This window comes from Conger conger, chromosome 5 (genome assembly GCF_963514075.1).
Source record: "Conger conger chromosome 5, fConCon1.1, whole genome shotgun sequence".
Taxonomy (NCBI): Eukaryota; Metazoa; Chordata; class Actinopteri; order Anguilliformes; family Congridae; genus Conger; species Conger conger.
Genome location: NC_083764.1, coordinates 42,756,845 through 42,828,255, shown reverse-complemented (window position 1 = coordinate 42,828,255; position 71,411 = coordinate 42,756,845). Strand labels below are relative to the sequence as shown.

At 40.8% G+C, this 71,411-nt stretch overlaps 4 protein-coding genes and 1 long non-coding RNA gene across 8 annotated transcripts; 3 read left to right on the top strand and 2 right to left on the bottom strand.

The window, feature by feature from the left end:
• Positions 1-3,052: 3,052 nt before the first annotated feature.
• Positions 3,053-10,424, bottom strand: LOC133129322 (uncharacterized). The gene is made up of 4 exons (XR_009708806.1): positions 10,275-10,424; positions 6,820-6,888; positions 6,636-6,724; positions 3,053-3,840 (listed from the first exon to the last, which is right to left on the bottom strand). It is a non-coding gene; the product is annotated as an uncharacterized LOC133129322 (long non-coding RNA).
• A 3,159-nt stretch (positions 10,425-13,583) lies between these two features.
• LOC133129728 (coiled-coil domain-containing protein 39-like) lies at positions 13,584-33,968 on the bottom strand. The gene is made up of 20 exons (XM_061243997.1): positions 33,879-33,968; positions 33,532-33,651; positions 32,165-32,311; positions 31,352-31,510; positions 30,827-30,919; positions 30,233-30,361; positions 29,939-30,130; positions 29,119-29,222; positions 26,070-26,202; positions 25,603-25,797; positions 23,849-24,013; positions 23,466-23,603; positions 20,547-20,755; positions 18,295-18,418; positions 17,667-17,826; positions 17,149-17,255; positions 16,541-16,681; positions 15,510-15,694; positions 14,455-14,547; positions 13,584-13,782 (listed from the first exon to the last, which is right to left on the bottom strand). Exons 1-20 carry the CDS (start codon positions 33,966-33,968, stop codon positions 13,584-13,586), a joined length of 2,883 nt encoding a protein of 960 aa, XP_061099981.1.
• A 4,606-nt stretch (positions 33,969-38,574) lies between these two features.
• Positions 38,575-45,546, top strand: LOC133129211 (uncharacterized). 2 transcript variants are annotated; one of them, XM_061243145.1, is made up of 3 exons: positions 38,575-39,379; positions 39,737-39,844; positions 41,980-45,546. In XM_061243145.1, the coding sequence occupies exons 1-3, from the start codon at positions 38,638-38,640 to the stop codon at positions 42,108-42,110; spliced, it is 981 nt and encodes a 326-aa protein (XP_061099129.1). In that variant the 5' UTR covers positions 38,575-38,637; the 3' UTR covers positions 42,111-45,546. The 2 variants fall into 2 exon arrangements, with proteins under 2 accessions (XP_061099129.1, XP_061099127.1); XM_061243143.1 differs by having other exon boundaries at positions 41,971-45,546.
• Positions 45,547-49,067: 3,521 nt separating this feature from the next.
• LOC133129222 (acidic leucine-rich nuclear phosphoprotein 32 family member B-like) lies at positions 49,068-55,902 on the top strand. The gene is made up of 7 exons (XM_061243158.1): positions 49,068-49,414; positions 50,152-50,301; positions 51,284-51,406; positions 51,814-51,997; positions 53,855-53,967; positions 54,162-54,198; positions 55,238-55,902. The coding sequence occupies exons 1-7, from the start codon at positions 49,361-49,363 to the stop codon at positions 55,345-55,347; spliced, it is 771 nt and encodes a 256-aa protein (XP_061099142.1). The 5' UTR covers positions 49,068-49,360; the 3' UTR covers positions 55,348-55,902.
• Positions 55,903-61,294: 5,392 nt separating this feature from the next.
• On the top strand, positions 61,295-67,391 carry LOC133129221 (alkaline ceramidase 1-like). Of its 3 annotated transcripts, none has more exons than XM_061243154.1 (7): positions 61,295-61,484; positions 62,600-62,708; positions 63,193-63,307; positions 65,086-65,224; positions 65,663-65,800; positions 66,513-66,650; positions 67,045-67,391. In XM_061243154.1, exons 2-7 carry the CDS (start codon positions 62,616-62,618, stop codon positions 67,220-67,222), a joined length of 801 nt encoding a protein of 266 aa, XP_061099138.1. In that variant the 5' UTR covers positions 61,295-61,484; positions 62,600-62,615; the 3' UTR covers positions 67,223-67,391. The 3 variants fall into 3 exon arrangements, with proteins under 3 accessions (XP_061099138.1, XP_061099139.1, XP_061099141.1); XM_061243155.1 differs by having other exon boundaries at positions 61,295-61,488; XM_061243157.1 differs by lacking the exon at positions 61,295-61,484 and adding an exon at positions 61,860-61,944.
• The last annotated feature ends 4,020 nt before the right edge of the window (positions 67,392-71,411 follow it).

Below are 71,411 nucleotides of genomic sequence, written 5' to 3'. Positions count from 1 at the left end.
GCAATTCCAGCATTATGGATGTGACATTTGGACACAAAAAAAAAAAAAGAAAAAAAGAAAATCCCTCAGAAAAATGACTCTTCCTACATGATAAAAAATGTTAATGCATATTATCATAGCACCCACTTGGCTGAGGAGAAAGGCCAAAGGCCATGTGACATTTTTTTTCAATTGTGAAAAATAACTTGCGTAATGGATGTGACGCAAAAAGACATTTTGGGGAGTCTATACACTTTCTAAGAAAATGAAATGCAGAAGGTTTCATTACCATGTAATGCAGGAGGCTTGGCTGAACATGAAAAAAGAAAAAAGAGATTTATTTGAAATATTTATTTCTTTGTCTTGATTTTTATGAGGAGATATCAGCGTTATGGATGTTGCACCATTGTGTTATAGCTGTGACATGTCTGAAATGCACATGGGTTGACTATCTACTTCCCAATCACATTTTATCATAACACATTTGTTGGCATCTGAAATGGTCATCAAATAGCATTGATTTCAATGGTAATGGGACTAATGAATACATTTTTAAGCATTTCCCTGTTGTTAGTCTACATTTTCAGATATCAAAATGGTCACAATTGACTGTTTGGGACATAAAGAATTTAATGAAGAAATAAGTAAGTTAATTTTTTCATGCTCAGGTTGACATTGTGGAATTGCCCCTAGACGTATCGAGCTGAATATTAAGGTATAATGGAATATGTGAATGGATTAAAATAATTGTATGTAAATGCCTAATAGTAAAGCAATAAATGTATCCATGCAGCTGTCATGTCTGTCCACAGAGTGTCACCTGTACAAAAAAAAAGATATAATAATAATAATAAAATAATAATAATAATATTTATATATATATATATATATATATATATATATATATATATATATATATATATATATATATATATATATATATGAACCTGGGGAAATGTGCTTTAGAGACATCATGTGGTCAGAAGAAGAGTTACATAACCACTGTTGAAGCTTAGAGGGAAATATTAATGACCATTTAAGGTGTAAATGCGAAAGTGTGTGATTAAAACATCTATCATTACTGGCAATTGAATGAAAGCAATGGAGTATCTAGAATTGTCTTTCCAGAAGTAATCTACCTTATTGAAGGCTAGAAGTACCATTGGGGGTATCACGCTGCACACTGAGCATGAACAAACCCTGCATATGTTTAACCCTGCAACAGGTCCTCTGTAGCAAGACGGGAAATACCAAGTGTTGTGAAAGCATTACATAAAAATGACGAGGCAAATATTTAGGCCTCCCCCAATTCAAAATATAGATACAGTAGCACTAAATACAACTGAGTGCCACTAGAGGGCAGAATAACCTTTTTTACACACAGCAGTTAAGAAGAGCTAACAGGGGTCTGCCACCCTGATCCAGGTAGTAGTGTGGCTCTGCTGGTTTTCAATGTTACCCTGCACCTACACTCAGTGAGCAATTATTAGGTATTTATTAGACTTATTTTTTTTTTTTACTTCTACTGTTGTAGCCTGTCCACTTAGATTTATCATGCTTTGTGTTCAGAGATTGTCTTCTGCATACCACTGTTGTAATGTGTGGTTAATTGCATTACTGTCACCTTCCTGACAGCTTTTATCAGTCTGGCCCTTCTCCTCTGACATCTCTCATTAATAATGTGTTTTTTGTCAGCAGAACTGCTACTCAAACCACCCTGTCTGCCACCAACAATCATTCCACAGTCAAAGTCACTTAGATCAAATTTTTTCCCCATTCCGATGGTTGACGTGAACATTAACTGAAGCTCCTGACCCGTGTCTGTGATGTCGGGGATAGGTGGAGAGCCAGTAGCGACTAAGGGTAAACCCTTATTTAGCCACAAAATCCCGGAAGATAAGGGAACAGGGAGAACACAAATACGGATGGGGACTTCTCCCGGAACAGGGGGAGGAACAGAAAACAACTAGAAGGCAATCTCCGACCAAATCAGAAGTAAAGCCCAAAAACGGCTATAAGAAAATAAAATGACCCTTAAAAAAACAGGGCGAACAACCCAAAGGCGAGCACTGAAAACCCCAGACCGGGGATCAAAATAAAAGTACAACCTAGAAAAACCACTAGGCATGAAAATAAAAAATCTTGAGACGCAGCTCAGGAAAAAACACAAACCAAAATACAAATACCGGGGACAACGTCCCTCACCCACAAGCTCACACAAGCTCGAAAATAAAAGAGAAAAACAAAGAACCTTTAGTAAGCGTCAGCAGTGCTCACAACACTAGCGAACGGAACACCTTCCTTACCTTTTTCTTTTAAATGTGTAAGAAACCCAAACCAGCACAATACCTTACTCATTAAGTCATTAAGTCACTGAGTCTACCGTGTGCTTACCAGCTTTGTGCAAGAGCAAATAGTCGACACCAAAGCGTTGATAGACTGCCAGCGATGGCTTTAAATACCCTCAGGAGGTAGGCTCCCCTGGCACTAATGAGGGCCAGGTGAAAACAATGAGCCCCTGCCCTCTGGTGGCCACAATCGGTCACTACCTCCCACCATGACAGTATCTACATAATTGTATGCATTGCACTGCTGCCACACAATTGGCTGATGAGATAATCGCATGAATAAGTAGGTGTAATAAAGTAAACATTTTCCTGATAAAGTGAGTGTACTGTGTGTGTGCATTGGTGTATGCATGCTTGTACTTGGGCGTAGAGTGGTGTGAGAGCAAATTAGAGATATAGGTTGTGTGATACAAAGCATATTTAGCATTCCAAAAAAGGAATTCTAAGAACATATGCTAAATTGTTTGGCTAGCATAAGTTGTTTTGAAGAGGCAGATCAAATGCGCAGGTTGAGAAGTTTTTGTCCATTTCTTCACAGCTGGTGTGATCGCATGTTAATGCAGGTACACTTTAATGTATGTTTTTGAAAGACCATTGTATGCTAAATTAAAATTAAAATTATTTCTAGTGTGCGGTGATAGATTTGGGATAGATCTTTTTATATTTGAATTTCCCTTTCAGTGATGTCAAGTGCCAAAAGAAACACAAATGACAGGAGCTGATAGTGTAGTCATCATGATTCTTCACATTCTATTTTTGCGGCCACAGAAATAGAAAGAAAGAAAAGAGCTATGTTCATAACAAGTGCAATGTAGACATTATACAGTCTAAAGTTTCATATAATCATTGAATCTGTCCATTTTACACATATTTTTATATTACATTACATTACATTGCATGGCATTTAGCAGACGCTCTTATCTAGAGCGACGTACAACGAAGTGCAGATCAAACACAAGTACAAGTGTGAAGAGGACCTGAGAGGACAGTACAGTTCCGAGTCCTAGTGTAACCATACAGATATAATCGGAACCCTTGAAGAATACATCAACTTCCAAACTAGCATACCACAGTTGGCAGCTAGAATACTCTGAGTACAACAATACAATAGCTAATACAAAAAACAACAATATCTATACAACTATATAAGTGTCATTACAGTCTATGGCATATATAAGGCTATATCATGTCCTATTACACAAAAAATTGTGGGTCATAAACTAACTGAATTTATACATTAGTCATTTTGGGGCAGCCTTTACTATGAATTAATTAATTTAAACATATAGCCAGTAGCATATTTTTTGCAGTAGTACATGTTAATATAAATAAAAAATAATCAGAGCATACAAAATGGCTAAAACAAAATTACAATATCATTCACATGACTGCACAAATTACAAATGTTGTGTTGTGATCCTGTTGTTATTATGGTTTAGTCTGGTGTGATACGTGTTATATTTTTCACAGCGATTTCAAAGGTTCCATTAAATAGCTGAAATGAATTCATGATCTGAAAGAAAAGTGGAGAAGGGTGTTAAACAAGCCATTCATTTTCCTTAAATAAATATTACAGAAATATATATACAAATAGTCCCAATATACAGTGGGAGCAATAATTATTTGACCCCTGCTGATTTAGTAAGTTTGACCACTTACAAAGAATGGAACTGTGTAGAATTTTAATTATAGGCAAATTGTAACATTGAGAGACAGAATATCACAAAATAATCCACAATAACAACATCATATACATTTAATAAAGTATTTGATCCATAGAACAATATTTACATTTACATTTACATTTTAGTCATTTGGCAGACGCTTTTAATCCAAAGCGACTTACAAGTGCATAGGTTCTACCATAAGTCAAAGCATCACATCCTGAACTAGCAAAATACACATGAAATGCTGTTCTAAACATAGTTGGGGGGGGGGGGGGGGGCTTAGACAAGGATAGGGATATCAGAAAGGAGGGGCAGGGGAAATCAGAAGGGAGGACTATGGTAGAGTTTGAAAAGGTGGGTTTTGGGTCTGCGTCAAAATAGGGGGAGGGATTCTGCTGTTCTGACAGTGGTAGGCAAGTCATTCCACCACTGAGGAACCAGAACGGAAAACAGGCGTGAACGTGCAGCTCGACCACCAGGTGCACGTAGAGAGGGAACCATAAGGCGACCAGAGTTGCAGTAATCCAGGCGGGAAATGACGAGCACCTGGACTAGGAGCTGGGTGGCTTTCTCAGTCAGGAGATGACGGATACGGCGTATATTATACAGAACGAATCTGCAGGTTCTGGCAGTGGAGGATACTTGTGGTGCCAGGGTGAGGCAGTTATCAAGAGTCACCCCAAGATTCTTTGCCGTACGGGAGGAGGAAACTACAAAGTCCTCAACAGTCAATGAGAGGTCGATTGACGGACAGGACTTATCAGAGATGTAGAGAAGCTCAGTTTTGGCAAGGTTGAGCTTCAGGTGGTGGGAAGTCATCCACGCAGAGATATCAGCCAAGCAGGCAGAGATCCGTGTGGTGACTTGGGTGTAGGGGGGGAAGGAAATCATCAGAGAGGGGAGAAAAAGGAGGTTAGGGAGTTGGGGAGGGTAGGAGGGTCAGCAGGGGTGGAGGGTTGGGAGAAGGAATTTGCGAATAGCATCGACCTTCTTTTCAAAGAAGGAGACAAAGTCATCAGGTATGAGTGATGAGGGGGTGCGGGGGGAGGGGGGGCCAGAAGAGAGGAGAAAGTTGAAAACAGTTTGCGGGGATTAGAGGCGGCCGCGTTAATTTTCGAGTGAAAGAAGGAAGATTTAGCTAGAGAGACAGAGGAATGGAAAGATGATAAGAGGGCATGGAAGGAAGCCATATCACTGGGGAGACAGGACCTTTTCCATTTTCTCTCCGCTGCCCGCAGTTAGGTTCGGACAGCTCGTAGAGCATCAGAAAGCCAAGGACTGGGGGGGGGGGGGCCCGAGCTAGTTTGGTGGTGAGGGGACACAGAGACCCATTTTCAGTGCTCTCACTGAGGGAAGGAGGTTGTCGCCCCAAATTTCCTGGTACATGGCCCCATTCATCCTCCCCTCGATACGGTGAAGTCCTCCTGTCCCCTTAGCTGAGAAACGAGAAACACCCCCAAAACATAAGGTTTCCACCTCCATGCTTCACAGTGGGGATGGTGTTCTTGGGGTTGTACTCAGTATTTCTCTTCCTCCAAACACGGCGAGTCGAGTTGATGCCAAATAGCTCTATTTTGGTCTCATCTGATCACATCACCTTCTCCCAAGCCTCCTCTGGATCATCCAGGTGTTCTTTGGCAAACTTCGGACAGGCCTGTACATGTGCCTTCTTCAGCAGAGGAACCTTGCACGCTCAGCAGGATTTTAATCCTTCACGGTGTAGTGTGTTATTGATGGTTCTCTTCGTGCCTGTGGTCCCAACTGTCTTCAGGTCATTAACAAGCTCCTCCTGTGTAGTACTGGGCTGATCCCTGACCTTTCTCATGATCATTGATATCCCACGAGGCAAGATCTTGCGTGGAGCCCCAGACCAAGGGAGATTGGCGGTGACTTTGTGTTTCTTCCATTTTCTAATAATTGCTCCAACAGTTGTTAACTTCTCACCAAGCTGCTTGCTTATTTTCTTGTAGCCCATCCCAGCCTTGTGCAGGTCTACAATTTTGTCCCTGAGACAGCTCCTTTGTCTTGGCCGTGGTGGAAACGTTGGAATCTGATTGATTGTGTGGACAGGTGTCTTTTATACAGCTACATAAGGATGTAACGAGTTGACACAGGTGTTTTAGGTAATGAGTTGAGATTAGGAGTGCTTCTTAATGGAAAACTAACTGGTCTGTGGGAGCCAGAATTATTGCTGATTGGTAGGGGATCAAATACCTATTTCATGCAAAAATACGATAATTAATTTATTAAATTCATATGTTGTTATTGTGGATTATTTTGTGATATTCTGTCTCTCAATGTTAAAATGTATCTATGATTACAATTCTACACAGTTCCATTCTTTGTAAGTGGGCAAACCTACAAAATCAGCAAGGGATCAAATAATTATTGCTCCCACTGTATGTCCTTCAATAGGTTGACACTTCATTTGATCAATTTCTGTATTCAGAATGTATTTCTGTTTTAAGATTTTAACTACTCTCCATTAACCAGCCGAAGTATCCAGTTTGTAATATAATTTATTAATAACATTGTCAACATTTATTTTTTGTTTCTGCATTCCATAGACAGATTTGACACTAATAATCACTGTATTATAGTAGAAAGACAAGCAAATGAAAGCCAGATATATTCAAATTACCTGTTGCAGAAATCGTTCAATTGTCACAGAATTAAGTTCAACTGAGGATTTGACAGACAACCGCAGTCCAATAACTACTGGAAGTGAGACTGTTAGAAAAAAGGTAAGATTTTAGACATGAAGACTGAATTATTTCATTTAAAAAAAACAAACAAAGCTGTAGCAGAAGTTGTAATTATGGCACCTGGAAAAGGTGAGAATCCAGAACCCAATTCCTCCCCAAACATTGGTTCAGTGGTTGATCCCATTAGATCTGGAGGAGGAAGACACAGAAACATGTTGAGTGGGGAGCTAAGCGGAGAGCCAGGGGCGACCAAGGGTAGAACCCTTCTAAACCAACATGCGAACGCGTTCGTCACTAAATCCCAGGGAGAACAGAAATAGGGATACAGAGCTAGGGACAGGACTTCCCCCGGAACAGTGGGAGGAATAGAAATTACCAAAACCAATCTTCTAAATCGAAAACAGAAAATTAGCCCGAAAACGGCTAGAGAACGTAAAACAACCCTTAATACACAGGGCGAACCAATAACCTTGGTACCGTGCCAAATAGCTGGGCACGAAGAGAAAACCAAAATAAAATACAACCTAGCGTGAAAAGCTAGGCATGAAAATAAAAACCTTGAGATGCAGCTCGGGACCAAAAATGCAAACCAAAATACAACACCGGGGACAACGTCCCTCTACCGTCGACTCACACGAGTCCAAAAGAAAAAAGAAAAAACAAAACCCTTGAGGAAGGCGCCAGCACACACAACACTCCCAGCTGTACGCCTTCCTTACCTTTTAGATTCTTCTCTTTCTTAGAACTTAGAGAATTACACACCAGCACCGAACCTGACTCGTATAGTTTTAGAGTCTACCGGGTGCTTTACCGGCTTTGTGCCAAGGGCGAACGGTTGAACACAAAAGCACCGAAAAATAGTCCACGCTGGTCTTAAATACTCTTAAGGTAATTCCCCTGGTGTAAACGAGGAACAGGTGGAAACAATGATCCTCGGCCCTCTCGTGGCACCAGCGGGAATTACCTCCCACCGTGACAGAATCATAGTTTCATCAGCTGTTGGAGCTGCTGTATTTGCAGCAATCTCCAATGTTATCCCAGTGGGAACTGCTGTTATTTCCCCTTTTTCTCCTAATTCTGAATGTGCAAGTGTGTTTGTAAGCCAGGCTCATCTGTGCAACGGACAGTAGACAGGTCTTCCTTGGTCTACCAGGTGTCCTTTGAGATTACTGAGCTCCCCGTTGCTCTCCTTATTCTGAATGATGTTCCAACCAGATGATTTTCATTCATTCATTCATTCATTATCCTAACCCGCTTATCCTGAACAGGATCGCAGGGGGCCGGAGCCTATCCCAGCATACATTGGGCGAAAGGCAGGAATACACCCTGGACAGGTCGCCAGTCCATCGCAGGGCACACACACCATTCACTCACACACTCATACCTATGGGCAATTTAGACTCTCCAATCAGCCTAACCTGCATGTCTTTGGACTGTGGGAGGAAACCAGAGTACCCGGAGGAAACCCACGCAAACACAGGGAGAACATGCAAACTCCGCACAGAGAGGCCCTGGCCGACGGGGATTCGAACCCAGGACCTCCTTGCTGTGAGGCGGCAGTGCTACCCACTGCACCATCCGTGCCGCCCCAGATGTTCTTGGCAAGCCGAATGTGTGGCATAAGTCTGTTTCTTTTTTCTAATTTCTTAGCCTCATAAGATGAGATAAGATATACTTTATTGAACACCGTGAGGTAATTTGTTGTCTGCATTTGACCCATCCTAGTTACTTGGGAGTGGTGGTTAACCACAGTGCAAAGCCTGGCCAGCATCAGTTCTGAAGGGCAATGGCAGGAGTACACATAACCTGACATGTATGTCTTTCAATGTGGCCGTAAACCCACATGAACAGAGATTACTTGCCAACTCCATGCAGAGAAGATCTGGGAACCTCCTTCTTGTGAAGCAACAGTGCTAACAACAATGCCACAGTCATTTTGACTGGCACAACCTGGTCCTCATGTTGACAAACCAATAACAGACTCCAAAGTCAACCAAAAGCAGAGAATGAAGATTAGGTGTTAAAAGTTATCTTACACTTTAGGGCAAAGGTATATGGGCAAAGGCATTGATCAGGGCAAAGGTATAAAGCCATTTCTAAAACTTTGAGCGTTACCAGGAGCACAGTGTTCTCAATAATTGTGAAATGGAAGAATCTGGACTCTTCCTAGAGTCCAGCCAAACTGAGTAACTGGGCAAGAAGGGCCTTGGTCAGGGAGGTGACAACCATGTTTCTAACAGCGCTTTGGAAGTCCTCTGCCGAGAAAAAGATTATCTGGTCCAATGAGACAAAAACTCTGAGCACTTTGCCAGGCGAACACCAGACACTGCTCATCACCTGGCTAATACAATCCCTATGGTGAAGCATGGTGGTGGCAGCATCATGCTATGGGGGTGCTTCTCAGCAGCAGGGACTGGCAGACAGGTCAGAATTGAGGGAAGGATGCATGCAACCAAATACAGAGGAGTCCTTGAAGAAAACCTGCTCCAGAGTGCACGCAACCTCAGACTGGGGCGACAGTTCAATCTGTCCTTGAGTGGGCCAGCCAGATCCCAGACTTAAACCCCATAGAACATCTGTGGAGGGACCTGAAGATAGCAGTTCACAGATGCTTCCCAACTAATCTGACTTGAGCAGAATGAAAAGTTAAGAGATCTGTCTATTAATAATAAGAAAAACTTGTCTAGTCAATTAGCTGCATTTAGTTGAGTGATTCAATCATATCAAAGTTCATTTTTCAAATGCACAGTTAACAATACACCTTAGGGCGAACATGCAAACAGAGAGGATCTGGTTGGTTGGGATTTAAACCCAGAACCTCCTTCTTGGTGGCCACTACCCCACCGTGCCGCTCATACCGAAGCGTGCGACTCTAAAGACCAGCAAAAGCCTAGAATCAAGATGAAAAAGCTCTCATACCTGCACGAAGGAAGGGATTGGACCCACCTGACTAATCAGAAACACAATTGAAGCCATCTGACCAAATTCTGCGGTGCCCTGAGGACTATGTTTATGTATCTTGAAACTAAAATGTATGAAATGACTCTTTAATAAAAGCTTAAAATCTGTCCTTTAACCAATTTGGATTGTTTGATTACAAATCTAATATTGTTGAGTACAGAGCAGAAACATATATTTGTCGCAAGAATTATGCTACCATTAAAAAGTTTGGAATCACTATAAAAATAATTTGTATTCTTTTGAAAGACATTGATAAGGCAAGGTACTAATCCTGTAATATTAACTTATTTAGCAATTGCTTAATTTTGGATTTATTACTTAATCCTGAGACCTGGGGGAAAAAAGTTAAATTATCAAAACGTTTTTTGATGGCAAAAGCATGTTCCCTTGTTGTGCATGTTTCATTATAGTGGAATAGGTTTCTTTGATGAAGACCCTGTTTATGAGCCACACACCAACACAAGATAATAAAAGAACATAAAAATATACACATAAACTGCCAAAGCATTTTAGCTCACCCATTCTAACTATTCTTTAGTATTGTTAAAGATTTCAGTACCAACCTACTGAATTTGAAAAAGACTGGAAATGATACCTGCTCTAAATGCACTTACCTGGTGTTGTTTGCCCATGGGATAAACAAAAATATCCCACAAAAAATGAAAGAAAAAAGATCATTTTGTTTTTGGTCAATTTGTAAGCAAAATGGTTGTCTTTTAGAGGGAGAGAGATTATCCCTTTCAGAAGGGAGAGAGAATAGCTTCTGTTTGTTTAAGACAAGGAAGTTGGTTTCATGTACTGGTCTCCAGAGGAGGGTGTGGCCATGTCATGCAGAATTCATTCCATCTATAGCACTGTCCAACTAGTGGTGGTGACAGTGCTAGTTTAGGCACGGTAAAATTCCCAATATACTTACTCATGCAGATTTAAATAGTACATTTTGGCACAGATAGTGTTGTTTTGTGAATTCAGCATTAAATATATCTTGGTAAAATATCACAATTGTGGTCTAATAATTACATTCTTATCAACATTTATTTATTTACATTCTTTATAGGATAACCCTATATAGAAGGATGAAACATGCAATATGTATGAGTTTCGTATTAATTTAATTCAACAAACCATACGTTTCATCAATACATAACCTTTTCCCGCAGATACAAATTAATGTTGGAACATCAGTACACCCTTTGCGAGAAAGCTTTTCCAAAATTCAATGAATAATTGTATTGCATAACTCACAATGAACATACACCCACAAAAAGGCCAAAACATCAAAAGATGTCTGATTCTTTCAGACTTCCAGTGTACCTGTCTCAGGCTTTCTCAGAGCTATCACATTACCATGAAAATCCAGTCGAACAAGAGTTTTTCTCTCGCGTTGTCTGCTTGAACTAACTCCACAAGCTTTGTATCATTAACCACCCTCCCATATCCCATCTACAGTGATCATTTACGTATTAAACAAATCCAAATGAAATCACATTATGTTAATCCCTACAATCCCCAGAATTTCACAAACATCTAAATATTTTGAAGATTTTGGTTAAATTATATAGTTTTAATCAGTGCAATCCAAGCTGTATGCACATAATACATGTTGTTCTATGTATTAAACATATATAAGTTAAATTACATGTTAATCAATGCAATGGAAACTATATCCATAAAAAAATATTCATAACATACATAAGGCCTGTGTAATATATACATATTAGGGATGTGCAGAGATGACACTGTCTCTGTATTTGTACAACCAAGAAACTTCAGTTTCTGTATTTCGACAAAACTGAATACATCTTAAACCGGATGTTGCACAAACAAGAGAATGGGGAAAACTAACAGAACAGAAAAGGGCAGGGATAAATACACAGACAAATGATGAGCAGGTATGCAGATGGAGATCAGATATCATGACTCAGGTGAAACAAACATAAAGTGACACACAAGGGGAAGCATCTAGCTCTATACCTGGTTGGTGTGTTTGGGAGCTTTGGGAGGATTTAAATGTAGGGAGTGATCATTTCCCAATATTCTGTCAAACCAGAACCATTTAGGGGGATTGGGTGTGCCCAAGAAGATGTTGCTGGGGAAAAAGCATGTTGAGAGGTGTTCAATCAGGTCTGCGAAAATGGTATAGCATTGGAAAGAATTAAAAATAAATATTATCATCATAATAGCGAACTAGGACATTAAGTATTCCATCCATGTTCAGGCTTGTAGCCTCATCAGCATTGAAGGAAAGCATTCATTTCTCAGTCAGATAAACATTGCTTGAACCATGGGTATTTACATAGCTGGCTTGTGTATTCTAAATGGTCCTCAGACAGTTTTTATATAAATTGACAAATGCAAAGCTTCTGTTTGTTTAAGACAAGGAAGTTGGTTTCATGTACTGGTCTCCAGAGGAGGGTGTGGCCATATCATTGTTAATGAATGAGAGGTTGTGCTGCGCAATGAACGTGCACACAGGGATTCTGTGGGCGCACACACGGTCTAGCGGTAGACGTTGCATCAATCACTGTCGCTCCCGTCAGTGTGGTGGTGTGTTCAAGTGCGCGCACTGCAGCACGGTGAGCAGCATTAGCTTCATACCGAAGCAGGACCTTCTTCCGTTACTATCGTATATAAGTTCTGTCACACACAGTGTAGAAACAACAATCAGCTTCACGCAGTTTCTGCACCAAGTGTTACGCGGTTGCCCGTCTCCACTATTTTCTTCAACCCAAGCCCATCTCCATTTATTTTTCACTCCCCTCTCAATTACGCTTGTGTCTTCCTGAGTTTGAACTTCGCTTCCATGGTTCAGCGAATACTTTGAATTTCGTGCAGAGCACGAAGACTCACTCACATTTACGTTTTAAGACCTTTTGTTGCATGTTACACAATAAGATATGTTATCATGTTGATATATTACAAGGAATTCAATTCCTTCTGTTTATAGCATAGTTTTAGCGGAAAGGTTGCAAAGTTATGCATTAGCTTGACTTGGCCTAGGAGTGGTTGCTGTGTTTTCTCTGTCTTTTTTAATAAGAATATTATTTTGTGGAAATACGGCGGAAATCCGGCACCGTTCCTGAGAACTTTAAGCCGTGCAACTGTCGTGGCATTAGGATAGTCCAATTGTGGACACTTTGTCATTATGAAAGGGAAAGCATTATGGGCGATTAAAGAACGAATTTTTACGAATTGAAATCCCATCATATTTAGCATATAGCTCTATGTATTTAAAACATGAAACACATACTTTGAACCCAGACTTCAACGATACATAGTTTTCTTATATTTAGCTTTTGCCGCTCTATTTAATAAGGAGAATATTATCTGGAGATCAGCAGTTTCTGAGATATTAAAACCAACCTGCCTGGCACCAATAATCAGTCCACGGTCAAAGTCAATTGGATCACATTTCTTCCCTATTCTGACATTTGGTCAGAAAAACTGCTGAACCTCTTGACCTTGTCTGCATTCTTTTATGCATTTAGTTGCTGCCACATGATTGGCTAATTAAATATTTGCACTAACAAGCTGGTATACAGGTATACCTAAAAGTGCTCAGTGAGTGTATATAACATTAAACTTTAACAAAAAAGAAAAAATTAATGAACTGGTCATGGTCTTCAATCCAGAATTTAAGTAGAATCAGTTGTCTTAGTGCTGGGCTAAAACAAAAACCTGCAAAATTTCCATCCATTTAAACTTCCATCCTTGTTCACGTTCCTTCCTGACCCTCCCCTTATTAGATCAACGAATTGATTTTAACACCAGGTTTTACATCGTTTGACAAATGAGTAGTATCTTAGCCACACTAGGTGGGAAGGGGAAGTTCTACCCTGCTGAAAGAAACAGCTCAAGCTAGGTTTTGAAGCAGCTGGTAGCAGGTTGGCCAGTTGAGGCCAGCTTCGTACTCAACACCAGGGCTATGGGCTTTTGCGTTGAGACCTCTGGCTGCGGCTGCTGCTGCTGGAAGTGGAGCTTCCGCGTCTTGAGTCCCGCAGGGAGGTGCCATCCAGGGGCGGGCTCGTCACGGCCAGCTGCAGCCCCAGGTCCACTGTGGGCACGTGGGGAGACTGCAGACCGGAGGCTCCTGGGCCACCGCTGTAGGAACAACCGGACAACCTGATCAGAGGACGGACATCGCTAACAGGTCACAGCTCTAACCCACTGGGGTTCAAGGGTTACACCTGCCTGCTTGCCTGAGGCAAATAAAAGTAGGCATGGAATTAGGAAAACTGCTTGGGTACTAAGGGACAATTCAGTGCCAATTCACAATTCGGTGAAGACCACAACTGACGACTGACAATGTGCAATGGATGTCGCTGGGCGACTGGTGTGTGTTTATACTTGTTGCTAAGGACAACAACCACAGTCTACGTCGGGTGACAATAGAACATTCAAAAGAAAGAATGCTGCTATCCTGAGACATCAAAGTCACACAGATACCCAAATCTATCTAGGGGAAAGGTGTGTCACAATAGTCTAGCTAGCTATCTTGCTAGCGAATACATATTCAGTAAATAAAAACATATTATACAAAGTGTCCATGACTGAGTATAGGCTACATGTATTCACAATAGTCCAGCTAACTCTGACACTGTTACCGAGAGATACTTTAACTTCATCATATTAGTCATTCGGAACTGTCCAAACAATACTGTCTTCACTGCAAATTAACATTGTCCAATGAGATTGCTTCACAGGTTCTTGGAACCTTTGACATCTCCCTATGGGGTGTGGTCATGGCAGAGGTTAATTGGGAAAAATAGTATGGAGTTTGTCTTTACTGCTTACCTGGCAGAAGAAATGGAGCTGCGAGCTGAAGCAGACTTTGAGCTCTGCCTGCAGTCTGGTATGGACACAACTGTTTGCATGGGTAGGCTGGCTCTCGGGCTACTGCTAGACGACGAGTTGGCTGACCTGATACAAACACAAGCCAGAGGTATAGAAGTGGGCACAGACGGGGGTCACAGGGGGCCAAATTTAGCCACCATATCACCATAGGAAAAGTTTGTACTAACACAAATCACAAGTTTGTTGGTAAGTATATGAACTGATTAAAACATATGTATAAGGACAAAAAGGATAGGAAATATGTCTCAATATGCTAGTGAGAGTTCAGGCTGGATTTCAGACTGTTGTCCTTACCGGACAGAGCTGCGAGCCGAAACAGTCTTTGAGCTGCGTCTGCTGGCTGATGTAGGCAGGGGCAGATTGGCCTACAAAAAATACTTTTTAAAACAAGCAAACAAACAAATTCCACCCACTCCACCCACTCCACCCACTCCACTCACTCTCACTCACACACTCACTCACATACTCACTCACTCACACACTCACTCACTCACACACTCACTCACTCACTCACACACACACACACACACACACTCACACACTCACACTCACTCACTCACTCACTCACACTCACTCACTCACACACTCACTCTCACTCACACACTCACTCACTCACTCACTCACACACTCACTCACACACACTCACTCACTCACTCACTCACACACTCACTCACACACTCACACACTCACTCACTCTCACTCACTCACTCACTCACTCACTCACTCACTCACTCACTCACTCACTCACTCACTCCACTCACTCACCCACAAGCAAAGAGGCATAAACACATAAATCAGACCAAGGTATAGTATACATTCAATGTCATTAGCATGTAGCATTTCCTCAATTTCCAATGACACTATTTGAAACTTTGGTTTTGAAATTGAAATTTTTATTACCTGATAAACATAATAGTAACCACATTTTTGTGCAGTTTATCTGATCAGCCTGTGGATCAAAATGTGGTATTTTGCTGGAATTTCATCACTGGAACTGTACCTCCTGAAAGTAGATCTGCAGCGCTGACCTCAGGTCAGAGCTCTCCTCCATAGCTTCCAGCAGCACCTTGTTGACAGTCTTGTTGAACTCCTTCAGCTCACGGAGGTCTATGTCATACTCTTCCCACGTCTTATCTTTGGTCTGTTTGGCAGACCGGATCTCCCTGGTCAGCTTTGAGCACTGTAATGGAAGAAGAGGTCACAACAGCACAAATTACAGAAATATTGCAGAGTAATGAATCAACCATAGTTCCAATAGTTTCCCAGCAGTTAATTTAATTTATCTTGTTATGTTGTGCTAAGGATTGGGTATTTTTCACTGTTAGAGTGCAGTTCATAAGTACTTGGACAGTGGTACAATTTCTGTTATTTTGCCTCTGCGCTCCAGCACATTGGACTTAAAAAAACAACAAGAAATAAAATGAATATGGAGCTTGCCAAATTCCACACCTAGAATCAACTGTAGACATTTTATTAGCTTCCTTATACATGCCCTAATGATGCAAAGACACACAGCTGGTTGGCCAGCTGAGTAGCCAATTGTCCTAAAATGGGGGACTATGTATAAAGTAATTCCGACATGGATCACCTGATAGAAATGCAAATACCCCCAGATTAAAGCTGACACTGTCTGCACTTTAACATGATATTCATGTTTTTCTTTTTTTTTTATTTCAATTCATTCGACTGGAGTACAAAGCCAAAATAGTAAGAATTGTGTCACTGTCCCAATAATTTTGCATTTAAATGCAGATTTGTAGCCACTAGCTACTAACTACCAGCTGGATACTAAAGCTGCTGGTGAGTTTGAGAGTCTCTATTCTACTTCAATAATGTTTTTTTTAATCAAAAAGGTAGTTACATCTAACACTCTTGAGTGTCTATCTACCAGATTTACGGTGCTTGAATTTGTGTCATTCCTAAACCTCACCCACAATCTCCATACAATGCAAGTCAGTAGGGAAAAGAAAGGTCAGTGTTTTTCTAAACCTGCTTGACAAGCCTTTTTGCTTCTGGTTTTTCAGACCTGTTTGGTAACCCTGTCCAGCTTCTCTTTCTGTGAGCCCAGTTCCTTGTTCAGAGATAAGATCTGTGACTCAGCTTCATCTGTTTTCCTGAGGTACACTGCTTCCTCCTGCTGCAGGTCTTCAAGGGTACTGTTCATTCCCTGGAAGTGTAAAGTAAACCAGGTTTCCTCATTTGATCACAGTAGTGATATACACAAAAAGTTGGTTACTGTCTACAAATGATTTGCAGACCACAAACTCTGCCAAATTGACTAACTGGTCAGTTGCTGCATATAATAAAGTCTAGAAGAAATACAACAGGATGCCTATACACCTAATTAGTCTGTCCGTATGTCTATTTCTCTCATTAAGTGGAGTTAATCTGATGCTGTTTAGAATATTGTTGCGCACTGAAGTTGAAATACGCATCAAAATCTATTTGTAAAGTTGACTAAAATGGTACCACTCCACAATGGTAGCACACTACACCACTGCTCTTAATTTGACCAGGTTTGTTGGCATGTGAGCATGTGAGTTCCTGTGTAAATGCATTTATGTATTTAGAATAATGCATTTTTATTATATTTTTAAAAGTCATTGATGAAATGGACGGTTGAATCAGGTATACCTGAATATCTTCCTGAAGTTCTCTGATGTGCCTCCTCTTATAGAGGTACAGTTCATCTACAGCCCTCTTTTGGTCCTCGAGTTTCATCTTTTCTTGATATTCCTCACCTGCAGAAGAGACAAGGTTGAAGCATTCCCACACACAAAAAAGTATGAAAAAGGAAAACACATACAATCCAAATAATCCAATACAAAGTAAAATCCAGCAATCCATAATTAATTTATACCTTTTTTGCATGTACCTGTAAAAAGTACTTATTAGTGCCCAAAGAAAACATCATTGTACTTTCAGGATATATTTTTAAATCTAGAGAGTACAATTGTGATCCTGAACTCTGATGAACATTGAATGCGGAAGCAACACAATGGGGAATTTTGCTGCCTTCAAGCACAACCACACAAAAAACTCTTATGATGTGGGAGGCATTGTTCAATGAAAGCTGTGGATATCCTATTTCAGATGCAAAATGGCAACAGCTTTAGTTCACAAACACAAGAAGCGTCTGAATTGCAACGTACTCGACTCTGTGACCTTGCTGAAGGCCTTGCGGTACACAGTGTTTTGACTCCTAACCACGTGAAGGGTGTTTTCCAGAGCCTGGATTTCTTTCTCTGTCCGTCGGATTTTATCATCCAAGTCATCCCCTTTACGCTGTAGCTCTTCCTTCTCCTGCGCAGCCTGGTAATACATAGCCAAATGTTTAGGTTTAAATATGCCAAAATGTACATTTGGGTACATTTTCCTCCTGTACAGTGCATTTGGTCATTTTTGGACTGGCATGAAATAGAGAATTAGATTCACTTGTCATGGTATTACATCTGAATGTGTGATAAAACCACACATTTATGTGAATGTGCTTTGCTAACAACCCAGTGGTCAGCCTTGATGGGCCTCCAACTGGAGGCAGTGATTTAAACTAAATTATGTGGTGGTGCATCAGGAAATAAATCAATGCTGTTTAAATTTAGTAGGAACCAGTGAGATTGCAGGATGTTTTGGGGTTATCTCACTGTGGAAACCAAAACTATCGAAACCGCATACAAGCATACTACTCATACTAAATTTCTGGCTGATTTTCATTTAGATATAGTACGGTAGTATGCCAAGTAAGCAGTTTCGAACACGTAACATTTCAACAAGGCTCACTTTGATGACGTAATAAGCTGGGGATTTCTCCTCCTCTCCTTCTGGGGCTGCCATGGATATTGTGAGGATCTCATACTTCTTCCTCATCTTGTCAATTTTGGAGAGTCGTTCATGCACCTCAATGCTAATTATGAAAGCATAAAAAGAGCAAAAGTTTCACTCAGATATAAATACCCACATATAACCATAAGATACACAGTAAAACTGTTTACCAGACTTGTGCAGTACATGACTAATGTGTCCAGAAGAGATGAACCGTACTCAATTAGACTACAAATATGTATTATTGAAGCAATATCACACAATAGGTAGTGCTGTTATCAAGGCTGTATTTTGACCATAGGCACGAGGCCGAAGATAATCACAACAGTGATAGACACACACGAGAGCAGTGCTTTCAGCATTGTCTGCTCCCAGTGATTTCTATTTCATGTGAAACTGAATTGGGTCTATTCATGATTGTTCTGACTACTGTTAAAGACTTTGTGTGTGTATGGTACAAATCACATACTATATTGATTGAATAAGGAACGCAACATTTACGCAAGGGATGATTCCAAAGGCTATTACTGTATATGGGACTGGTGGCAAACCTCCTGTCACCATGTTAACGCGACTGAGATAGTATCACTGTTGGTTGTTATAGCTATACATTTAACTGTTTGTTTCCATTGACTGTACAGTTGTTAAAGTAGGAGTGCAGGGCAGGGGTTATTGAAACTCAATCTGTCACGGCGGGGAGGACAGAGGAACCAGAAGCAGACACAGGGGTGTGGAAAATGGCAGGTTTACTAGCAGGTGAAGGGGCAGATAGAGCGTAGTCACAAACAGGCAAAAGATCAAAAACCAGGGGGTCAGACCACAGGCAAAAGTACAGAGGTTGATCCAACAGAAGAGTCCAAAAAGCAGGCAGGGGTCAAACACAGGAAATCCAACAAGAAACAGGGCAAGGGCAAACAAACACAGCTCGGGAAAACAAACAAGGCTCAGGAAAACAAACAAGGACTCAAAAACAGGACAAGACGAACTAGCAAGGTGCAACTGAAATGGACAGGTATAAATACATAGGGGAATGAGGCAAACTAGGCGGGGCATGGGAGTGAGGACGGTCTAACAACAGAACATCAGGTGAGACACATGAAAGGGTAATAGCACAATAACGAGGGGGAAACGAAAACGCGGACTGGATTCACAAAGACACACATGTAATACAAACGGCTCCGGACTATGGAGTAGACAATTGCAGAGAATCAGGTTAAGTGATTTAAATTACAAATACCCCAAACTAGTTAATGTTAGTTTGTTAGTTTGACAAACATATTAGTGTGTTAGTATAATTAGTACTGCACAAATTCTATGTTAGTTGGGATTAGTATAGGGATTAGTATGGGTTAGTATGGGATTAGTGCTGTGTACAAACATGAAATGGAGAGAAAGCAGGAAGTAAGGAATGCAAGATTGGAAGGAAGGTTGAACCCCGGAACTACCATAAACACCCAAATAGTGGGGCACGCAGACAGGGGAGTGACTGGGCTCGTAAACATTCAGACTCAGACATCACAGGGGAAGGCGGGTGCAAAGACAGAACACCAGACATGAATTTGAAAAATAATAAATTACAAGAATAACGATAATAAACAATGATAAACTAACAGACAGAACACAGAAACATAACATGAACTTGTTGGGTGTGACTAAGGTTGGAGTGCTAGACTGGTTGCAGTTTGTTATGTTGCTGTATCTCTCCGAAAAAACACAGTGACTAGATAGGAACAGCAGGCTCAATATCATAATTGTGGTCCAAATATTATCCTTAAATAATTTGGTGGAATAGATGACACGTAATTTTATCAAATGGAGCCACTTTGTTGAAGTTAAGATGTAGCTAGCAAATGACCGATCCGGGTGACCTTTCAATTGAGTTCCTGATGATGAGTTCCAAGTGCTGTTGTACTGTATATCAGCAATGTATGGAATGTGTCTCAGCCAATCAAAATGTGCAGTTTTTACTGTTACTATCTGTAATATAACAGAGCACAATGCTCCATCAGACTATATATTACAAGCAACATGTCGTTTAAAATGAATGGTCATCAAATTGTTTTACCTTACCATTTTTAAAACATTTGATCACTTGATATGGGTATAAGTATTCATCCCACCACAAAAAAAACTCTCAACCAAGCACTGAATTCAGCAAATATTTATCATCGATGCAGGTGACTGGAGTCCTGAATGGCTCCCCAGCTTACCTGAGTTTTTGACGTTCCTGGTCAGCAGTTTTCATCTGCTTCTGAAGCATCTCCCGGTGGATGTTAATCTCCACCTCTCGCTCCCTCATGGCTGCCTGGAGCCGCTGCTGCTGCTTCTCCAGGGAGAGGACGCCGTCCGCCTTGTTGTACAGCAGGTCCCGCATGTGCTTCACCTCCAGTTTCACAATGTTGTTTTCCACCATGGTGTCCTTCCAAAGTACAACAGGTGCAGTTAAAGTCCGAACACACCTATCAGACCTGGGTCAAATGCATAATCGTTTTGGATTCAAATACTTATTTACATTTTACAGAGCTTGACTGGTATATTGGAAACTATGAAATGCTCTCGAAAAGTGCAAACCCCGCCTTCTGGTCCTCTTGCACCAAATTGCTCCAGGCAAGGTCAATCGAGCACAAAAAATGAACCTTCCATCATCCTCCCATACAGCCAAGAATCTTGGGGTGACTCTTGATAACCACCTCTCCACATGTATCCTCCACTGCCAGAACGTGCAGGTCCTTCCTCTACAATACACGCCGTATCCGTCATCTCCTGAACGAGAAAGCCACCCAGCCACTAGTCAGCCCTGGTTGGCTCATGTCATCCCGCTCCTCATTGGCCTCCACTGGCTTCCTATTGCCGCACGCATCCGCTTCAAGGCCCTAGTGCCGGCATTTCAGGCTGCTAAGAGGACTGCCCCACTTTACATACAATGTTTAATCGCTTCCTACTCCCCAGCAAGACCACTCTGGTCTACCAGCTTTGGTCACCTTGTGGTTCACTCACTACGAGCACCTGGCAGTCAAGCTGCACATTCACACCTGTTTTCCGTTCTGGTTCCTCAGTGGTGGAATGACCTGCCTACCACTGTCAGGACAGCAGAATCCCTCCCCATATTTCGACGCAGACTAAAAACACACCTTTTCAAACTATACCTTAGTCCTCCCTCCAGATTTCCTCCCCCCCTTCTGATATCCCTCTTGTCTAACCCAATAAATAAATAAATCAATCTTAAAAAAATTATATATATATATATATATATATATATATATATATATATATATATCGCATATCTCGCATGTCTTTCCCTCTCTCACTCCCATTCTTCCTGTCTCTCTATACTATACAGTCTAATAAAGCTGAAAAAGGCCTAAAAAATATCTTTAAAAAAAAAGAAGAATACTTTCAAAAATAGAAATGTTAATAGTTTATTTCTATCAATTGACAAAATGCAAAGTGAGTGAACAGAAGAAAAATCTAAATCAAATCAATATTTGGTGTGACCACACTTTGCCTTCAAACCAGCATCAATTCTTCTAGGTACACTTGCACAAAGTCAGAGATTCTGTAGGCATATAGTCAGGTGTGTGATTAATCAGTTATACCAAACAGGAGCTAATGATCATCAATTTAAAATGTAGATTGAAACAAAATCATTAACTGAAACAGAAACAGCTGTGTAGGAGGGTTAAAACTGGGTGAGGAACAGCCAAACTCTGCTTCCAAGGTGAGGTTACTGAAGACAGTTTAATGTCAGAAGTCTTACACCATGGCAAGACTGAGCACAGCAACAAGACACAAGGTAGTTATACTGCATCAGCAAGGTCTCTCCCAGGCAGAAATTTCAAGGCAGACAGGGGTTTCTAGATGTGCTGTCCAAGCTCTGTTGAAGAAACATATTGAAACGGGCAACGTTGAGGACCGTAGATGCAGTGGTCAGCCAAGGAAACTTATGCAGCAGATGAAAGACACATCATGCTTACTTCCCTTCTCAATCGGAAGATGTCCAGCAGTGCCATCAGCTCAGAATTGGCAGAAACCAGTGGGACCCAGGTACACTCATCTATTGTGTGAAGAACTCTGGTCAGAAGTGGTCTTCATGGAAGAATTGCGGCCAAAAAGCCATACCTCCGATGTGGAAATAAGGCCAAGCGACTCGTAAACGTAAAGAAGAACTCGTCCTGGAAGTGATGGTATAGCCCCCACAGAGCCCTGATATCAACATCATCGAGTCTGTCTGGGATTACATGAAGAGACAGAAGCATTTGAGGCTGCCTAAATCCACAGAAGAACTGTGGCTTGTTCTCCAAGATGTTTGGAACAACCTACCTGCCGAGTTCCTTCAAAAATTGTGTGCAAGTAAACCTAGAAAAATTTATGCTGTTTTGAAGACAAAGGGTGGTCACACCAAATATTGATTTGATTTAGATTTTTCTTCTGTTTATTCACTTCTGTTCATGCATTTTGTTAATTGATAAAAATATACGATTAACATTTCTATTTTTGAAAGCATTCTTATTTTACAGCATTTTTTCACACCTGCCTAAAACTTTTGCACAGTACTGTGTGTATATAGATATATCATACAATTGCACTTATGACTGTTGTCTTTTTGCCCTTGTGTATTTTACTAGTTATGGCTAGTTTGATGCTTTAACCTGTGGAAGAGGATGTACTTGTAAATCGCTTTGGATTAAAAGCGTCTGCCAAATGACTAAAATGTATAATGTAAAATGAAAAAAGTATTTGAATCCAAAACAATTACATATATGTAACCCAGGTCTGACACCAATGGATCGGTTTTCCAAGCAACAGGTTTGATGTTGGCATACCAGCAGGTGAGCATACCAATCACTTGACTAAATGCACTGGTATTGTCACAGAGAACAGAACAAACTGTTGGCATTGCAATGTGTCAGGAATTTTGGCTTGGCACGAATTTAAGCATATTTGAAGATTAACCTGAGCCTCTAACAAGCACACATGCAGTCAACAGGCTTTACAGGGCCGGTTTGTATACACTTGGTGTCCAGAACCAAATGTTTTCCCTGGGTTTTAATTTGTAGTGCCCTAGGGATCTTTGAGAGCAGAATGGGGAGGACATTTCTATCCACTTCCTTCTTCTTTCTCCTCCTCACCTCCTTTTTGAAACGCAGTTTCTTTAGTTCCTTGTCAGAGATGTCATTGAAGAGGTTCAGCTCCTCAATCTTCACCGTCAGGTCTCTCTTCTGAGCCCCAGTCTTCTCCGTCTCTTTCTTTGCGCAGTAAATCTCATCCTGAAACCAAGAGGAAGGCTGCTTTAACATGGGAAAAGCAAACGGACAAATGAGTGCAAAGTGTCTCTCATAGGACAGCCAGGACAACAATGTAGACAACAAAAAAACAAGACCACAGCCAGTCTTCAGTATTATACTCACCAATTTCTGTCTATACAACTTAAGGTTGTACCTTTTTGGCTATTTTTAATGTAAAAAAAAATTCAGGCTAGCTCTGACAACTAACAAAGCGCACTGTGGAGCACCTGAAGCTTTTTCAGTTGCAGCGCCAGCATTTTGGCGGTTTTCTTCTCCTCTTCCAGGGCAGCGGCCAGTTCGGCCTCCTTCTTCTTCAGGGCCTGTTCCTCCTCTGTGTTCGCCTCCCCCCTCATCCTGGACAGCTTTCTCTCCAGAAGCTGAATCTGGAACTCCTGTCAAACACGCAACGATTCATATATGATGGGTTCAGGTTTGTTCTGTACGCATAGTTAAGCATGTATATAATGTTGATAAACAAAACCTACTGTATGTGATCCTGTCAGAAAGAGATGGGACCTCACAGATAAGATGGACATGTGCATCAAGGCCAAGGGTATTTAAGCCAGGCCAATTATACAACCAGTCTGTTGAAGGTCGCTGTACTGAAAACCAGCATCATAGATTCGTGTTACATGTAGAGCATCATGCAGGCAGGCAGGCCATGAGAGACAAGCCAGTCTCCTGCTGAATCAGCTGATGGTTCAGCTGATTAGTGATGTTCGCTCATCACAGTGCATTCACATGTCAGGGCAGCCGGTTTAAACGGCTTCCCCTTACTAATTGGCTCTTCTTCCTGCATGAAAGCTGCAGCATGCTGTCATGCTAAACCTTCCTCCTGTATTTATGCTCACTGTAGACTACTAGTCTAAAACCCCTCTACCTCATGTATTTATTACAGTACATTTTTGGGCTGCAGAGCGGTGCAATGGATAGCTCTCTCGCAAGAAGGTTCGAATCCGATCTGGGCCTTGTGGAGTTTGCATATCCTCCCCATGTCTGCGTGGGTTTCTGCCGGGTACTCGGGTTTCCTCCCACATCCAAAGTTACAGTATGCTGTCAACCTATCCTGTACAAATAAATCTATCCTGTTGCGGCCAGATCTGTTCTGTGTTTACCGTTCTGGGTGGTTTGCTGCTGCCCGCCTGACCTATCACGCTTGTATGGCCAGTTGGGAGGACTTCCAGAACAGAGCCATACTGCCAAACATAACTTTATTGCCTTGAGATTTTTAATGAAGATCATTAAAATTTTGACATCAGTGACATCTTTTACATCAGTGGTCCTTCATAATTACTGTAGGTATTTAGGGGGTGAGTTTGTTTTACATTTACTTTAAGTCACTGTATGTCTTTGTTAAATATCAAAGCTGACCTGTACGTTTGCTGGGCTGTCAGTAAACGGTGTCCATTAGGTGTTGCCACTGACATTTACAAATTGGCCCCACAGCAGTCTGAGTGGAGGCAGTTCAGCTGGTATCAGCTGTCAGGTGCTGGCTAACTGACAGCTGGGACTGACTGCAAAGTTCTTAAGTGCTTACTGGGAATGCATTGCAAAAGTAAAATAACATCCTTTATTTATTTATTCATTTATTTGTGATTGTCATTGCCTGCTAAGGCAACAAAATGTGCCCTCTGTATTTGACCCATTCAAATTGCTTAGGAGCAGTGGGCAGCCATAGTCAGGCATTGACTCATGGCAGGTATAATATTGTCATAAACATGCTCATCCTAAATATATAAGGTTACAATGTATGTATGTGCCTGATACTGTTTAGTCAACATGCCTAGTTCCGTTATGGCCACTGGAATGATCCAATAAAGCAGGTTCCTGAGAAGGGGCTGGCCTGTCTAAGGATGTCACTGGTCAGGGTGTAATACCTGTAAAGAGGTCACTGAGGAGATGATAATGTTTTTAAAGAGGCTACTAAATACAGGGTCATCTTTTTCAGATGAAGGTTACTGGATATGGGCAGATCCCTTGCCTTATTGTAAATCATCTCCTGCTGTCTTAGAGAGCTGCGCTCCATTTTGTCCAACCGGCTGTTGAGGTTGGAGAGGGTGGCGCGACTCCCGGAAATCTCAGCCAATAGGGTCTTCTCCTTGGACTGGAGCACCTGTAGCTCCTGCCGTCGCCGAGCGAGCACTTTCTGATTCTCACTCAGCTGGGAATCAATCTCCTGGGAAGCAAACACGACACAACATGAAAAGCAGGATAACAGTTAAAGGTTTACATCTTCTCATCGAGTCAAAACCGATTATATTCTTACTACAGAAGATACTCTTACTGTACATATACTTTCATACTGTACATATGAATCTTATTGTGATTGTAATATTATTGTGCTTAATACACACTGGAAATGGTGAAAAATATTTTCACACATTTTAACAGAAGAGCATATCATTCCACCCCCATCTCAGAGGGATAACCCAGGATGACCGTACTTACTCTTTCAGTCTGCTCCTCCTCCCTCAACATCTGCTCCAACTCCGCGGACTTCTCCTCCATGCTGACCGCTGACTCCGTCACACGCTCCAGTTTCTCCTCCAGAGCGGTGTTGTGAAGCCTGGCATGCTTAACTCTGCACAGAACACACAATATTACTCTCCACCTTAATGTCATTACCCACTGCCCTCCACACTGGACAATTAGTGTTTAGCCTCATTGCATACTACACTCCAATTTAACCAGACAGACAACGTAGGAGAACATTGAAGTGCATTTGCCTGATTTATACAAGTAATAATGTTGAGTTGTCAGGTTTCGTGTTTCCGCTGTTTAGTTTTTTGTCTATGTGCATCGCATTTCTGTGTTTTACCCTCCGTGCTAACCGAAGTCAACCTGTCAGTTAGTTCATTTGTTGTTATTCGTTTCACCTGCCTTTTCACTTCCTGATTGTTTCCCCACACCTGATTACCATTCCTTCTTGTTATGTGTCTTACATAAACCCCTTTGTTTGTTCAGTACGTTGCCAGATTATGTGTTTCAAACGTACCTTCCAGCGGTATTATCTGATGACTTCCACATTTTGCTTTTCCCCTCAGTCTTATTTGGAACTGTAGTTTATCAACCCGTTTGGCTTTTCGACTTTTGTTTTAGGATTCTATTTTTGTCTGCTTTGCCTGTCTGTTATCGACCCTTCGCCTGTGATCACGACCCCGTTTTGGATTATCCTCATTGTTCCTGTTTGCTGGTGTATTGACCCATTGCTTGGACACTACTACAAACTGCCTTATCCTTGCTGATTCCGTTTGCTGGTTTTCTAAAAGCTATGCCTTGGTCTCGCATCTGGGTCTAGTGTTCTACAAGCCTGATACAAGTATGTGGTACTGCACCAGGAAGATAAATCTAATGTTTTCCATAATCATGAAAAATAAAGTAATTCTAACTCTAACATTCATAGACCAGCAAGTATACAGTATATTTGGCAGTACTAAAGCACCAGTGCATATTATGTATTCTAAACTAAACTCTGAACCAAAATGCTAATCCTGAATGTATATTAAATCGAGAGCCAGCACCTAAAATGAGGAAATGTGTTGAAGGGAGACTTCAGGACACTCTTACCGCTACAACATCCTTCGGGAAACTCAGTACACAAAGACCCTGCTCTATTCCTCATAATAGGTAACTTCTCAGTGGGTGACAACACCCGAACCTCACTACGAACTCACAGGAATCATACCCAGGATCTAGAAGCTACAAACCGAGGCCATACCCACAATTAGCATGCTCACTTCCTTCAATCCATTGCCATTGCACTGATCAGAAGGGACTACTGACTAGGTTACATTTCCGCTATATTGTTTTGATCATTCCATCCTCTATACATAGCTCAGATGAGGAAAGGTTAAGCTTTGAAACTATTTTCAGGCTCACCAAGGGGTGTCATTAAGGTTTGAATACATTTGAGGCAGAGTCAAAGTTATTTCGGGCTGAGCTGGGAATGCATTTGATCTTTAGGCCTACAGGTTAAGCTGTAATGTTTATTGGTCTCTATGTATAAATGTAATAAACAATGAGCCTGATGACGACAGTAGATTGGATTGAAAGACTTATTTATATTCACTTTCGTTCATCTCACTTTTCTCCAAGTTATGTTCCCAACTCCAAAAGTATCATATATATATGTATGAAATCTATCCATACACCAAATAACAGAAATATTCCTTTAATTCTTACAAACAACATCATTCGTAAGATAGATTCGTGAATATGAAAAACGTGTAAAAGGAAGTTCCAGATGAAGGTTTTAAGGAGGGGAAATACGTTGGGATGTCTGCATTACATAATGCAATGGGTGCATACACAGCCACCTAGTGGGTGGACAACCAAATGTTTTAACAACCATAGAATGTAGGCTATATAATCTCACAAAATATCATAGATTGCCCATCAAACTAATCTAGGCATATCTAGTTAATGTAGTAGGTAAATTGATATTGCTATTTAGTGCTTACACAATCCAGAGCAGTGGTTCAGAAGCGCCACTATTTTTCATGGTCAGTCATGTTTTTTGTTTAAGTTGGTGTCGTACACCCGGAACGCTTACAGGTCGGAAGTTGGACATTTCAACTGAGAAATTCTGACCTCCGATGGTAAATGGAACGCAGCATAACATCCGGAGTTGAGTCTGCTTGAAGCATTGAACAGTTCAATGGCTTGAATCGCGGAGAAACCGGGAGAAACGTTACAAGGCTGGAGTAGTCTCAGACAGCCCACCCACAGTTACACTCTCATTGGCTTTCTGCAATGTCAATCACAGGAGTGTGGACGAAATCGGTGCTTATGTTTGTATCAGTCAGTCTGGAAGTTAGCAAACAACTCTGCACACAGTGAGAACATTCTAGTCAAAAACAGTTCCCAGCTGAACCCCAGAAGCCCGATGCTGGTGATGCCACTGGGCACACCCCATGAGAGAGTCGCAAGACACATGAGACCAATGGTCCTAAGTCTCCATTTTAACATGCATTATGAACAAAGGAAAATGTATGGGCTTTAATATGAGTGTTTCCTCACTGAATATGTAATATGAGCTTCAATTGTGTGACATATCTATTTTCTAAGAATGAAACATTGGAAGAAGTCCAGGCTGTAATTTAATAGACACACTGACCTAAGATAACTGTCATGGTCTTACGGATGGATGACGCGATAAATCCAAATCTGAAGAACTGTGTGTGTGGCCTCAGAATCTCACTTGAAGAAAAGTAGTGTTTCTGTTTAATAAAATATCTTGGTTTATTTACAAATGGGATCATTGTAACATCATGCTCAGAAAGAAATGTCATTTGCAAATAGGCATTGCTAATTCAGTTTAAGTCTGGTAGCCCATGATGACGCGAATTCAATAAATTGTTCTGCATCCGAATACACATAGTCTTGCTGAACTCATTTGTCTGTCTTGTTTGGCCATACAAGTGGCATTGTTAAGGGGCAGCTATGAGCTCTGCGATCCATGTCAATACTGACTTCAAACACAAGAGCTCCTACTTACTTGTTATTTTTGTCCTGAATTTCTTTTTTCAGGCCGGCAAGCTGGGCTCTCCTAGCCTCTACAGCCATGTTTGTCTGGTCCACGTTGCGTCTCAAGGTTTCCAACTGTACAAATTAGAAGGAATGTGAATTTCAAGTGGGGATAGAGAATATTTATGAGAACTATAATTATTTTGAATATTTATTTTGATAACTACATTATGCTGGTCCTGAAGGGCTTCTGTGTCATTACAGAGATGGGAACAGCACTCCTAATGGATAGCAATCTGAGCCATGCCAGTGACTATAAACGGGCTAGTATACCACCAAGTTTTCATTCAGTCCACCAAGCTGCATCGAGTAAAATGTGAATTGGCTCAAAACGTTTTTGCATTTGGATTGTTATAGCAACCCTCAAAACCAAATTCAGAGCCTTGGTTCTCAGAGCATAATTTGTTTACAAAGAAACAGAGAATCTTCTGTACAGCAGTCCTCCTTCAAAAATTCTATATTTTTATTTCAATAGTCTATATCCTCCTGAAATCCAGCAAAATAAAATAGATTAATTAAGTGTTTTCACATAAGACTTTCCACATTGTCTTGGATGGCAAAAACATGTTGCATTGAAAACATTTTCAGAAATGTTTCTTTAATGTCCCATGTAGTGTAGGTTTCAGCATAGTTGAATATATGGTTATTGACATTAAGACCAGAGACACGGGTCCCCTGCAGGGGACAGAAATAGCCTTAGGAGGATATGTGATAAGCCAGGTAATTCTTTTTCAGAGATATCTCTGAGAGACACTGATAGCATGTGATCTGCTGCTGCCATGCTGGCCAACCTCATCCTGCAGTCGTGTGCGGCTGGCCTCCAGTTCCTGGAGCTCGCCCCTCAGTTTCGCGGCCAGACGGTCCGCGGCCGTGATCTTCCTCTCGTACTCCTTGTTGTTTTCCTCCTGGCTTTCCAGGAAGGTCTTCTTCTCCTTAATCCGGTCCTGCCTCTCCCGAACCTCCTGCTTCATCTGGGAAAGTAGCTGGAAGGGGGGACGTGGATTATTATATTGCCCCTTTTGTATGGGTGCATACGGTGTGTTTTGTCTGCGATAACAGGCTGCCTAGCGCCCTCTGCTGGTTACCAGTGCGCACTGCTGTAGCTCCTGGTCCCGCTTCCTCATTTGCTCGATGGTGTTCCCCCACTGGCGAATGAGCTCCTGCCTCTCCTCGTGGGCTTGACGCAAGCTCTCGGCCGTCTTATCCAGAGCAATCTGTCTCCAAAACATGCGTCATGAATAAACACACACTGGCAGCACATTAAATCAATTGCCAGTGTCAAGCATCCACCTGCACCACCCAGGTGGCTGCTAGACATTGGAGATGTTTAAAGTGATTTATCCAAAGCACTTTAATGCCTCTCATTCACACACACACACTCACATGCCAATGGCGACTAGCTGCCATGCAAGGCACCAACCAGCTTGTTATGTGCAATTGGGGGTTAGGTGTTTTACTCAGGGACACTTCGACACACCCAGGTCTTTTGTCGCTGGGCGTCCAGGGCGACACACCCTCTGACGGTCTCCAGGGCCTGGCGACACATCCTTCTGACTAGCCAACGACCGCTCTAACTTCTTGAGCTAATGTAGCCCACTTACCGTCAGCTAGCTCCAGACCAAAATTAGGCAAACTACGGCGCAGTGGTAGATCATGCAGACCGGACATTGTTACTTAACCTGTGCGGTCATGGTCTCGGTCCGTTCGTTGTCCAGGACCTTGCGCTTTTGGTTGGCCTCCAGAGTCAGCTTCTCCACACGCAGGGTCAGCATCTGCAGCACCCAGTGAGAAACAGCATTCAGTGCATACAGTGACAAAGGTGCTGGGCGGCCTGTAGCGTAGTGGTTAAGGTAAATGACTGGGACACGCAAGGTCAGAGGTTCAAATCCCGGTGTAGTCACAATAAGATCCGCACAGCTGTTGGGCCCTCGAGCAAGGCCCTTAACCCTGCATTGCTCCAGGGGAGGATTGTCTCCTGTCTAAGAGCGTCTGCCAAATGCCAGTAATGTAATGTAATGTAATGGTATCATGCAAGGGTTTCAGGTTCATCTCTCATGTGTAGCCCTGCCATTGTGGCATATGAGTAGTGAGTTGTTGGCTTTCATTACAGGGGACAAGTTTCAAAATAATTCTGAACAGGTTAGCAGTGACAACCCCCTTTTTATGATAAATAAACTTAAAGTCACAGGTCACAAGCCACTAACGTTTATCCTGGCCTCGTCTTGCTGGGCATATTTGAGTATGGCCATGGTGTCTTGGTCTTTTTGTGCCGATTCCTCCAGCCATATATCGAGCGTCTTCTGATCCCACTTTAGCTGGCCCTTGAGCTCTTCAAGCTTCTGAGTCGCTTTGAAGATGTTATTCTGTGAGAAAAAGCCACAAGAGAGAAATGTTGTTGTAAAAGCTACATTTAAAACTGGACTGCATTTATATAGCACATTTATCAAAAGTGTTTTAAAATCAATGGCTCTCGTTCACACACACACACACACACACACACACACACACACACACACACCAACGGTGAAAGGCTGCCATGGAAGGTATCAATCAGCTCGTTGGGAACATTCGGGGGTTAGGTGTCTTGCTCAGGGTCACTTCAACACAACCAGGGCAGGGGATCGAACCGGCGACCCCCCGACTGCCAAAGAACCGCTCTTACAACTGCCAAGCAACTGTTTACCTCTTCAGCTAAGCTGCACGACTCACAGTGAACCATACCCGGTCATTGGTGAACAACATGTAAACATGCAAAAGCAGACCTATGTATTCTTAGTCCTCTTCATCCCAATTGAGCCATAAGGATGCAGTTTGCATGTGCTGCACAACAAACATGTAGGGCAGTCTCTACCCTAGTGGCTAAGGTACATGACTGGAACCTGGATGGTTGGTGGTTCAAACCCCCAGTGTAGCCACGATACAACTGCACAGCTGTTGGGCCCTTGAGCAAGGCCCCTAACGATAAATGCGTCAGCTACATAACAAATTATTTGTTCTTGTATTATGCTTAAATTCACCTCCTGCATGTTTCTTCTTTCCCGTAGGGCGCCCAGCTCGTTCTCCAGCTGACTGATCTCCTGTCTCAGACGTCCCATTTCTCTTTCTGCCAGGGCCTTGAAATGAGTCTCAGACACCGTCTCCTTCTCCACCGCTCTGCAGAGGGCCTGCAGAGTAGACACACACACAGGAAACACACGCACGCACACAGACAACACATTAACACAGGCACGGAGAGAGCTTAAGCAATGGGGGTCAACTGCAGCACGCTCAGCTAAAACCTCTAGGCCCAGATTCACAGACACAGATTAGCGGTAGTCCTAGACTAAATCCTATTTAGAATGGAGGTTTTCCCTACAAAATTGAAGTTAGTTCAGGACTAAGCTTAATGTTTGTCCGTGAAACTGGCCCCTATTTTCTAGACCACAGAAGTTCATCATGACTGGAACAGCTATCTAAATATGTGAGTTAATGTAGCTTTTCATGTAGTTCAGTTCCGTGGCATAGGTCTTTAAACCAGAGGTTTAAAGATACAATAGGTAATATTTTTCTGTTAAAACATTGTTACAATCCCTTCATATCATTGAAAAAGGCTCTCTGCCTGTCCTTTATAGTGTTTATAGAAGAAATTCGGATTTCAAAATATGCAGTTGACGGACAGATACTCTGTACCAAAACATTGTACAACTTTACAATAATTCAAGCAAATTGGTTGAAAATGTTTTCTAATCGCCACAGCCAATGGCGTTTCACCGTCAGCATGTTCACAGAGAAAGGGGAGGGATACACAGTGTAGTGGTTTGAGGGTGTTTATTGCTGCAATTCCTCAGAAGTCCAAAAAGGTATTTCCTCCACTTGCAGAGGCTGGCTGTATTTTATTGGCAGCTTAAATGTTAGTGTATTACAGGGTAGTTTATTCAATTTGACAGAATGGAATGTCCTCCACTCCTCTGGCATGTTCAATATGCTCAATATATTTATGGGTAGGGGTAGGCTTCCCTAATGGGGGGTCTCCAGTCCATTTAAAGACTGGGGCATTGTAAAACAGCCCCAAATAACAGTGGGTAAACAAAATAAGTATACACCAATGTGTTAGGTGAACACTGTAGTGGGAAAATAGGATGGACGTAACGGCCTTCCTCCATTACAGAACTCTCTTCCCCATCAGACCTCCAGCAGCAGTGGAGCAGGCCCCATGTAATCATCTGTAGGATGGCAGGGGAACCATTTTTCCCCACTGACCATAAAAAACAGGTGCCAATAAAGCCCAAACTCTCCAATGATCTTAAAATAGCACGAGGAAATTGTGGGCCACTCATAGTGCAGAATCATAATGTATCTCAGACCCTGTCCCTCCAAATACAACGGTAAATACAAAACAATGTACCTGGGTGTGTGAGAGCTCCTGTCTGACATTTTTGAGATGGTCAGATAATGCTTGGATTTTGTCTTTATGCTCACTGATTTTGGCTTCCAAAATTGAATTTTCTTTTTGTTTCTTCACAATCTGTATAATGAAAAATCAACGACAAAACATTTTATTAGTTAACAAAAAAGGGAAACCACATTTTAATTACATAATATGCAGTACTATTCCAAAGATACACATTAGGCAATAAATAGACTACAGCCCAATATTTTCCCCATAAATGTTCTGATGTTATAGTTAAATAGCAAAATAGCAACGAGACGTTTGGTGAATCGGTTTTCAAGCGTAGTCACAATGACACTCACCTCTTCCTGCAACGCTTTATTTTCTGCATTTGCAACAGGAATAGCAAAGCCGTCATTCCAACCTATCTCGTATAAAACCGCGCCTGACATTGTCTTTCCTGCTAAATGCAACCGTAAATATAGAGTATCTCGTCAAATACTGCAAGCAAAACTGCTGATAAACTAGACACAAGTTATCCAAGAAAGATGCCTCTCCACTTTGTTTTCTAAAAACAACCATAGCAACGGTCTGCCCGGATGTAGGAAATCTACTAGCCTATATTCTCCATTGGAGGGCAGTACTGAAGCGTTAATTTAACTCAGTGGTTCCCAAACTTAGTCCTGGAGTAGGCTAGCCCTGTGCGGGGTTTTTTCCAACCCAAATTGCCATCGAATAATGTTATCAAGCTGTTAATATTTCTTAATAAGGTCCTTTTCATCTTTAAATGTATTTACCTTAAACCACATTAGGCCAGAAATAGCTTTGCAATGGCATGAATAATAAAATTGCCATGTTCTTATTGTCCTTATTTCACTTGCAAGCAATCACAAAAGAAGAGGAACAAATAAAAGACTGAGGTTAACTAATAGGCTCATAATAAGTTCGTTAATTAGGTAGTTAAACATGCGTTTAATGTAAATATTTTAATGACTTTATGGACGCAAAATAAACTTTTTTATTGCGTTTCACATCAAAAACATGTTGTTTATTAGTTTGGTTTATTTAATTAGTTATTTCCTAATAAATTGTGTCTACGTCAAATGATAACTACACCAAGAAAGTCTGAAATATCTTGATGCATGAGCGAGATCAATGAAGCTAAATGGCCGCACACAGCACTGTGCTCCCAAAAATATTTATTTGAAAATTTAGCTTTATTTTCTAAATTTGCTTCAATAGCTCTTCAACAAAAAAGCCACAGTACTAAAATAACTGTTTCGCGATCAGGGGAGCCACATGTACCACATCGCACCACATGTAATTTATCCATTAGGCCCATGATTTATTTTTCAATAATATTTATACCACGGCACTGAAAAATAGCCGGCCACCAAGGCAAATAGAACATTCAAATTGAACGAGACATGTGGTTGTGCATTATTTCCGTATAACCTTGCTAACGAGAACAGATCGAACTGGTCTGCACATTAAAAAATTTCAGAGCTAAAATATCTAATGCAAAACGCATTTATAATTATTGCAAGAATTACATTGCATTAACTTACACTTTACAGTGTCGGAAAGATAACCATGTGAGATGTTCAGACATAATGTAACCGAGTGTTTAGGTAGTGGGCAGCAACTTCAACTCCGCCAGAAGTTAACGTCCGTTCAATGGCATTAGTTTTTCTCTGAGGAATGTGGTTTATGATTATGTTTGCTTATTGACTATACCAGTCACTAAAACACTTTTATTGATGACAAATATTTATAGAGAAAAGGACAAAGAACTGCACAACGTCCCTGTGTTGAGCAAGGACCTTGACCACGAAGTTGTGGCTTTTAAAGTATGTGGCTTTAATAGTAGAATTATTTGGCATTGGATTCGAGTCTGGCTCATGTGACCTGAAAGTTATTGAAAAAGAAACATTATTTTCCAATTCAATAATATAGACCTAAAGATGTGTGCCCTATGAAGGATTAATAGTAGAACGAATTGCCAATGGTTTGGTGTCATTGGGTCATTTAATATGAATTTCTAATAATATTATTATAATAATTGAAATATTTATCCAAAAATCTAACATTAAATCCCAGGGTATTCCAAGAGTTATGCCCTTATCTCCATGCCCCCCTGATTATTTGCCATTGGTTCGAAGTTAGTGGGCCATGTGACCTGGAAGCAATTTAAATAAATATTTATTTAAACACTATAATAAAGCATATATCGACAATGCAAAGACGGGCTCTGTGGCGCAATGGATTATTCTAGACTGTGCGCATTGGACCTCTAGATCTTGATGGCCTGTGTGGGGTCATTCAAAGGTTGTGGGTGGTGGGTGGGTCCCACCAGAGTCTAGGCATTTTTGGGTGATTGGGGGCATGTCTATGAATTCATCCATGAAAAACATAAGCATATTCTCTAGGGACAGCCTGTAGCCATAGCCTAGTAGCTAAGGTACATGACTGGACCCGGAAGGTTGGTGGTTCAAGCCCCGGTGTAGCCAACAAGATCCACGCAGCTGTTGGGCCCTTGAGCAAGGCCCTTAACCAGACATCCCCTTCAAGGGGGATTGTCCCCTGGTTAGTCTAATCAACTGTAAGTTGATTTGGATAAAAGCATCAGCTAAATAACTGTAATGCGATGCAGAGAAATGTGGCATGAATTACTAGGAATTGGTTTTGAGTCCGTGGGTTAAGTGACCTGGAAGCTATTGAGAAAAAAAAACATGACTTCTCCATTACAATAATAGAAATCTATTATTTCCCTTTAAATATTTATTAAAACACAACGAAAAACCTATTGACAATAAAACGAGGTGGACCCTACGTGGCATTAATAGTGAAATGAATCAGTATTGGCCTGGAGTCAATGTGTCATATGACCTGGAAGCTATTTAAATATTTATATAATATTTGTAATATCTGCCAGATGAGTTGGGCCCTTATCAACATGCCCCCTGATTATTTTCCATTGGTTTGATGTGACCTGGAAGCTTTTGAAATCCAGGAGTTGTCTCCCTGTCCTCCTGATCCTAATCACATTGTTTTGAACACTGTACTGTTATTAAAAGGCTATGCACATTTTTATTTGACAACAAATCATCAGACAACACCGCACTTTTCAGATGGTCCATAAATATGAGCCCACAAAAATAAAGAAGTTCTGTGAACATATCAATATTATTACAAAAATTAGTATGGGCCGAATGAATATGAAATGGTGTGCCTTTATGTTGGAAGGTCCTATTAAAAGTGTGTTTATAAAGGTCAAACAAGGCGTTGTGCTGCATTCCCTGAGCTCCCCTGATTACGAAACAGGTATTTTGAACATTATGACTTGAAGTCTCTGAACTTTACCGCAGTGGACATTACGCCACATTCATATTGCATTGGCAAAGGCTCGGCAAGAGTATTTTACAAAGTGCCTTATTCATTGAATAGCCTTTTGATTTGATACAGCCATTGATTTGATAAACATGTAAAATCTTATGATTATACATTATACAAACTGAGATATACTAGTATTTGTATGCTTTAAAGAACTGTAAAAATGCCTAGGACTAATTATTCAAGGATCACAGTAAACAGAAATATTTAAAGCACACATTCAAAAATGTTTATTTTAATTTATTTTCAGCAAAATTCAATGAACATGCATTTGACACTTGCTTTATGTGTTCGTTTGTTGTCTGACCAGTTCCTTGCACATTCCTCCCCAGATGAGAAATTTCAGTAATCTTGACACACTGCTGTCCCTATACTCATCCAGGTGAAATGTGTAAAAACTTTGACATTCCTATTCAGGCAGGCATAAATCTAGTGTCTTTTGAAAGATAACCCTTTGCAGTTTGTTTTCCAAAAGTCAGAATTACTCAAAATATTACTAAAACAAACTTACACAAGCGGAAACACAGTGAAAGTGGAAGCTTTTTTTCTCACTGTTTTTGACTTGATACCGATTATTGTAGCTGTGGCTGTTGAACTTCAAAACACAATGGAGCCAAGTCACAACACTCTGCATTGGTTGTTCGAATCTATGTCTAATCGTTTATATAGCGCCTTTATCCAAAGCGCTGTTAATTAATGCTTTTCATTCACCCATTCATACACACAATCACACACCAACAGCAATTGGCTGCCATGCAAGACACCAACCAGCTCATCAGGAGCATTTGTGGGTTAGGTGCCTTGCTCAGGGATACATCAACACACCCAGGACGACTTCCAACTGTCAGACGACTGCTCTTGCTGTTGGTCAAGCGCATGGCATCTCTCTAATGCACACACACACTCAGACACTACAGAAAATTGTGATAACCAGAAAATAAAGGTTGTGCACTTCATAGGTCAGTGAGGTCACAATAAATCTATGGTGCTATTCAATTTCTAAGCTGCATATGATTCTCTTTTATCTGTCTATGAAGGTGGAAAACTGGTTTGTTTTTGTCAATTGCACAATTGCAATGTTCTTTATTTCTGTATTTCCTGTCTTTATTTTAATTGGCTGTTAGTCTGTTGTATACATTGACTGTTTAAGAACCTGTTTTGTATTATTTGCATTTATTTTGTATGTATTCTGCTTGGAGCAAAGTAGAGAGAACACTAGTCATAAGGCTGTAAAAAGATCTTCTTCAGGGACACACATACACTGGAGTCTATCAGTTTGTCATGAATTCCTCCAAAATTACTCATTTAAATAAATGAAATGCTCAGCAAGGTGTTTTTAATCAGCCAATGCATTCATTAATGTGTGCTTTCTAAAATGATGGAGGAATTGTGTGTGGCTTGTTGTGGACAGTCATTAATGATGTAAAAAACTATTCTATTAAATTGTATTGCCAGATGTCGCCTTGTCATTTATTTACTAATCAAGGTTGCCCTCTCTGCGACAAAATATGAACTTTGTATCGAGCTTTGTTTGTTTATGAAAATCCAACCAAAGAAAGCACCGCCTTTGTGAATTGCATTCGCTAGTTACACACTCCACCCCCTTAAACTTTTGAAACGCACAAATATTCATCAATAATGATCTGCTGTTTTCACATTATATCAGTGCCCTTGGTCCCATAATATTGTGCTCCAGAATAACGCTCGCGGAATAGTCATTTACCTGAAATGGACTTACAGATTCAGAATTTGAGGGTTGGGAAGTCTTCGGTAGAAGATGCGTTTCGGAAAACTGTTGCCGAGATGGGGGGCAAGGAGAGAATTCATCTCGTGAGTAGCGTCTGCGTCCCCAAACCAGAAGACATAAGCCAAGTCAATGTTTTCGAAGAACTTGTAAAAGAGTTGTTCAATGACACGCTTCCTCTGTGTCGAAGCAGAGACATCACAATCAAAGAGAAACCTACGGAATATAATAAGGGCAATGAAAAAAGTGAAAAAAATGCAGCAGGCGACACGAAAAGCTGCTGCGACAACAGTGAGAATTCAGTGCAAGTTCAGGGAGGGAAGAACAAAACAGTGCCAGGACAAAACGTGCATCACATAGAAACGAATGCAAGGTTAAAACATGGGCAGGTCACGATTGATTCTCAAATGATAGTATTTATTTTCACAGGTGAATTTGTAAATTGCCGCGGAAACCATGAGTGTTTAAAAGAAATATTAAAAGATGTGAGAGCTCGTACGAAACTATCCAGTATCCGACCTGCTCTGATCGGCTTGGTGCGCAGGACAGTCGAAAACGAAGAAAGCGAACGGTCTGTCCTGCTGTTGGAGGCCCTGATGCGATCTGTATTCAAAAAACATCCAGCTGAGTTAATATGGGCTGGCCAGTTCGTGCCGAATAAGGCCAACGTAACTTTGACAATAAAGAAGAATGCTTGCAGAACTCTTCTAACATCGCTTCATCCACGTGAGTAGGCTAACTGTGCTATGTTTACGTCAAACAAAAACTACATTTGTCATAGATATGTTACGTGCAATTCTGCGCAAGATGCACTGTTGTCGATCCTGATGTCAGCGTGAGAGGGATGACCTTTGACTGAAATATGATATCCAGGCTAATGTCCTTCCTATAGTCCTTTACTACAGATATTGAGTCCAGCACGGAGGAAAACAACAACAACAACAGTAATAATAATGACAACAACAACAACAACAATAATAATAATAATAATAATAATAATAATAATAACAACAATAAAACAATGACAACTGACATTATTTGTGTCAAAATATGACTACATTTTGAACTTTTTGTTCTTCCCAGAGTGCATTGAGAACAGTCACAGCTTGTCTTGGACGCAGAAGTGTTTCCCATGGACACCCAGAAAAAGGATGAACCAAGAAAAAATCTCCTCAGCCTACAGGCATCAAGGTGAGGATTCTAATAAAATGACATTAATGACTGTGATTATGATTGCATTCTATTGTGCATACTATGACTATATACAGTGCAGTTCATACTTTGACAGTGACACATTTTTGTTGCTTTGGTTTTGTACTCCAGCACATTGAATTAAACAATGATATACAGACTTTTAGCTTTAATTTGAGGGTTTTTGGAATTGTCGCCATTTTTTATACAGTCCGCCTAATTTTAGGGAACCAAAAGTAATTGGACAATTGGCTGCTCAACTGTTTTTTGGACAGGTTTCACAAGGTTCATCATTAGTTCATGGAGAATAAAACGTGCTTAATTCAGGCAATTTGCTAGATAATTAAGTGCTGAATCCCCAAAAAATAATGAAAAAATTACGGACAGCACTCTCTGGAATAACCAAACAATTCATGAATTAAGACCACTTCTTTCACTCACCTCCACTCGGGCAAAAAATTTAAGGTCAAAGGCAGAATTACATGCACTACTAAATTTGTTGTTTATCTTCTGAAATGTCCTTGTGGTCTATGCTATGCGGATGAAACTTCACATGAATTGAAAACTAGAATTAGTGAACATAAATTTTCTATCTGTAATGAACATGGGAATTTGTCCGTAGCCAGATATTTTAATACACGCAGACTGACAACTGAAATATTGTATAATTGAATTATTGCATTATGAGATTCTGCATTATTAGCATAATTGACAATGCCGTTCAGGTGGTCAGTTTATATTACATTAAATTACACTACATTAATGGCATTTAGCAGATGCTCTTATCCAGAGCGTTGATTAGACTAAGCAGGAGTCAATCCTCCCCTGGACCAATGCAGGGTTAAAGGGCCCTTGCTCAAGGGCGCAACGGCTCTGTGGATCTTATTGTGGCTACACCGGGGATCGAACCACCGACCTTGCGGGTCCCAGTCATGTCATATGTATGGCTTGACTATTTAAGCACTATATGTGGGTTGGTGACCCAATTGTATTTTCTGCATGAGTTAGCACAGTGAAGCAAGCAACTGCCGACATGTTTGTGCTTTACATGAATCAAACATTCATGAATTACATTTTCATTGTTTCATTTTTCCAGAGAGGGCTGTCTGCGTTTTTTTGTCATCATTAGTTCATGCAAAAAAGAGCCAGCAAAAGGCCTAGAGTTGATTATAGGAGTGCCATCTGCATTTGGAGTCTGTTGTTGTCTCTCAACATGAGGACCAAAGAAGTGTCAATGCCAGTAAAGCAGGCCATTATTAGGATGGAAAATCAGAATAAATCAATCAGAGACAATAGTCGAAATCAACTGTTTGGTTCATTGTGAAGAAGCAAGAACACAATGGTGAGCTCAACCTGGTAGACCACAGAAGACCAGTGTAGTGGACGACAGAAGAATCCTTTGAATGGTGAAGAAAAATCCCTTTGTAACTGTTCAACAGATCAAGAACACTCTCCAGGATGTAGGCGTAGATGTGTCAAAGACCACCATCAAGAGAAGACTATTCCAGCATAACCTCAGAGGTATCACCACAAAATGCAATCCCCTGACAAGCCTCAAGAATACAATGGCCAGGTTACAGTTTGCAAAAACGTACATTAAAAAACCTGTAAAGTTATGGAATAAATTAAACATAGTTCACCCAATGTGCATGTGAAAACCCTCAAATTAAAGCTGAAAGGCTGCACCTTAACCACATAGTGATTGTTTTATTTCAACTGCTTGTTTGCTGGAGTTCCAAGCAAAAACAGCAAAAAGAAATGTTCCACTTTCCAAATACTTACAACTGCACTGTATGTATAGATTTGGGGAAATATTTCCGCATAAAAAATATTTTCTTTATTTAAAAAAAAAACATTTTTAACTTATGATGGGCATTCCTGGAGGTCTTTGACCCTAGGATTTAGGGGATGTATTTCCAGTTTTTTGTAGACTCAGCAGTTACACAGATCCTTACCATTGCAGGTTTTATTTTCCTACTATGGAAGTGGAAGCACTCCAATTTGGGAACTCAGTATGTGTGATGGGGTGTTACCAGTAGTGGATGTTCTGTACTGTAATATAGCACCAGAAGAAAGAGGTTCATCTGCAGGGAAAATATCTGCATTAACCTGTGCTGTATTTTGAGGTCTTCCAGGGAGTGTTGAAGGACTTCCCCTGAAGACAAGCTGCATGACTGATGAGCAGTGCACAGAAGACTACCTGGAACCAGACATTGGAGTTAGCAGACCGGATGGTAATGCTGAACCAAAGCATCTGTTAACCTAGTGGGGTGGTCACTCTAAGGGACTGGGCCAAATGTTTGGACATAGCTCCTGTCAAATATTGTTATCGCTTTCAGTAGCTCCTTCTATTTCTCGCTAACATCATCACCTTAATAAGTAGGTGGCACCAAACCAATTGTAGCAGTTAGGCTAGTAGCATACTATTAATCATAAACTATGCCCAAACGAAGTGGTGCAAATAAACATTATTATTGTGTTAACATGAATGGTTGCCATGTTGGCTGTGAAAGCCATTTATCTTGCTGCATTCACACACTTTCAACACAAATATACATTGATAAACAACTTAGTAAAAAAAAAAAAAACATTAAATATATTTCAAATGATATGAAAACCACAATATTTCAAAAGCGTATTTCTCTTTGCGTTGTCTAACAAACTGAGTGACTTAAGGACTGAGACAGAAAGGGAGAAGTGCCGGAGGGAAATTTACAGAACTGTTTTTTTTTTTATGAATAAAGTAGAACTACCTGAGAGTCCATTGATAGATTAATGCTACTGGTTGGTCAGAAATGTAACTCAACAGGTATACTGGCTTTAAATATGTCCTGATTAGAGGGGAAGAAGTCGTACTGGTCTCGAGGGCCAGATTTGAGTATCCCTGCATGAACATTTCTCAACCCCGGTCCTGGGGACCCACTGTGTATGGTGGCTTTTGTTCCAACCATAATACAAGCTCTGTATTGTAGTTAACAAGCTGTTAATTGTTCATTAGAAACTTTCACAGTCTATTGAAGCACTTTAAACCACAGAAATAGCCATGTATGCCCATGCGCTAAAAAAATAATTGTCTTGTGTTCACATTCCAGGAATTTCAATTGTTCAGACCAACTTATGCTTTCATGTAACTGTGCTGTATGTACTATATGGCAAATCATTGCAATTGAAACCTGAAACCATCTGCAAAATGAAAAGAGGACTGAGGTTGAGATCCACTGCTCTTAGGCAGGAGTTCTCAAACTTGGCCCCGTAGTACCCCTGTGTATGTTGGTTTTTGTTCCAACCCAAATTGCCATCAAATTATTTTAACAAGCTGTTAATCTTTCTTAATTTGGTTTTCATTTTATTATGGATTATTTACCTTAAACCACATTATACCAGAAATAGCTTTACAATTACCATGTTCATATTGTGCTTATTGTACCATCATGCAAACAATTACATAAGAAGAGGTAAGAAATAAACGACTGATAGGTTAACTATAGGCTCATAATTAGATAGTTTCATTTGTAATTTGTTTTCCATAAACATATCAACACAATGCAGGTTTGCCTTATCATTTGCTTTGCTTTTGAATTCTTCATTATCTTAGAAATAGTTAATTTTGGTGGCCAGTTCAGTACTTTCAGCAATTGCAACCGATTTACTTCAGTCTTTAATTTGACTTATTTTTTCTGCAAAATGTGTCCTGTCCATTTTTTGCCAGCAGAATATGAATATGGAAATTTTATGGTATGCATTACTATTTGACAAAATGAGGGTAAGTAGTCCCCCTAAATATGAAAAGCCCCTAATTAAAAAAAAATAACAGCTTGTTAAAATTATTGGATTGCAGTTGTGGTTGGAACAGAAACCAGCATTAACAGGGGTACTTCAGGACCACTGCTCTAAAGGATATTTCCTACAGACCTTGTAACTACCAAACTGGGCTACCAGTTTACATTTACATTTTAGTCATTTAGCAGATGCTTTTAATCCAAATAAATTTACAAGAAGTGCATAAGTTCTTTCACCAGTGACAGCATTAAATCCATAAATAGCAAAACACTTACTTGTATCACAGCCATAAACAATAGTCATAGTAAGTACTGATTTCTTGATCTGTATTTTTTAATAAGGGTATAAAAGAGGGATATGGGGGTAGGAAGGGTAAATCAGGAGGGAGGACTAAGGTACAGGGCTTAGAAATGTGGGGAGGGTTTCTGCTGTTCTGACAGTGGTAGGCAGGTCAACCAGAATAGAGAACAGGCGTGAACATACAGCCTGACCACCTGGTGTTTGTATGGAGGGGACCACAAGGCGACCAGAGCTTGCAGACTGGAGTGGTCTTGCTGGGGTGTAAGGTGCAATTAAAGTCTGGATGTACATTGGGGCAGTCCCCTTAGCATACTGGAATGCCAACACTAGCACCTGAAGTGGATGCGTGCAGCAGTAGGCAGCAATTGGAGGGCGATGAAAAGTTTGGTAAGCTACAGCATTCTGGGCCAGTTTGTCTCCTTTTGACTTCTGGCATGATAATTCTGTCCACCAGCAGCTAGAGGTTTTGTCAAGCCGCAATTATCCCTTTTGCACCGTCTCAGTAATCAAAATTGATAAGTATTTGCCACTTATTAAGCACAGACAATGATTGACAGTGATGTTTACAAGCGACACTCACTCACTGTTCAATTCAGTTTGAGTACTTACGACTGGACATGCAGTATTTTTAATGTTGTACAGGGGCATGTGAGGTTTTGTTGAAATACCTAAATTAAATATAAGAGCAATTGTATGACAATTTACTTTGTAACTATAACAATTACAAAGGTAAATAAAAAATAAACATGATGCAACTAAATACCTATTCATGATCTTCAAACAAGACCTAAGTAGTATCAGGTGTGATCTAAATCAAAAACCTGCGTTGATAGTCAATTCTATTCTTCATGAGCCATAAAAATGGCTGGTTTTTGTGGCTCAAAGTCTTCCATCCATGTTCACTTTCCTTTCAGACTCTCCCCGTATTAGATTGACAAATGTCTCATAAAAACTAAATTGGTCCAGAGAGCAGCATATTATTAGCCACTGAATTGTCCATTGGGAGGGTGTCATTCAGTCAAGTTTTCTGTGATTAATTTAACACCAGTGACTTCACCCAAGCACTCATATACGTACCATTCGATGCCAATGATAGTAGCACATTAAGTTTACTCCTCCCATAGACTGACTGCAGCTGAACTGGTGGAGTTTGGGGTATAAAATGGTGGTGGCTTCTTGCAAGTGTGTACTTGGAAATACACACATATCATTCGCTCCACTAGATGGATGGATGCCTCTGCAGTAAAGGAACAGGTCTCCACATTGAGGGAAATGTAAGAAATATGGAAAGCTTACAGGTCACATCCTGGTTTATCCTTGTATAATATGTTGCCCACATCTGTACATGTACTGAATTGTACCTGTCCCAGCCATACATTTGCATTGTTATGGATCCTGGATTTCTTTTGAGTTTTATTTTTCAGTAATCTATGTGGAATCAGATTCTCTAATCAAGAGAGCAATGAGCCAAGAAGCTTTTGTATTAGATGAGCTTCAGGATTTGTATGGTCCAAAATGCTGTGCAAATGTCATGTCAATACTTTGTATTTGCCCCTCGATTCATAATAAATGTTGGTTTAAAGAGATATGAGAAGCTTATTAAATGGTTAGGTTTAACCTCACCTCATTTCCAGTATTGCTACTGAGCATTTAAATGGATTGCTCTGAAATTATTGTTCAACTGTATTATTGTCTCTTGGCAGTCTATGGAAGAGGGTTCAGCTCAAGAATATCACCTGTAAGATCTCCTATTTTCTGACTTAAAAAATAAACAAACAAAACAAAAAAAACAAAAATATTTGTACTTTATAGACATGCATAAAAAACAATAAGCCATTTGGGTGTCCTAATTTTTACATTTTAACAATATGGTGAAGCTTGCAAATGGACTCTCACCCTTTTTGTTTGCTCTGCTTGGATGTTGCTAAATCTATGTGCGTTTAGCTGAACCATGTGTGCTTGCTGCTGATAATAAAATCATTGTGAGTGAGTACTAACACTGCCCTTCTGTGGGTTTGTTCACCTGGACAACCCTTTGGATAAACAGCCACTTTCGACAATATACTGTGTACAGTTTCGAGATATGATTGAGCCACTCTTTATTAGAATGTAGATTTGGCTATATTCAGGCAAGTTGTGGCCAAGAAAAACATACATTTATTGAGTCATTAGATTGGAAAGTTTGCTGCCCTCCTGGGATTTATATGTATAGCAGTCTCAAGAGTTTACCGAGTTTTGTTTTGCAAAAATGTCCAGGGAGCGGCAGTTTTCTGCAGTTTTCTGCCTGAAAACACCAAGGTCAGAGGAGAATGGGCAGATTTCAAGTCAACAGAAAGGGCACACATGCTCAAATAACTGCTTTTGCACAATAGTGGTGTGCAGAAGGGCATCTCTGTCCACAGCATATCAAACCTTGAAGCGGATGGGCTACAGCAGCAGAAGACTATGCCAGGTTCCACTCCTGTCAGCTAAGAATATGAACATGAGGCTACATTGGCCATGTGATCACCAAAACTGGACAAATGATGGCTGGAAAAATGTATTCTGGTCTGAATAAATTCTGCTGCAATGTGAATGGCAGGGTCAGAAATTGGTGAAACATTATGAATCCATGGATCCATCTTGCCTTGTGTCAACAGTGCTGGCAGGTAGTGATGGTGAAATGGTGTGGGGAATGTTTTTGCACACTTAATAGCAATTGAGCATAATTTCAATCCCACAACATACCAAAGCATTGTTGCTGAGCATGTGATCCCCTTTATAGTCTACTTCCAGATACTTCTAGCCAGATAATGTGACATGTCACAAAGCACACATCATCTCAAGATGGTTCCACAAACATGACAGTGACTTCGGTTTACTCCAATGGCATACACAGTCCCCAGATCACAATTCAATCGACAACCTTTGAGATGAGGTGGAATGGAAGGTTTGCAGCATGAATGTGTGACCAGAAATCTGACGCAACTGTGTGATGGCATTGAGTCGACATGGACCAGAATCCCAAAGGAATATTTCTGCACCTTTTTGAATCCATGAAATCAGGCTGTTCTTGAGACAAAAAGGTGTGGGCTATTCCATGCCAACTCCAGAAGGTTGCACCACAGCACTTCTTGGATTTTCCTCTTTTTATGTGTGTTGGTAGACAATCATGGGTATAAAATTCCTGAAAACTTGAGCTTCATACTTAATTTCGTTTTCATGTCATTTGCCCGGTGTCACAACAAAAAATGTTAGGATAGTTGGAGCAGTGTATACAGAAAACCCACTGAGTACCAAAGCCAATTTTTTCTAGAAATGTTGATTAAGGCTTCAAAGTATCCAAATTAGAACATCAGGTGAATTTCTGACATTGGTTTACGGACAGGTCGAAATTACATTTTCCATGGGTCATATCTCAGCTAATGTTATTCGTATCATGTTTATATTTACATAATGACAAAGTTCTCTCAGATGACTCTCATTCACAAATGAAATGACACAGAATATATGTTTACTTATGGAGATAAGAAGTTATGGACCTGTAAAAAAATCACATATTATGCAGTGATTCCTGACACCCGGCAAGGTTCAAATGGCTCTACTGGAAAAACAAAAGGGAGTATGAAGCTCAAACTGCCAGTGAGTTCTATTTCTCATAATTATCTATCAAACCACAGAAAAAAAGGTTGTGGTGCAACCTCCTGGAGTCCTGATGAGCTGGTTGGTAACCTGCATGGCAGCCAATTGCCGTTGGTGTGTGTGTGTATGAATGGGTGAATGAGAAGCATAAATTGTACAGCGCTTTGGATAAAGGCGCTATATAAATGTCAACCATTTACCATTTACAATGCATAAGGCATGCAATAGGTTCAGTTGTTGTTCAGACCAAATATTACAATGGGGAAGAAATGTGATATCAGTGACTTTGAATGTGGAATGATTGTTGGTGCCAGGGGGGTGCTTTGAATTTCTCAGAAACTGCTGATCTTGGGTTTTGACACACAACAGTTAAAATATATCCTATCCTATTATACACATGGCGGCACGGATGGTGCAGTAGGTAGCACTGCCGCCTCACAGCAAGGAGGTCCTGGGTTCGAATCCCCTGGGTTCGAATCCCCGTTGGCCGGGGCCTCTCTGTGTGGAGTTTTCATGTTCTCCCTGTGTTTGCGTGGGTTTCCTCCCACAGTCCAAAGACATGCAGGTTAGGCTGATTGGAGAGTCTAAATTGTTGTAGGTATGAGCGTGTGAGTGAATGGTGTGTGTGTCCTGCGATGGACTGGCGACCTGTCCAGGGTGTATTCCTGCCTTTCGCCCAATGTATGCTGGGATAGGCTCCAGCCCCCCTGCGACCCTGTTCAGGATAAGCGGGTTAGGTTAATGAATTAATGTATTATACACAATACACATCCAGTTTTGTCTGCAAAAACACTTTGTAAATGAGAGAGGTCAGAGGAACTCAAATGTGTTACAACAATGGTATGCAGAAGAGCATCACAGAGGAACCTTGTCAAACCTTGAAATGGATAGGTTACAGCAGCATAAGAACACACCGGGTTCCACTTCAGTCAGCTAAGAAAACTTTTGAAAACCTTGGATGTTTAGAGAGCCAGTGGTAGACTTAAGTTATAGTAAAACAGATAACTGATTCAATCCAGATTTATGGAAAACGGCAAAGGCAATGGAGTCAAGGAAAGACTGGCATCATTTATACAAAAGAAGAGTGTGCTGGACTCGAAGTGCTGGAAGGAATAGGAGGAAGCGGGAGGATGTTATTTCATGATTGGGTTTTGGTCATACAGGTCTAAATAGTACACTGTTTTAATGAAGAAACACAATAGTATTAGTTGTGATTACAGCAGGAAACCGTAGAGCGTGAATGTGTAAAGCATACAAGACAGACAGATAAGCTACAAATTTATTGAGAGAAAAATGAGGTTAGATCAGAGATGTTATCCAAAGGAATTCAGATAATGAGTGCTTCGGGGAACTATTTAGATTTCTGCATAGTATAGAAACAGGACTATCTAAAATAATTGAACTATTAATTCACGTACTATTACAGTTGGCATGTTGTGATAGCGTATCCCAAAGTACATCGACCCACACTCCAGTCCAGATGGTGGCGGTACTACACCATAAGTTGTTTTCAAACAGCCAAGAAACACTAGAGGAAGAAGAAGTTGGCGCCTGGAATAGCTAAGTAGCTAACCTTTGTGGACTGGTTACTAGTAGTAACATTAACTGTTGTAAGACTGCACATACGGAGCTTGCCTGCAATTGCTTTCCTCGTGTAATTGGTTAGATATTGTTTTTGAAAACTTTAATAGCGAAGCATTGGTTTTCACCTTTGTTCTAATATTCGGGACTACAGTCAGGTAGTTAACACTATTAGCTAACTACAGCTTCCATAAGTGCGCTCTATAAGAGCTAGCAAGGTACCAACCAAGCAAGATGGACATGGAGAAAAGAATCAACTTAGAACTTCGGAACAGGAAGCCGGCAGAGGTAAAGTTCGCTAAACCTTGCGCCTGCGTTCGCATATGTGTTACCTATAGAGCAAACTCCACGATTTCTTGGAATAAAGGAATAAAGGTTTCTGAGTAACTTGTAATGCCTAGCTGGCTTGCTACCTTTTTGAATTTTCGTTATGGCGCGGCTTTTCAAGGCAAGCACTGACAACGTAACCTCATTGGGTAGAATAGCATACTTTTCCACACTTGACCACGCACATGGCCAGCAGCGCAGTTTGAGTTCGCGCTCTCTATGTGAGCCAATGTACTTTTACAAACAAAGAAGCTTTAAAGGAATACAATTTCCAGGGATTGCGATACATTGTTTCGTCTGTTGTGTATTGTTTGAACCCCGAAGGGTAAAGTAGCTAACAACTTGGCCGTCAGGGCACGTTAATGTTCACGATTGCACCATGTAACCTACCACACGCTTAAGCGTCAACATTGAACTGCACGTGTGAAGGCTTGTTCATGTTAACCATTAAGCAAACTAAGCTACAACCTGCAGTTCAGATGGGTGTTACGCATATGACTGAAAACGAATACCAGTCGAGTCAAATTATGTATCAAATATAAAAGTCTGTTTTAACACAACGCTGCAAGTAGGGGCGGTGTATTCTAAACGCATCTCCCAGTTCCCGGCTGAGGCAAACACAGGCTCCCAGACCACAAGCTCATGACGCGTAGCGATTCCAAAATTGATTATTTAATTTGTCACTTTTTCTATTTCAGATGAAAGAACTCGTTCTGGATAACTGCCGCTCTGACGATGGCAAGATTATGGGCCTGTCGTCTGAATTTCAGAACTTGGAATTCCTCAGTATGATCAATGTCAACCTGGTCTCACTTGATAAGCTGCCAAAACTCCCCAAGCTCAGAAAGGTAAATGGCCAGAAAGTGTGTGTGTGTGTATTCATAAGTGTATTAAATTGACTTCTTGGTGATTTGTAAAATTCATGTACATTTTCATTATCTTCATGTTTCTGTTAACTGCTGACATTTAATCGATTGGAACTCCAGTTATAGGCTGTACAATCATGCTGCAATAGGCTGGACCACAGCCAAAACAATGAAAGTCAGTATAAGCACATTCATTAGATATATTACTGCACAACAGGGACATTATTTCTGGAAAAAAAAGTTTGGGTCTAGGGTTTGGTATCTTTTGGATTTCATCTATTTCGGTTCCAGTTCTACTTATTGCAATATCCAATATGGTTAAAAAAAATGGTTACTTTTTAGATGACAAAAAACTTTTTGACCCTTCAAACAAGGGTAACCTATTGTTCAGAAAGTAAATGCATACAATAACGATGAATGAAACTTTGCATATGGATCTCTGAGAATTGGGGGGTGGGACTAGATTTAGCTGTAAATTATGCTGATACAGTATAGAACCCATGTGTTGGCTAAATAGCTTTAAGTCAAAGGGTCCTTGGTATCAAATGAGCCTCAAACCATCATGCTGTTGTCAGATATGCAAGAAATATGGACTGATCGCTTCAAGGGTTTTTTTTTTTTTTTGAATCTTTTTTTTATTTTATTTTTATCTGTTTTTTTTTTTTTTTTTTTTCTCCTCTCCCCATTTGGTTCAGTAGGACAATTATTCAGGAGAAACAACCCTCGAAGTGATCCATCCTTATCTGCTGCATATCTGACAACAGCATGATGGTTTGAGGCTCATTTGATACCTTGGACCCTTGATGACTTAAAGCCATTCAGCAAAGAACTGTGTTCTATACTGTATCAGCAGTAGCTACATGTCTATACGTAGATGGCGATTGGAGCTTTGGGATGGATTGTGTTATTTTGAGGCAATCTTATGTATATTTGAACTGGTCTTGTGTGCTGAAATCTTTTACAGCTCGAGCTAAGTGACAATCGCATCTCAGGGGGGCTAGAGGCCCTTGCTGAGCGGACACCAGCCCTCACGCACCTTAATCTCAGTGGGAACAAGATCAAAGACCTCAGCACACTAGATCCCCTGGTAATGTTTCTCACTGTGTGTGCGTGTAAAGTGTTTTACTGAGTTGGTGCGTGAGTGTTGTGCATGCATGTACTTTCACTGGATACAGAGAAGTATGTTAGGTAGGTGGGGAGTCTTGTTATTTAGCCAGGGGGCTTTAGTGCAACATTTGCGGCAAAGGCAAACTGGGCCCACGACAGCTTTCCGAGCGGAATGGGTTGTTTGCAAGAATAGAATATCACTTTATTATCCATCTGGAATTGGACGCTCATCGTACAGCTCATCCTTACTGTACTTTAGATGCATATAAGCGCAAAAAGGGAAGGGGTCTGAATACATTCTGAAGCCGCTGTACATGCATGTGTGCATGCACTGAGCCAGCCTTACCCCCCTTCCTGTGATGCCCCCCCCCCCCCCCCCCCCTGCAGAAGAAGCTGGCTGCGCTGAGCAGCGTGGACCTGTTTAACTGCGAGGTGACCATGCTGCTGGACTACAGGGACAGCGTGCTGGAGCTCCTGCCTCAGATCACCTACCTGGACGGCTTCGACGCCGACGACCAGGAGGCCCTGGACTCAGACCCCGACCTCCTGGACGATGAGCTGGACGAGGACGGTGAGAGCGCCTTTCAGAGAGCCTGCTCATCGGCACATCGACTCCGCCACCACAAACATCCATGCGAATCTTCCATAATCTCTGTCGCACTTGCACGATCTCCCAACATTTGGCAATTGGCTATTGTTAGAATGCGTGGGTCGATAGTCTACACAACACAGCAGGCTATGTTAAGGTTGACAGTTGCCATCCAAAAAAAAAATAATCACAGAAAGCCTTTTTAACAAGTCTTTTAGAGACTTGTTAACAACTAAGACTCAACCAGTCTGCAATTCTTAAACTGTGATCCCTGGGTTCTTTATGGTCTTCACAGTCTGTGGGACAACGTGCACTTGCATCCTTTTTTTCCTGTTTTAATTGAAGGTGCCAATAATTCTGGAGTTCACTGTACATGTTATCTTCAAATGTATGGGGAAACTACATCCTTTTATTTAAATACATTTACATTTAATATAATTTAAGTAAAGTAAATGAAGTTAAGCAGTTGTATAGAGTATGTATGGAACGTAGTCGTTGGCTAAACGGCTTTAACTTCTTCACTTAGCTGTTCAAGTAGTTCAGTTCTGGTGTTTGTTGCTGCTATTCCTCTCTTGACCGTTAGAAGTGAGAAATTACCAATTGTACCTTCAAGTGGAAGCATTTTATTTTATTATTTTTTCCCCTCACTGAAAAGATTTGTTTCCCTGGATACAGATTATTGTAGCTGTACCTTCACTCAGACCCACCTTTTTTGGCATAAAATCTCAAGAACTGTGCAACAGTCTGTGTGCGTCTCGCTAAATGCAGTCAAGGAATTGTGTTTTCTGCAAGCCTAGCAAACTATACACCAATTGTACGACCATCTTGAGATTGTCGGTAGCTAAAATGCTTTTTAGTAGTTACTTCAATAACATGTCTGTCGTCGGTTCTTTGAGCTGAAGTTATGCTGAATTAGCTTGCACGCAGATGAGTTGGCACATTTTTAATGTTAATGTTTTAACTATAATGCATTTGGTCCCCTGGAACGTTGTTGTGAAAAGGACACTGACATTACCGTATTTCCTGTAGTATGTGGATTTCCGAAATGCAGTGGTGCGGTCCCCCCCACGCCTTAACCACCCACGTGTTATGAAATAAGTTGTTGCTAAAGCAATAGCATCTTAAAATAGGTTATACAGATAGAACCGTAAGTTAACGCTTTCAAACGATATATCCTGTTACCATCGTGATCGAAAATTGCGCTGTGAAAAGGAATGAATGCAGAAAAAAAACTTAACCGGGGCTGGTCATCAAGGGTCCAAGGTATGAAATGAGCCTGCTGCTAGATATGCAGTGGATACTACAAGAATTGTTTCTCCGGAATATTTTTTCCAATCAATACTTTTTTATTTGCATAGTGCTTCTAACAAAGGGGTTTTGTCACAACGCAGCTTTACAGAGAAACCGGTCCCCAAGAGTACGCCTAGGGCAACAGTGAAAAACCTCCCTGGCTGACAGGAAGAAACCTTGTGTGGAACCTGACTCAGTAGGGGAACCCATCTGCCACTGGTTGACACCGGTTTGTTGAAAGAATGGTTTTCAATACAAAGACTCATGGGTGTCATCTTTGCCCAGGGTGTTTGGACAAAGTATTAGACCAGGGAGACTAATGATTGGTGCGAGACTTCGGTTGATTTCCATTCAATCATTAACAAAGCGCACTTATGTTTAAAATTAAAATTATGGAGCCCACCATGTTATTTTTACTTGAATTGGCACAGCAACTGATTGTCATTTGCTTAAAAAATACATTGGGGAAAGCCTTTGTTCTATTGGTGAGAAGATGCAGTGAAGGAGTATTTATCAGTCTGTGCTTTGGGTTACTGTTTTCTTCTCCAGAAGACGGGCTGAGTGAGGATGAGGAGAGCGAGGAAGGAGAACTGGATGTGGAAGAGGAGGATGATGATGACGACGATGACGAGGATGATGATGACGTTGAAGCTGGGGATGATGTAAGCAGATGATTGAATATTAAGACTTGCTAGTTTCCTGCTGCTGGGCTTTAAAGGGCTGCGATTGCCTTCAGTGTTCCTTCCTTCATGAGATTCAGTGGAAATACCCATGGTTTTAGAATATTTTTATGTGGTAGTTGCTGGATTTGTGTGCAAAGAACTAACAACAATTTATCTTTCGGTGTTCTTTTCAGGATGATGATGAGGAGGAAGACAGTGATGAAGAGCAAGGTTTGTAGTTCATATCACTTAATATTCTTCCATAGGCTTTGCATTGGGTATAATGGCATTCTAGATATTCTATACTTGCCTGCTATGCAACCATTTTGACTCTTCTGGAATACTTTCCAATTCAATAAAATGGCATACTCTTTGTTATGTATGACCGGACTACTTAAGCAGTCCATACACTGTCTTTAGAGATTCTCTCAACAGACTGCTAGTGTATGTTCTGTGACTATCTCTCCCTTGCTCATTGTAATAAACCTAAATTCTCTTGAGATAAGTTGTCCGCATGTCATAGTCATCATGGTCCTGCGAGTCCCCAGAGAAGGGCAAAGTATCCTAACACAACTGCATGCCCTGCTAGACCCTGTCATTATCCTGCTTATGTAATGGCTTAACAATAAAAAGCATATTTGCGCAAGTAACCCTCTAGAGCCCATAGCAGCTACAAAAGGCTGCCTTAATAATAGCTTCAGGCCGCTGTGACGTTTCTTCGCATAATCAAAAGTTTGTAGTTCGTACTACTGAAGTGCTCATACCCATGTGAACATGAGATTCCACAATACAACAAACTGGAGAAAACAAGATACCTTGGGGAATATTGGAGATATTTGGGTTGATGGCAGCTCATACTTTTTACGCAGGGGACTGTGGTTCTCATCTGTAACATTAATCCAGCAACAAGTGGAGACTGAGATGCTTATTGCAAAAAGGGGGGAAAAAAAGAAGGAAATCATGGTGGTTAAGACTATAACATTGGTTGTGAGTTGTTTGATAGTTACTGCCTGCCTGCTAGCTAGTTAACCAGATCTAACTCATGAGATTATCTGTTTTGCTCAATGTGAAACAGCCTAGCTTGGAGGAAAACATTACTGTATGTAGCCTATTTTTAGGTTCAAACAAACTTGCTTTAATAAACAATGTTACTGGGTTCTAAAGTGACAAAGTAATTATTTTTGTATGTGCTTTGGTAATGTCTGGTGTGTTCATACGGAACAGTGCACGCCAAAATGTGACATTCTCTTTTTTATTTTATTTTCTCCAGAGACAAGTCGGGGGGAGAAGAGGAAAAGGGAGGGTGATGGAGAGGAGGAAGATGAGGATGATGATGATGATGATGACGACGACGATGGTGATGACGATGACGATGAATAGAGCTTCTCCACTCCGACAAGGGTTTCTCCGGGCTAGTTTTCATTAAATACACTGTGGTGCAGCTGCTTGAGGGAGCATGGGGATTAGGGTGATCCTGAGTAGATTTGGGAAGTGTGGCTGCTAATATTCTCTTCCACCAACCAAAGCCAAACCTCACATTTGGGTTCTCAGCAGTCAAATTTTCTTGTACTGTACATATCTTATATTTGGAAACTTGAACTTTTTCAGAGTTTGTAACTTTGCCTTTCGGTCACTTCCGTTGTGCTTTCCTTGAACACAACAAAGATACTTTGGCTTTGTGAGATGCAGTATTATCTGGCTAAGATTGGGGTTAGTGATGTCTCATCAGTGAACATACTGGGCAACAGAGATCCCCCCCTCAGGTGCATCCAGACATGCACAATGCAGTCTGCACTGTGGAAATGTAAATAATACACTGTATAGATTTGACATGCTTGCATTTTTTAATGCCATTCTGCAGTGGTTTTAGCCAACTAGTTGATTTTTTTTTTTTAAACTGTGTGCCATATTAAAAGAATGATCCGTTTTGTGGAAGAGTCGTCTACATTTTTTTTTTTTTTTTGTGGCTCTTTGTGCGCGTGCGCGTGCGTGCGTGTGTGTGTGTGTATGTGTGTGCGTGCGCGCGCGTGCGTGCGCAGTATCCTTGCATTTGTGTGAGCTTTATTACAAGCCGTCGTTCAAACTAATTCTGTTAAGTCCCTGTTTTCACGAGCGATGTTTGCTTTGTCTTAAAATGGTTTGAAATGCTTGGTCTGAAGACCCTGGGCCCAAGGGCAAAATAAGCCAATCGTAGCCAATAGTGTTGTGATCGATTAAATGTTTAAACGGTTATCCGAAACGGAGTTGTAAACATTACCAAAAACTGCTAACTAATAACCAAAAAATATTTTTCTAAAGCTGAAATGGTAAGCTCACTTTCAGGCCACATTAATCCTGTCTGCAGAAAAATTGCCCTGCGCCATATAAAATCAAATACATTGGCGAAGTTTACTGTTGCATAAATATATAAGCCATATTGTCATTGCCATAAATGTAAAATCATTAGTCCAGTCAACTAAAACTTGTGAAAGTTCCATTTAGCCGTGCATATATATCCTGGATATTGGCGTGGCTAGACCAATAGAGACAATGGACCGAACCTGTCCGTTGTATAATGGACATTAACGTGACCACGGAATTATAAGTACACAACCCTGTCTGAAACAAAGATCTCAATGGCAGTAGATTCGGCACATTTCATGCCTATCAAGTCTGTCAGGCAGAAGCCATACAGAAGACGGATGAAAACATGAATTATCATTTGAACCGGTGCAATTTAAAAAATGGCACTCCGTCAACCAGAATACCTGGACGTAGCCTACACGACTTTAACTACGGTCTCCTGGACATCTGTGAGCACGATGGCAATGCAAATGTAAATCTTTAATTTGGCAATTTGGCTATTGTCTGACCCACAGTGTTGACATTCAAAGACATTTAAGACTGTTTTAAGATGGCCCAAAATAAAGTTTGAAAATGCAATTACATTTTTGTCAGTAGGCTACTCCAGTTATTAGCATGGGTTTGGAATCGTTTACAAAAACATGGTAGAGCTTCTGTTAATTTCGGAAATCGAAGTCTTACAGATTTATGAATAAATGTAGCTAATGCCATTATGTATGAAGCGCAGTGGTGCAACCAGTGTAGGGCTATTGGGCTCTAACTGCTGTTCATTGTTGCGTTCATTTCCCAAAGCGTCATCACTCGGCCTACTCCACTGTATGAAACTCAAGACAGTACGGCTGCATCAGTATCTTGTGCTAATAGCTAGATAGTTTATATAGTGCTTTCTTGCACTCAAAGCACTTTATAGTGATAGGGTGGACTCTGAAACACCATCAAAGTACAGCACCCACCTGGGTGATGCAATGGCAGCTATTTTGTGCCAGGATGCTCTCCATAAATCAGCTAGAGAAGAGAGGGAATAGACAAATTTAGCTAGTTAAATCAGGGAATGCTTAGGTGGCAGGTTGGGAATTTAGCCAGGACACCGGGAACCTCCTCCTCTTTGCAAAGGGTGTGATGGGATTTTAATCACTACAGCGAGTCGGGACCTCGGTTTAGCGCCTCATCCGAAAGACGCTGTCTTCTACAGCACAGCGTCTCCATCTCCAACAATGTTTCACACATTGTTATAAAATATATTTCTTTCTGAACTGCTAAGTAAAATCGGCTGTTCCAAACATTGTTCAGAGGAACAACATCATTTGATAAAAAAGTTGGTTGGAGAGGGGAAAACGTATAAAGTGCAGCAAATTATAGGATGCTCGGCTAAAATGGTCTCATATGCTTTAAAATGGCAACAAAAACCCAAAACAAGTGGTAGAAAACAAGCAACTACTGTTAAAACAGATTTAAGAATAGTCAGAATGGCAAAGATTCAGCCATTCATCAGCTCCAGAAACTTACCTGTAAGTGCTGTTCCAGTCAGAAGACGCTTGATCGAAGCTGTCAGCAAGAAGCACCATTGTTGAAAAAGGGCATGTGCTGGGGTGTCTCGGTGGCGCAGCCTGTAGAGCACTGTCTGCGTGCTCATTGTGAGCCGCGATGTCAACGGTTCGAATCCGACCGTCTGACAATTTGTCGCATGTCTTTCCCTCTCTCGCCCCCATTCTTCCTGTTTCTATATGCTGTCCAATAAAGCTGAAAAAGGCCTAAAAAATATCTTTAAAAAAGGAAAAGGGCATGTGCAGAATTTCCCAAGGAACACATTGTTTGGCCCAATGAGAAATGGCATAACATTCTGTGGACCGATTCAAGGCCCTAGTGTTGGCATTTCAGGCTGCTAAGGGGACTGCCCCACATTACATACAATCCCTGATCACTCCCTACTCCCCAGCTAGACCACTCCGGTCTGCCAGCTCTGGTCGCCTTACGGTTCCCTCTCTACGGGCACCTGGCGGTCGAGCTGCACGTTCACGCCTGTTTTCCGTTCTGGTTCCTCAGTGGTGGAATGACTTGCCTACCACTGTCAGGACAGCAGAATCCCTCCCCCTATTTCGACGCAGACTCAAAACACACCTCTTCAAACTCTACCTTAGTCCTCCTTCCTGATTTACCCCGCCCCCCCCCCTTCTGATACCCCTATCCCTGTCTAACCCCCCCCAAAAAAAAAAAACAAAAAAAAAAGAATTTGCACTTATGATGACGACTATATGTTTAGAACAGCAGTCCAGGTGTATTTTCCTAGTTCTGGATGTGATGCTTTGACTTGTGGTAGAACCTATGCACTTGTAAGTCGCTTTGGATTAAAAGCGTCTGCCAAATGACTAAAATGTAAATGTAAATGGACTGATGAGAGTAAAATTGTTCTTTTCAGGGCTAGCGGTCATCGACATTACGTCAGACGACCCCCGGGTACTGAATTCAAGATAGTGAAGACAGTAAAGCATGGTACGGGGATGTTTTTCATACTGCGTGTTTGGTTTGTATACCAGGGATTGCATTAAAAATGCAGTTTCTGAAGCAAAACCCAAAAATGTATTCAATTCAATTCAATGTAGTTTGTTCATCCTGGGCTGAAATACCTGTTTCTAGGTGACAGAAGTTGGTTGACTCAATGTGCAGTAACAATGGTTATGCAACTAAATATTAGTTCAGTAACTTAAAGTGAAGTTAAATCTTTAAACATTTCTTCAGTTTATACAGTTTGAAGAGTTTGAAGAGAAAAATGTCAACACTGCCATTTTTTTTTACAGATTAATATTCCTTTTCTTTGCAAGAATAACGCAGACTTGATACATTTTGCTAATGCTTTAATTTGGAATTGAATGTGTGGTTTCCACTACATTTGAATTATTGCACTAAAAGCTATTAAGAAATATTAGCACTTAGTTCACTTTTTTTAACGCACTGCTATTTATTTGAACACAACTGTATAATGTAGGCCACACTATACTTGCCTTCATACAACTGTTACCTATGACCAACACTGCTATACAAGAACAATGCTGGTGCTGTTCCTTTATAGCCCTGGCTACTGCTTCAATCACAAAGTGATCAGGTGACTTTTGAACTGTTCGGTAGGCTTTGTATTATTTGTGCAGATGTATGCAGCCTTCCAAGTCATACTGCTTCTCTGAAGACGAAGATCCATAAAAAAATATATATATATATATCCTTCGGTAGTTCACATGCTTTCAGAATTTATTTGAGAATGCATTGTTGAGAATGGTGCTCTGTGTTTTTGACACAGAGAGCTTGGCATAGATGTTTACACAGCAGTAAGCAGTAGGTGGGGCAGAAGGTTGTGCGCTTAGCGAATTCCATCCCCAGAGTTGTCTGAATGATTAATTATCCCAGTCACACTTTAAAATGTTTTCACTGAATTGGACAGGTAACTGTAAAGATGGTCATTAATATACAGTACTGTGCAGAAGTCTTAAGCACCCTAGACTTTATTATATATATGTTTATTTTTTGGTGTGTGTAGTGTGTATATTTTGGTGTTAGTATAAAAGAACACATTTGAGATTTCCAAATATTCATTTTCCAAAAGACATTTTTGTATTTAATTTTAAAAAGTAAGATATTACATTATATTGTAAGCAGTTGACTACTTTTTACACAAAAACAAGGCTGTCAGATCAGAAGCAAGGAGCCAACCAAAGTCTGCAGAAGAACTGTGGCAAGTTCTCCAACATGCTTGGAACAACCTCCCTGCTGATTGTCTTAAAGAACGGCAGGACAGCGTTGGCTATCTCAGACAAGTGATGCAGTTTTAACGGCGAAGTAATTCTGCCAAATTACTCAAATCTTATGTAAATTGTATAGTACGTTTATTTAGGACCTTCCATTGAATTATTTTTGAAAACATCTTATCTGTACAGAATGTTATACTGGTGCCTAAGACTTTTGCACAGTACTGTTCAGTGCACACAAAGACGGTACAGTTGGTAAAAAGAGTGCACACAAGATGGTCCAGTTTCTGTTCTTTTGGTCTGTACCAATTGTACCAAGTGTCCAAATACTTACGGACTGCACTGTTTAGGCCTATATTTTATCGAAAATTGTCTTAAAAACTCCATAACAATAATAAGTAGCCTATTTAAAACGTCACTATTTCTGCCATGATTATCTTCCCGATGCCATATGTTTCGTTAAATGGCAGAAGAGCATTGATTCATAAATGCCCACAAACCTGTCTAACCTGTGTATTCCAGTTTATTCTAACTACGCAGCTGAGGCTTATTCCTTGGTTTGAATTCTTTTGGCATGAATGATATCTTCGATACTGTGTACACAGCCAATCCAAGGAGTGCCCTAGTGCTGTTGTAAATACCTTCCCACCTTTTCATACAGTCCAGAATTTACATGTCACATTCGCAATTGATATGCTATTTCACCACCACGTTGTTGGGCTTTTGTTTACAGTGGTTGAGCAGGAGCTGCTTGTTTTGTAGAATCGAAAGGCAGACCAGTTGGGCCTGTCTCCTGTAACCCCCGTTTATTTCTCCTCCCTCTTAAGAACAATTCCATTGTGTTTTTCCTCAAGGCCATATTAATGCCGTGCGATGTCAAGGTTTCCAAGGAGCCGTGGAGTGATCATTGTGCTATTGTGCATCATGAACATGCCTCACATGATTGTCCATTTATCACATTAACGTACAGTATTATCCCAGAAATGCATGCATTTACCTGTGAAGAGTAATCGAATGTTTAAGCATCCCTGTTTTACTTCATTTATACTTACACTTTCAGACCAGAGACAGTTTAACGGCAGTGCTGGTCCAGTCTCCCTTGTGGTCGCAGTCTATGCAGGTGACAGAAGTGCCCTTGTGACAGCTTTGCCTCAGACTTGTGCACTCTCCTGTTGGAATTGGGCCCAGTAACAATGCTTTATATTTCATAGTGTGAAAGAGTTGTAAATTGAAGATTTACCCTTCATCAATCTTGTAATACTGCCATGCATAATTGCCTTTGGGCTTGGCTGCTTGAAACATAGTTCAAGAATTCAACTGCTGTCTCGGCACACTAAACCAACGTGTGCTGTCACAGGCACACCCGAACTTAAAAGGAACTTTTTTTGTCTCCAATTAGAACTACCTCATTCTACAAGTGGCTGGATCTTGGGACTAGTAGGTAATTTTTAAAAACAATTCTAGCTCAATGGTAAAATCAAGTAGACATATTACGCTCCACACTCTTCTAATGTGTACGCAGTTTTGTTGCGTAGTTTTATTTAATTAGCAATCTGTCTTACTGTTCGTTTGGGCGGCGTACGCGCGACTGCTTAAGCTTAGATGCAAAGACGCTCTTTGCGCGTCGTTTTTGGTAACTAATAGTAACAGAGCTGCCCGTATATAATCAACGTTCAAAGCTTACTGGTGTCATTTCTTGAAGGAAAATTGCTTATTTACATCACTTGTAATGATGTGCTATATTGCTATTGAATTTCATTCATGCAGTTATGTGTTTCAATCCAGACATTGCTGAACCACTATGCGTTCGTTTTAGTTTTCCCTTTTTGCTAGATGAATTGAATTTGAGTAGGTTGTAAATATAACACGAATTTGCTTCGCTTTACATTTATCTGGGGTAAGTTCTCTCTTGTGTGGTGTTTTTAGTGTGAATGACAAAGTGTCAGGGAACATTGCAGATAATGCTATCGTATTCTTTGTTGTCTGTGGAATATAGTAATTTAGTTCTATTTTGTAATTTGCAAACAACAATTCGATTAAAATAAAACAATAAAAATAACATTACAAAAACAATATGACAGCCTGATACATATAGGACAGACAAATGTACATACTTATTTTGTAATTCTACCATTATAATACCAAACACAATAAAAGTATAATTTGTCGTTGGAAATGTATCATCTATATGCAGTTCATTGAGAATCACAGGAAGATTACATTCACTAATATATAACTAATCGTACATCTCACATTATGAGTATCCAGTAGGCTATATAGGAAAATGTATATGACTTGGTTTCCCGTTGGAAGAGTGTTATATCTTTGTATGCTGGCCGGTTTCAGTCTTGATAAGGAGAGTTTATTTTCACAATCCATGAAGCATAACCCAGATGCAGATATATCTTAAGATATGGCACATACGCAGCAGTGTGACATGAAAATCAGAGTAGAATATTTTCTGTGAATATCAAGAAAAATTCAAAATCATAAGTGAAATTCTCTCTCTCTCTCTCTCTCTCTCTCTCTCTCTCTCTCTCTCTCTCTCTCAGAGTTCAAGACACAGTCATGGCAGGAATGTTTTCCTACGAGAGCTCGGAGGTGGACTGGTGTGAAGACAACTACCGCCATTCCGAGACAGTGGTTGAATATTTCAATACGGTAAGACAGCCAGCAGCCCATGTATTCCATGTGGTGACAGTGTGATGTTGTCCTGACTTGTTTACAGAAGGTTGCAGGAACAACTCTAGGGCAAGGCAGCAGTGCTGCATTCTAGTCTAGTTTTTGCTATTAAGTTATGTAAAACGCCAGCGTGATGTCTGTGTATAATAACGGTATCTGATCAACCAGATAATGTAGTGTAACTTGCAGGTGAACTTCGATTCAGTGAAGAATGAGCCTGCACATACCATGCTATGATTTTCAGTAAATGCGCTAAGCTTCTTCCTTCTCTCATATAGACCACTTTTTCTTTTTCATTGTTGATGGAGTGCTCCAAATGTATTCAAGGCCTCAAGTATCTGATTAATACAGACTTTGTGTCATGAAACAGTAGCAGTCATTATTTCTCTCAGCAATATGACCTATAGATGAGCCGGTTTTGGAAATTGCTGTTTGATGAATACTTATTTGTCCTCTCATACAGATGAGCAATATCATCTTCTTCGTGGTTGCACCCATCATGCTGTATCTGCTGCACCCTTATGCCAGGGAGAGAAACCTGGCCGTGCACCTCGTCTGGATCATGATGATCTTTGTGGGTAAGTCCCCAGGGCATCCACCTGAGGCCTGACTCACCAGCCCTATGGTTGAGGCTTATAAAATAATTACCACAATCAGGTCTCATCCTGTTAAGGCACTGTCCCACCCATATGCAAAATATTAGTAAAAATCATGTTAATTCGTATATTTTATAAGCTGAAACATATAGAAAACATTTATTTTTAAAGGTACAATAAGTACGATTTTTGTATTAAATCATTGTTACAAACCATTGTAAAGGCCTTCCTATCATTGTAAAAGGCTCACTGACATGTTGGCTCACCCTCTACCTGTGTTTATAGTCCTGAAATTCAGGTTTCCACACTCTGTACCAAAACATTGTATGACTGTGTTTTCACGCTCATTTGTTGAAAATTGGTTCTAATAGCCACAGCCAATGGCGTAAGGGGGGGGGGGGGGGGGGGGGATGCTCACAGAGAAGGGGGAGGGATCAACAGTGTTGTGGTTACAGGGTGTTTGTTGCTGCAATTCCTCTCTTGACCATTAGAAGTCCCAAATTACCTATTTAAGTGATTATGGACCCTTTTATTGTGACATATTACAAATGGTTCTGAATTGCCTGATATGTTGGTAAACTGGTGAATTAATGTAGTTATACATAGCTGTTCATGAATATAGAGAAAACAATAGATTTATTGCCATTACAGTTGCCAGCATGACATTTCACGTTAGAGTCAGTTGAGTTAGTAAATAATATAAACATTGGGAAGACAGAAAGACTTTCATAAAAGTTTGACTTTGATATCTTCAGTTGCTAGCAATTAATAGTGTGAAAACCAATAAGTGTTGGAATTGCCCCTAGTCCCCTGTAATGATTGTGAGTATGTTTTTTTGATATTGTGCATAATAAGAAATTACATCTAACAACTGTGTAAATGTCAGCATATTCCGCAAAAATATTAGTACAATTACAGCCCTGGATAAGAACAATAACCTCCCATTGTGCACAATACAATTTCTTTCCAGTGTCCCCAAGTCTCCCATTATTGTTCTTTGTGGCACTCATATTCTCCTTAAATACACTCACAGAGCACTTTATTGCAGTGCATGCAATCATGTAGATATGGGTCAGGAGCGTCATTTTTCAGAGGAAAAAATGTGATCTGAGAGACTTTGACCGTGGAATGATTGTTGGTGACAGTGGTTTGAGTATCTCACAAACTGCTGATCTCCTGGTACTTTCACACACACTAGTCTCTAGCAAAGAATGGTGCAAAAAAAAAAAAAGTGAGCGGAAGTTCTGCAGACAGAAACGCTGTGTTAATGAGAGACATCTCATTAAGAGAGACATTTGACTGGTCAAAGCTGACAGGAAGGTGACACAAATAACACAAATAACCACGCATTACAATAGTCGTATGCAGAAGAGCATCTCTGAACACACAACATATAATAACTCTAAGTGGATAGACCACAGCAGTAGAAGTCTAATAAATACCTAATAAAGTGCTTAGTGAGTGTATAAAGGAGGTGAGAACCGTTGACTGGCAGTTGGAAAACATAAAATGTATCATCATTATAACTATTGGAAGGTTGCCAGTTCTCCCCTGGGTGTGTCAAAGTGTCTCTGAGAAGACACCTAAACCCCATTTGCTCCCGATGAACTGAGTACCTTGCATGGCAGTCTATCGCTGTTGGTGAGTATGTGTGTGTGTATGTGTGTCTGTGTGTGTGTGAATGGGTGAATGAGAGGCATCAATTGTAAAGCTCTATATAAATGCAGTCAATTTACCATGTCTCTCTCTCCTCTCTCTAGGTCTTTTTTCTATGTATTTCCATATGACACTCAGCCTAATGGGACAGATGCTGGATGAGCTCTCTATTTTGTGGGTGATAGCTATTGGCTACTCTCTCTGGTTTCCCCGGAGGCACTTCCCTTTCTTCGTCAAGGACAGGTAGCGTTATAACTAAGCATATATTCCCATTGACAATTATGTCAGAATTTCTTCTTTAAGTCTTTAAGTCTTTTTCAATCTTTAAGTGATGCTACTTGAGAAGACTGATTAGTGTTTTTTCTAGCATGTGAAACACTAAACACTACATTTCAATAAAAACAATTGGCTACCAAGACTATCTGATAAATTACAGCACTTAAAAATCTGATAAACCGAAAGTTGTCGATTCTCACTGCCTTACCAAGTTGACGAGGCTGTTCTGTGTACCATTGGTCAAATTTTACATACTCTGTATTACATACTTAGAAGGTCACTATTCACTGCTGTGTTTTCTTTCATTCCTGTTTGGACTTGCTTGTGTGTCCATGCATTGTGTATGCATACTATACAAAACATCCAAACTTAACTTCTTTATGGTCCCTTTTCTCCTTCTTGCAGGTCTTCTTTCTCCTGGATGGTTCTCGGGGTTACTGTGATCACCACAGTGTCCTCTTTCGTTAAGCCCGTTGCCAATGCTTATGCTCTCAACTGCTTTGCCATACATGTTGTCTACTCACTGATCATTGAGATGCGCAGGTAAGACACCAGACTCTTCACCATCCTGTGTACCACCTGACCCATGACTTAACACACAATCACAAGAAACAACAACATAATCAAGTACTACACTAATGTACTAAATTTGCTGAAGATTGGACAAAGCGTTCACCGGTTATAGCTGTCTTAGCAATAATGGCCATGCCCACAACAATTTATTGACACGTGGTGGCCATATTGTTTTGAAAGGTCAACATGTTTTTGATCATTATTGAGCTACAGTCTCCGAAGATTCTTTCTAACCTTGTTGAAGATAGGTCAAACAGCCCATACTAGTAGGTTTTCCAAAAGTACATTTTGGCATATGCATATAAAATTGGGAATATACATTTTGTTCTGCATGAACCAAGGAGATCTTGATTCTAGACGACACTGTTTAGAAGTTATGGGCCAAAACATACATCAAAGCCTTACAGTGCCACCATGTGGAATTGCAAGGACTATCTGGAATTGCAATAACCAGAGTAATGGGGGGTGATTTAAAACTTTGTCTGGGTGGTACTGGTACTACCACTACTACTACTACTACTACCACTACTACTACTACTACTACTACCACTACTACTACCACTACCACTACTACTAATAGTGGTCAAATTATTGACAGCTCCATCTCAATCTCACATGCCGTGTGTTGTGTCTGCTGTTTGGCCTTTCTCAGTTTCCCTCTTGATCCCTCTCTTTCCAACAGCTGCACAAACACCAAGGCGCTGCGACTGGTCCGTCAAGCTATCGGCCTGTGGGTTCTCGCGATCGCCTGCTGGATCAGTGATCGCTTCGGCTGCAGCTTCTGGCAAAAGATCAACTTCTGCTACCTGCATGGATTCTGGTGAGAGGAACAAATAGACAGGTGAAAAGAGGTGTGATATAGAAAGGAGAGAGAAGGAGAGAGTGAGAGAGAGAGTGGAGATTGAGATTTAAAAGTCTGTGTATTATTTTGCTATTACAGCTGTTATTACTAAAGCTGCAGTACTTCTACATTACTATTTGTATCTTAAGCTTTGCCACATTATTTATTACACATTGGCATTTCTTGCTGATAAAGATTTACAAAAAGATAAACAAATTGAGCTATGAGAGAAAGATAGAAGAAGAGAAAAGAAAGAAGGACCTGGAAGATGGAGGGTGGTTGAATAAGCCATTGCTCTCCTCATTGTTCTGTTCTTAACCTCTTTGATAGAGTGCAAGATAAAGTCCATTAATGGTTGTACCCCTCCCCCTAGGCATATCCTGATTGTGATAGCCACAGCCTACGGTACCTCCCTGCTGTCCTACCTGGATGCCCACTACGAGATCCCCTATTCTCAGCCAGCTCTACAGTACTGGCCATGTGATAACTGGGATTTAGGCCTGCCTTACGTCGTACTCAAGGGCCCAAACAAGGCACAGAAATGCTACTAATGAACTCATTGTGTGTGAGGGGGTGATGAGATGAAGACACTCCATTTTTCTGTACATTACCTGCAACTTTTTTTATACATGTTTTATATATCTGTTATATGTTTTTGTGCTGACTGTTTTGTAAGTCAGCGGTGTGATTCTGAATAGTAGTAAATGCATGTATGAGTTATCGATTTCATCGATTAGTGAGTGAACTATACTGTGGATGCTATAGAGCAGGGAGACTAAAATCTGGTCCTCAAGGCCAGTAGTACTACTGGGGCTCACTCCAATCGTTTATTTTTATCCTTTTTTATTTTCCTTGCTTCTGACCTGGAAATCGATTGATTTGATCGATTCCAACCTGTTAAATGTTCCTTCTAGCAACTAGAAGCAGAAGTTAGGAACTCCCAATCTTTCCTTTGAACAAGGAATCATGAGCACATAATTAATTGATGTATAATTGATTGACCTGTGGATCCACATCTGCCACACATGTCTGTAACTGACCTGACTTCAAACAAACGTTTGAAGGAGCAAGGACATTTCATTTGCCTAAATCTCGTTTTCTCGATTTCCCCATCTTCACACCTTTTTCTAGCCTCTTTTTCTAGCTTCTTGTGATGGGTGGAGCTAAGAGTAGAAAAGGAGAAGAAAAAAGAGGAGAAAAATAGTCAATTGGAATGAGCCTCTGATTTTCATTCTTCCCATCAGGACTGATTTAAACTTGTGGCACCCGGTGAATTAAATCTCTAGCTAATCAGTGGCATTAATTTATCAATAAGCTATCAGGTAGAACAGAAATCCAGAAGTGTTACTGGACTCCTGGACCAGATCTGAGTTTTCCTGCTTTAGAAAATGAATATAAGTGTTATGAAGTAACAAAAATGGCGGACCAAAAAAGGCAACTCTGAATACACACTCGGACACTGGTAAAAGTTGGTAACAGTCTTTAATGAAAGCGGCCCCAGAGGTACACAAAAATCCAGGGGTAAAAACTCAGGAGTCTTCAGGGGCGCAAGAGAGGGGGGAGTCTGGAGAACAGAAATCTACTAACAGGCTAGCGGGAAAAAAACACTAGTTAAAGTCCAAACACAAAATAAGGCTACAGCTGACTGGGAAAAAAAAAGGAGCTGGGGGGTAAAAAACAGATACAACCGAGTAGAAGTCACTGCAAAAAGTTTCTTAGCTGGTTTGAAGAACCGAGAGGCTTGAGGAGAGTTCACCGCTTGTACACAGGCAATCTGGCGGGGGGGATCTTCAGAGTCACCCTCTTATACTGGAGCTGATGAGGAAATCCGAGCCCGGTGTGCATGGGGGCGGAGACTCCTGAAGCCAGCATGAGCCACGCCTGCAGCCAGTTGGTGTAGGCTCACATACACACAGACAGAGGGAGACACACACACACACACACAACCCAAGAGGGAGGGGAAACAAAAACACAGACACCGGGAAGGCAGGAACTGCTGACCTCATGACAATAAAATGTATTCCACATTTCACATTGGGGCTTGTTTAGTATGCTCAGCTTCACTGATGTCTCTCACGGTTCAGAAAAAACTCCTGACCTGTGATTGGAAGTGTGATGGGGTGGTTCACAATTGGCCATTACATCAACAATGGATGAAGGGTTACATTGGCTATTCCCAACTCATGATGAATAGCAGCTTCTGTGGATGATGAAGAGGCATCTCCAGTCTGCATCAGTCTTCAGCCGCAAAAGATGTACAGTCCTCAAGCACTGTGGCTGGCCAGCTCAACTGTGGCTCTGTAGAGTCAAAACAAATAATATAGCTGGCTGGCATGTTTCAGAGGATGTGCATCAAACCTCTTGTCTTTGGATGCAGCAGAGATTTGAGGGTATTTTTAATACAGTCGAACCTTAGAAGTCATTCAGAAATGTTTGTAACTTTGAAAATAAAATAAAAATATCATTTTTTATTTCCATTTATTGTGATAGTTGGCCCTCATTTTGTATTATATTATAGGTTATTAACTAATAATCAATGTTACGGTACATATACTCAGTGACTACTTGATTAGGCACACATTTCTAGTACTGGATAGGACCTCCCTTTGCCCCCAGAAAAGCCTTACATATCCTGGTCTATGTTGACTTAAAAGGCACATAGTCAGCAACAATACTCAGGTTGGCTGTGGCATTTAAATGATGAATTAAGGGGTTTTATGAATGCCAAGAAAACATTCCCCACGCCATTATACCACCAGCAGCAGAGCAGCCTGAAGCTGAATCATTGACACAAGGCAGGCTTGATCCATTATGCCAGATCCTGACTTCCAATTCATCCATTCATACACACATTCACACACCAATGGCAATTGGCTGCCATGCAAGGCACCAACCAGCTCATCAGAAGTTGGTTTTCTATGACTCTACTACACCTACTGGTAAATTATTTGCCATGTAGTAATATATTTTCAACCAAAAACAGTGATTGATCTGGTAAGTCATGTTGGACTGCTATTATTTTGAACACAACTGTAGATGTTCTGGCAGTATGGGGATCCATTCAGGAGGAGCATGACACCAACAATTACCCAGGAGAATACAACAATATGGACTCAAACTAAACAGGGACAAATGTCAGTTCAGTGTCAGTGAAATCACATTCCTTGGGGACAAGATATCTACAGAAGGGGTTGAACCAGACAAGGAAAGGTACAAGCTATACATGACATGGAGAAGCCAAGAGACACGAACGGGGTGCAGTGAGCCCTTGGTATGCTTAATTACTTAGGAAAATGTATACCGAATCTAGCTAGTAAAACTGCTCATCTCAGAAAGCTGTTACAGTGCATCAAGTTCCAGTGGGAACATGGACATGTCACAGAATGGAAGGGGCTGCTACATCTTCTAGCAAGTGGACCCCAACTGACGTTTTTCTCCCCCTCAATCAGCTGATAACAGATCTTCCATCTGCGGACATTACCTGGCTTTTTTGAAGAAAAGCACATAATAACTACAAATTAATGATGTGCACATTCGTGGTGATTCTTACCTTTATGTTGTTCTTTTTTTGACACATTTTGCAGCTGCAACTCAAAGGCAGACCTAGATGCTTACAGTCTTGGAGGATAGTGAGTAATATCACATAACAGTATGTTTATTATTGTAATTTTAAGGCTGTTTTTGTTTATAATGTTGTTACTGTAACCATGATTCATAAAATTATGCTAGTGGCATATTCTGCTCGCTGCACCAGAAAAGTGACACTACTCTGTTGTTGCCACAAGGGGGTGCACTTCTACTTTGCAGCTCCCAACTGGCATTTTGCGCCCTAGGCAACCGTGCATATCATCTATGCTATGGGCCACCCCTGGCTGCAGAACATGACTGTTGTTTTTACTTAACCATTTCTCTGTGGATTTTGATGAATGTTTGGAGTCACTGTTTGGCAGTATCAGATGGAACCAGGCAACACAGGATGCAAGTGCAGAAGGTGAGTTTATTGAATGAATGAATAGGAACTGGAACACAAAACCAAAGACACGAAGACTGGAGCAGGAGCAGGAGCAGGTGCAGGAGCAGGAAAAACATGTTGATGGTGTCTACGGCCAAAACATTACATTGTCTCATCTGACCATAGCACTCTCTTCCAGTCATAATTCCAATGAGTTTGACAAACTCCAGAAGCTTGGTTTTGTTTATTGTTCTCAGTAAGGGCTGTCTGTGTGCCACCCTTTTAAAGAGTTTCTTGATATGGAGGTGCCATTTTATGGTTCTTTTTGAGACTTGGTGACCCCAAGATGCAACCAATCTCTGCAATTCTTATTCTCTTCCTGGCAAGTTTGCAAGCATCCCATATGTTTCAATTATTAATATTATTTTACTACACTTAGCATGTTAAGTGGTATCTTTACCCATTTGTTTATTTTGTGTACCCATTACCAAACTTGCGACAGCAAATTGCCATCTGTCACTTCTGAATGGACAGTTCTTTGACTTTTCCCATGCTGATGGATGACAAAGGGATTTTGCACGCTTGTTGCTTCGTTTTTATACTGTGGTGAAACAAGGCTGGCTTTTACCAGTCTGGCCACTCTGACCTCTCTCATTAACAACAAGATCAGCAGTTTCCCTTCAAACCACCCTGTCTGGCACCAACAATCATTTCACAGTCAAAGATCACTTCAATAACATTTTTTACCCATTCTGATGGTTGATGTGAACATTAACTGAACCCGTATC

What these genes read in the sequence shown, in the direction of transcription:
- LOC133129728 (XM_061243997.1), bottom strand. Translation starts at nt 33,968, where the DNA reads ATGTCAGGCGCGGTTTTATACGAGATAGGTTGGAATGACGGCTTTGCT. An exon ending in ATTCAGGACAAAAATAACAA is followed by an intron (nt 26,203 to 29,118) that starts GTAAGTAGGAGC and finishes TGTTCTGTGCAG; the next exon opens with AGTTAAGCATGCCAGGCTTC. An exon ending in AGCTCCATTTCTTCTGCCAG is followed by an intron (nt 13,783 to 14,454) that starts GTAAGCAGTAAA and finishes TCCTCTGATCAG; the next exon opens with GTTGTCCGGTTGTTCCTACA.
- LOC133129211 (XM_061243143.1), top strand. Translation starts at nt 38,638, where the DNA reads ATGGACTTACAGATTCAGAATTTGAGGGTTGGGAAGTCTTCGGTAGAA. An exon ending in TCTAACATCGCTTCATCCAC is followed by an intron (nt 39,380 to 39,736) that starts GTGAGTAGGCTA and finishes TGTTCTTCCCAG; the next exon opens with AGTGCATTGAGAACAGTCAC. An exon ending in CTCAGCCTACAGGCATCAAG is followed by an intron (nt 39,845 to 41,970) that starts GTGAGGATTCTA and finishes CTGTATTTTGAG; the next exon opens with GTCTTCCAGGGAGTGTTGAA.
- LOC133129222 (XM_061243158.1), top strand. Translation starts at nt 49,361, where the DNA reads ATGGACATGGAGAAAAGAATCAACTTAGAACTTCGGAACAGGAAGCCG. An exon ending in GGAACAGGAAGCCGGCAGAG is followed by an intron (nt 49,415 to 50,151) that starts GTAAAGTTCGCT and finishes TTTCTATTTCAG; the next exon opens with ATGAAAGAACTCGTTCTGGA. An exon ending in TCAGCACACTAGATCCCCTG is followed by an intron (nt 51,407 to 51,813) that starts GTAATGTTTCTC and finishes CCCCCCCTGCAG; the next exon opens with AAGAAGCTGGCTGCGCTGAG.
- LOC133129221 (XM_061243154.1), top strand. Translation starts at nt 62,616, where the DNA reads ATGGCAGGAATGTTTTCCTACGAGAGCTCGGAGGTGGACTGGTGTGAA. An exon ending in TGGTTGAATATTTCAATACG is followed by an intron (nt 62,709 to 63,192) that starts GTAAGACAGCCA and finishes CCTCTCATACAG; the next exon opens with ATGAGCAATATCATCTTCTT. An exon ending in TGCTACCTGCATGGATTCTG is followed by an intron (nt 66,651 to 67,044) that starts GTGAGAGGAACA and finishes CCCTCCCCCTAG; the next exon opens with GCATATCCTGATTGTGATAG.